The sequence below is a fragment of the Bos indicus x Bos taurus genome, chromosome 9 (genome assembly GCF_003369695.1).
Source record: "Bos indicus x Bos taurus breed Angus x Brahman F1 hybrid chromosome 9, Bos_hybrid_MaternalHap_v2.0, whole genome shotgun sequence".
NCBI lineage: Eukaryota > Metazoa > Chordata > Mammalia > Artiodactyla > Bovidae > Bos > Bos indicus x Bos taurus.
In genome coordinates this window covers 79,213,395-79,285,483 of record NC_040084.1, presented here as the reverse complement: position 1 = coordinate 79,285,483, position 72,089 = coordinate 79,213,395, and positions in this window count along the sequence as shown.

Here is a 72,089-nt window from a genome sequence, read left to right as displayed (position 1 = left end):
TGGAAGGAAAGTTATGACCATCCTAGATAGCATATTCAAGGCAGAGACATTACTTTGCCAACAAAGGTCCATCTAGTCAAGGTTATGGTTTTTCCAGTAGTCGTGTATGGATGTGAGAGTTGGACTGTGAAGAAGGCTGAGCGCCGAAGAATTGATGCTTTTGAACTGTGGTGTTGGAGAAGAGTCTTGAGAGTCCCTTGGACTGCAAGGAGAACCAACCAGTCCATTTTAAAGGAGATCAGCCCTGGGTGTTCTTTGGAAGGAATGGTGGTAAAGCTGAAACTCCAGTACTTTGGCCACCTCACGGGAAGAGTTGACTCATTGGAAAAGACTCTGATGCTGGGAGGGATTGGGGGCAAGAGGAGAAGGGGACGACAGAGGATGAGATGGCTGGATGGCATCACTTACTCGATGGACGTGAGTCTGAGTGAACTCTGGGAGTTTGTGATGGACAGGGAGGCCTGGCGTGCTGCAATTCATGGGGTCGCAAAGAGTCGGACACGACCGAGCGACTGAACTGAAATGAACTGAAGGTGGAGATATGTAAAGGTAAACAAGGCCCTCATGGAGCTTAGGACATGAGAATGCAATGGTGATGAAGTTTATTCCATGATAATGCAGGAAAAATGTGAAATAGAATATAATAGAAAAATGAAGTATCAAAGTATATTGCATTTCAGTTCAGTTCAGTTCAGTCGTTCAGTCGTGTCTGACTCTTTGCAACCCCATGAATCGCAGCACGCCAGGCCTCCCTGTCCATCACCAACTCTCAGAGTTCACTCAGACTCAGGTCGATCGAGTCAGTGATGCCATTCAGCCATCTCATCCTCTGTCGTCCCCTTCTCCTCCTGCCCCCAATCCCTCCCAGCATCAGAATCTTTTCCAATGAGTCAACTTTTCGCATGAGGTGGCCAAAGTACCGGAGTTTCAGCTTTAGCATCATTCCTTCCAAAGAAATCCCAGGGCTGATCTCCTTCAGAATGGACTGGTTGGATTGCCTTGCAGTCCAAGGGACTCTCAAGACTCTTCTCCAACACCGCAGTTCAAAAGCATCAATTGTTCGGTGCTCAGCTTTCTTCACAGTCCAACTCTCACATCCATACATGACCACAGGAAAAATCATAGCCTTGACTAGACGGACCTTTGTTGGCAAAGTAATATCTCTGCTTTTCAATATGTCTCTGTCATCTAGGTTGGTCATAACTTTCCTTCCAAGGTAAGCGTCTTTTAATTTCATGGCAGTTGTTTTCTGGAATTTTATTCCAGTTTGTATGTATATGTTCTCTGTTACAGTAATAAAACATAATAGTCATACTCTGGGTCATGTTGAAAGCATTTGCATGTCTCAAGTTACCTGGATGAAGATTGTTGCTCCGGAATAGAGAAAGCACAGTGTAAAGTTACTTAAACTCTAATGCTAGGAGTCAAGACTAGAATGGCTCACAGACATGCCATAGCAGAGAATAATTCTTATTACTCTTCAATATTATTAAAAGGCTATGGTTTCCCTTTGAATTTTAAATATGTTATTATATGGTAGGTCATGTCTTTCCTGTTGGTGGCACTATGCATATAGGAGTTAAGTAAAATTTATGAGGGAAACCAATTTTTTATAGCTATAAATTCCCCACTTGAATGATGCTTGTCTTGTGGAAAATTTCAGGGCAGCACTTTATGCCTCTCAGACCATAATATTCTTATCTTTTCTAAAATACATTCCTATGGTATCTTTTACTTAATACTGAAAATTTAGGGATTCCTCTGAATTCAACTGAACTTATTTTAAAAAGTACTAATTTCCAATTGCTTAATTTCTTATCAATTTTTGGTGAAAAGTAATCATTGTCTGGTATTTAAAGCTTCTACTCATGACAAGGTCTATCATAACAATAGCTAACAACAATGACAAGAGACAATCGTTAAATCAATGAAGAAACATTAACTTTGTGATTCATCTGGGTGCTTTATTGATTCCCTTATATTGTATTCAGTTCATGATGTATTTTTGTATAATAACAAGGAGTCTATATACTGAAAACAGGATTGGAATGAGGGAAGAAAACAGTGTCAGAAGATGCTTTCCAGAATCTCAAAGTCTTTGAATGAAGGTAACCTTCAATTAGATCAAACAGGGTAAAAGAAATTTACCTGGTGAAGCTAATTCAAATGATGATGGAACATTGAAATTCGGCAAAAAGAAGCAAACATTTATATAATATGAGAAGACATTTCAAATGGACATTGTCCTAAAATGAAGGATTTATGCGGTTAACATTACTTATGACAAATGATGTTTGATTGTGAATGTCTGCTATTGGACCTTAAAACAATACAGATGTACACATATATTATCAATTGTGTTAGGTTTACTGTCAAATAAAAAAAAGCATATTATTCATAAATTGAGGATCATTATCATTAACAGACTAGAGGAAGAACAGTTCAGTTCAGTTCAGTCGCTTAGTCATGTCCAACTCTTTGCGACCCCATGAATTGCAGCACACCAGGCCTCCCTGTCCATCACCAAATTCCAGAGTTCAGTCAAACTCATGTCCATCGAGTCAGGGATGCCATCCAGCCATCTCATCCTCTGTAGTCCCCTTCTCCTCTTGCCCCCAATCCCTCCCAGCATCAGAGTCTTTTCCAATGAGTCAACTCTTCGCATGAGGTGGCCAAAGTACTGGAGTTTCAGCTTTGGCATCATTCCTTCCAAAGAACACCCAGGACTGATTCCCTTTAGAATGTACAGGTTGGATCTCCTTGCAGTCCAAGGGACTCTCAAGAGTCTTCTCCCACACCACAGTTCAAAAGCATCAATTGTTCGGTGCTCAGCCTTCTTCACAGTCCAACTCTCACTCCATACATGACCACAGGAAAAACCATAGCCTTGACTAGATGGACCTTTGTTGGCAAAGTAATGTCGCTGCTTTGAATATGCTATCTAGGTTGGTCATAACTTTCCTTCCAAGGAGTAAGCGTCTTTTAATTCATGGCTGCAATCACCATCTGCAGAGATTTTGGAGCCCCCCAGAAATAACGTCTGACACTGTTTCCACTGTTTCCCTATCTATTTCCCATGAAGTGATGGGACCAGATGCCATGATCTTCGTTTTCTGAGTGTTGAGCTTTAAGCGAACTTATTCACTCTCCTCTTTCACTTTCATCAAGAGGCTTTTTAGTTCCTCTTCACTTTCTGCCATAAGGGTGGTGTCATCTGCATATCTGAGGTTATTGAGATTTCTCCTGGCAATCTTGATTCCAGCTTGTGCTTCTTCCAGTCCAGCGTTTCTCATGATGTACTCTGCATATAAGTTAAATAAGCAGGGTGACAATATACAGCCTTGACATACTCCTTTTCCTATTTGGAAGTAGTCTGTTGTTCCATGTCCAGTTCTAACTGTTGTTTCCTGACCTGCATATAGGTTTCTCAAGAGGCAGGTCAAGTGGTCTGGTATTCCCATCTCTTTCAGAATTTTCCACAATTTATTGTGATCCACACAGTCAAAGGCTTTGGCATAGTCAATAAAGCAGAAATAGATGTTTTTCTGGAACGCTCTTGCTTTTTCCATGATCCGGCGGATGTTGGAAATTTGATCTCTGGTTCCTCTGCCTTTCCTAAAACCAGCTTGAACATCTGGAAGTTCACAGTTCACTTACTGCTGAAGCATGGCTTGGAGAATTTTGAGCATTACTTTGTTAGGCGTGTGAGATGAGTGCAATTGTGCAGTAGTTTGAGCATTCTTTGGCATTGCCTTTCTTTGAGATTGGAATGAAAATTGACCTTTTCCAGTCCTGTGGCCACTGCTGAGTTTTCCAAATTTGCTGGCATATTGAGTGTCGCACTTTCACAGCATCATCTTTCAGGATTTGAAATAGCTCAACTGGAATTCCATCACCTCCACTAGCTTTGTTCATAGTGATGCTTTCTAAGGCCCACTTGACTTCACATTCCAGGATGTCCGGCTCTAGGGGAGTGATCACACCATCGTGATTATCTTGGATGTGAAGATCTTTTTTGTGCAGTTCTTCTGTGTATTCTTGCCACCTTTTCTTAATATCTTCTGCTTCTGTTAGGTCCATACCATTTCTGTCCTTTATCGAGCCCGTCTTTGCATGAAGTGTTCCCTTGGTATCTCTGATTTTCTTGAAGCGATGTCTAGTCTTTCCTATTTTGTTGTTTTCGTCTGTTTCTTTTCATTGATCTCTGAGGAAGGCTTTCTTATCTCTTCTTGCTATTCTTTGGAACTCTTCATTCAGATGCTTATATCTTTCCTTTTCTCCTTTGCTTTTCGCTTCTCTTCTTTTCACAGCTATTTGTAAGGCCTCCCCAGACAGCCATTTTGCTTTTTTGTATTTCTTTTCCATGGGGGTGGTCTTGTCCCTGCCTCCTGAACATGTCATGAACTTCTATCCATAGTTCATCAGGCACTCTATCTATCAGATCTAGTCCCTTAAATCTATTTCTCACTTCTACTGTATAATCATAAGGGATATGATTTAGGTCATACCTGAATGGTCTAGTGGTTTTCCCTACTTTCTTCAATTTAAGTCTGAATTTGGCAATAAGGAGCTCATGATCTGAGCCACAGTCAGCTCCCAGTCTTTTTTTTTGCTGACTGTATAGAACTTCTCCATCTTTGGCTGCAAAGAACATAATCAATCTGATTTTGGTGTTGACCATGCAAGTTTCTTCAATCTTTTGTTACTGTAATCATTTCAGTCTGTAACAAACCATTTATAAATTTTTTTGGCTTTTAATAAAGTTAATTGGCTCATGTAAACAGAATATTTTTCAAGAACCAAGTTGCTTTAAATTCAAAGGAAAGAAATTCTCACTAAAACCTGCTTATATCAGCAAGGCAAGTGAGCATCACCGATAAGAAACTAAACCATTCGCCCTCCCCCCACAAAAATTTCAGGTATTGCTCTGTGCTACCAAAACTGTTCCTTGTAATCCTTCAGCATAATTGTATACCCTCTACATGTTAATATCGAGGTCACCATGTTACAAATCATGAAAAACCTAGGGGCATACCTATATTTAATTATACATTTTTCTATTTTCTTGAATATGATATTGAAATATAATTTGGCTATAATTATATCAACTCATTGTTATATCCTGGAAAATGATCCTAATTCCTAAGTTCTAAATAGTTAATTTGACCAAGAAATTAATGGTAAGATACATGCTCATGTTTGATAACAGGGAAATGGTACTAGCATGATTTTGAATAGGCCACCAGAAAAGTCCCTCAGCAAAATACAGGTTAGATAATGTTCTATTTTGATCCTCTTCCCAGTGTATGTTTAGATGTCAATTTATTATCTCCTTTGTTCAATATAATTATATTTAATGAAAATGTACTGAATTCTACTATCTTTAATCGCCATCCTGAAGATAAATTCATTACTTAATTTGATATTCTTTTTACTGCCCCCATTTTTCATTAGTATTTTTTAAAAGAGAAGTTTTAGATTCACAGGAAAATTAAGAGGAAAGTACACAAACTCACAACCTAGCCGACTATCAACATATCATACCAGAATGTTTACTTCTGCAATTAATGAAGCTACACTGATATATCATTATCATCCAGGGCTCATAGTTTATATTCTATGGGATTGATAAAAGTATAATGACATGTATCCACCATTATAACACCATGCAGAGTGTTTTCACTGTCCTAAAAGCCTGTGTTCCCCCTCTTTTCCCTACCTGCGAACTTCTAACAAACACTAACAAACACATTTTTTTCTGTGTCTATAGTATTTGCCTTTTCCGAAATGTCAAATTATTGGAATCATACAGTAGGTAGGCTTCTTGCATTGACTTCTTTAACTAGTTATGTGCATGTAAGTTTCCTCTATGTCTTTCCTGACTTGATTGTTCTTTTTAGTGCTGAACAATATCCCATTGTCTTGGTGGATCACACTGTCTGTTCACTTACTAAAGAACATCTTGATTGCTTTCAAGTTTTGGCAATTATAAGTAAAGTTGCTATAAACATTGGTGTGCAGGTTTTTGTGCACACTCCTTCTGATGTATTACCAAGGAGCATGATCATATGGTAAGAGTATATTCAGTGTTATAAGGAAGTAACCAAACTGTCTTCGAAAGTGGCTCTACCATTTTGCATTCCCACCAGTGACAAGTGAGAATTCCTATTGTTCCACATCCTTGCCAGCATTTAGTGTTGTCTGTGTTCTGGAATTTGGTTGTTCTATTGAGTGTGTAGTGGTTTTTTATTGTCTTAATCTGCATCTCCCTAATGATGTATGATCTTGAGCATATGTAATTTTATATTCTTAATGTACTTATTGGATATCTGTATATTATCTTGGGTAAGTTTTTCAAATATTTTGCTCATTTTGAAATATAGTTATTTTTACTGTTGAATTTTAAGAGATCTTTGTGCATTTTGGATAATGGCTCTTTATCAGATATACCTTTTGGAAATGTTTTCAGCCAGTCTGTGGCTTAACTTCTGGTTCTCTTGACTTCAGTTTTTTTAGGGAAACAAAACCCTGTTGGGTGACAAAACATTATCAGCATGGGGCGGTGAGGGAGGAGGTAGAGGTGATGATGATGGATATTATTGAGGACTGGCTTGCTCAGTTACAGTTCCATCCTGTTCCAATTAAAGATCCTGGAAAGTTACAAATGGCATTTTTTTAAGATTCTGTTTCAGCTAGGATTTGCTGTGCAAAATTGGTCCATTAAGAAAATGCACTCACATGAAATCCACAGGTGAAAGTGAATCAGAGGAAACTTCTGTAGTGGCTGAAGTTAGCAATGAGAGCTGATTGAATGTTTACACACACTGACAGCAGCTGAGTCCTGCATGTGAGTATCAGTTCACCTCTTGGTTGGACATGACATTTGTGGGGCAATAGAGTTGGAAGCAGCAGCACCTTCCTGATAGCCACATCTCAGCTGCTGGAGGGGGGCTCACCTCAACTTATTGATCTAGTGGTAAGCCCCGAGGTTCTTCTGATAATTTCATAAGTATGTAATCAGATCAGATCAGTCGCTCAGTCGTGTCCGACTCTTTGCGACCCCATGAATCGCAGCACGCCAGGCCTCCCTGTCCATCACCAACTCCCAGAGTTCACTCAGACTCATGTCCATCAAGTCAGTGATGCCATCCAGCCATCTCATCCTCTGTCATCCCCTTCTCCTCTTGCCCCCAATCCCTCCCAGCATCAGAGTCTTTTCCAATGAGTAAACTCTTCGCATGAGGTGGCCAAAGTACCGGAGTTTCAGCTTTAGCATCATTCCTTCCAAAGAAATCCCAGGGCTGATCTCCTTCAGAATGGACTGGTTGGATCTCCTTGCAGTCCAAGACACTCTCAAGAGTCTTCTCCAACACCACAGTTCAAAAGCATCAATTCTTCGGCGCTCAGCCTTCTTCACAGTCCAACTCTCACATCCATACATGACCACAGGAAAAACCATAGCCTTGACTAGAAGAACCTTTGTTGGCAAAGTAACGTCTCTGCTTTTGAATATGCTATCTAGGTTGGTCATAACTTTCCTTCCAAGGAGTAAGCATCTTTTAATTTCATGGCTGCAGTCACCATCTGCAGTGATTTTGGAGCCCCCCAAAATAAAATCCGACCTAATACCTGGTATTAATTCTCTTGATGCCCCTCCAATACTTTTGTGTCTTATACCTGGAAATGATTAGTTAATCACTTCATTTTGAAGTAACTTATTTTTTAGTACTGGGCACTCTTTAATTATTAAATTATGCATAATAGTTGTGAAGTCTTTCAGTCATGTCTGACTCTTTGCCACCCCATGGGCTACAGCCTACCAGGATCATCCATGGGATTTTCCAGGCAAGAGTACTGGAGTGGGTTGCCATTTCCTTCTCCAGAGGAGCTTCTCCACCCAAGGATCAAACCCTGGTCTCCCGCATTGTAAGCAGACGCTTTACCGTCTGAGCCACCAGGGAAGTCTAATAGTTAAGTATATAGTTAAATATAGTTAAATAATAGTTAAAATACAGACATGTCAATATGCTTGTGAATCTCCCATACTTTACAAACTTGGAGATTTTATTGTATGGGAGAAAAATCTTTGTTTTAAAGGAACTTAGAGTCTATTTGGAAAGTTAAGATGTGATTTAAAAAACATTAAGTTGCAAAACAAGATGAAATAAGGTATTAAAATTCCAGATTGGAAAATTTGTTAGAATTAATTACAAAATTAGGGAGGAAGAATGTGTTGCTAGGTGGCTAGAACATGCCTTTCTGTGAGGACTAGCTGCTCTATAATATTGTCTCATTATCTTGACCTTTAGAAAAATGCCAGAATGCCAAGAGAGTCATGGTGTATAGTTATTGGCATGAGCAAAAAACAATCCCAAATATCAATTTGTATACTTGAATTTTTCAGTCCCAGTTTTGGTTTCCTAATTTTTCTGTCCACATCTGGTTATGATATTATATTTGACATCCCCTACTGTAACTCCTGCTTCACATCTGGGTCTTCACTAAAATTCATATTTATGATATAGTAATTTTCTCCTTGGCCTAGTTTAAAAATACTTATCCTCTTTATCTATACTAAAGATAGTCTAAATTGGGCTGTTTACAGTTTTCATTTTTATTCTTGATGGATGGCAAGGTAGAGTTTGTAAGATGTCTGCTGACCAGCTTACTAACATGGCTATAAAAAATATTGAAGAGTTATTTGGATACAGAAAAATGTCAATTAGGAAATGTTTGCTTTTATTGGTATCACTCACTATAATAATACTTAAAGAAACTCATTTATCTATCCCATATACAGTTATTTAGATATGTTGATCAATCAATTGAAACAAGAAAAACTAGATATGGTATGTGTGCTTGTGGACTTTAAACTGTACAGAGAAATACAGACTATATCAGTAGTAATAGCTAAGGCACAGATGGAAAAATGGAAGAAACTGCTGGGAAATTTCAGTGGAGAATTAATCTTGTGTGATCGGTCAGAGGTAGTCTCACTGAAAAAGTGGTGCTGAGTTTGTGAAGACATGGAGCTAGGAGACGGTGTGTGTCCCTCTTGGCAGACTAAAAGATACTCATGTGTTTATAGCACTACAGTTTGGAGGGGAGGGTTTAACATGAAATTAGGCTGCATAGAAAGTCCGAGAACAGATCACTGAGGGCTTTAAAAGTGAAATGTAAGGATTTACTTGGCACTCTGTATAATTAAAAATCATAGGAAGATGTTATTCAAGGAAGTAAAGTGGTCAGATTTGAGTTAATTTTGACAACACTGCAGAGAAAGGAGAGAAAAATGGCAATTAAGAAACTAAGAGATTGGAATATTTGTGACGAAGGTGTTAGCAACTAAACTATTTAGAGATACAGAGCAGACTTGGGAATCATTTAGTGGTAACTGAAACATATTTGGTGACTGGCCAGGTGTGTCCTGAGAGAGAGAGTGAGAGAGAGGGACAAAAAAGGAGGATATCATGGTAAGAATGACTGATTACTTAAATAGAAAAAAAAATACATGATATCCAATTATGTTTGAATTTCAGTACAACAATGAATATTTTTTTTTGTATAAGTAGGCCTCATAGACGGTTTTTGGCATACTTATACAAAATTATTCATCTTCTTTTTTCTGTTATTCAACTTTAGCTGAGTGTTCTGTATTTTATCTGGTAATACTGTGTCTATGAACGAGAACCTTATAAAAGGGTGGATATTTGATTTAACGTAATGAATTTAATATAGGAAAAGGTATGAAGATGCCAATAAGATATTCAAGTGAGAATTTGGAGTAGGTATTTTGGACATTTAGATCTGGATGTCAGGAGAAAGAACTATTTTTGTGATACATCTCTTGCAGCAATAGCAATCAATAATCTTTTTAAAGTGTAGCATATAGAGTGAGAATTAAAAGAGAATCTGACAAAGCAGTGAGGAAAAAAAAATCCAACATTTATAGGATAAATAGAAGAAGCATCATCAACTGTGCAAAAACTTGGTGGCCAAAGAGGAAGCAGGACCAGTGGAATTGGTACCACAGAAGTCAAGCAATATGAGTTATTTAAGAAGCAGAGATTGTTAAAAGGCCTGAGACCTTCCTGTTTTTTCATTTAGCTATTATTATACCTGTGGGTCTGTGTTTATCAATAGGTATTAAATGTTTCTGGTTCCTCTGCCATTTCTTGAAAAATCCAGGCAAGAGGAGTTTGGTGGGTTGCAGTCCATGGGGTCACAAAGAGTAAGACACGACTGAGTGCATAAACTCAACTCATTCTAGTAGGAAGGTACTGATAGCTTATTATGGTTTTAATTTTATTTTAATGGTTTCTCATGATCTTGAATACCTTTTAATACTTTGAAGGACATTTGCTTAATATCTTCTGTGAATTCTTCATATGTGTACTTCATACATATACTGAATGTAAGTTGTAAATACCTATTGCTAATTGGGTTTTGATGAATAGAATTCATCAAATTTTATTTATTAAAAATTATCAATATTTTCTGTATGTGTGTGTTTGTGTGTGTATTTTCAATTTTTCTTATAAATCAGGGCACAGGTACATTTCTGAAAAGGGTTATGTGATAATTGCATCACTCATGATTTGTGTGTGTACCAAGCAGCAGTGATAAGCAATGACCTCACCACATATGGTCTCTTTGTAACTACTCAGTTCTCCCATTGTAGTGTGAAAGGAGCCATAGGTAACACATAACTAAACAAAAAGTGCGGCTGATTTTCAGGTAAATGTTAGATATTGAAAATTTAATGTTATATAATTTTTATGTACAATGAAATATGATTATCCTTTTTACATGACTGGTGTTATTTCTTTTCTTAAATGTTTGGTATAATTCTCCAATAAGTCATCCATGCCTGGGGGAATTTGTAATGGGAAGATTTTCAGTTATGAAGTCAGATTATTACTAGTAATGGGGCCATTCAGATTATTTATTTCTTCATTCTTTTTTTTGGAAATTATTTATTTTAGTAGGTTTATGTGTTTAATAAATTCATTTTTATAAAGTTAATAAAATTTTAATTTATTTTTTGTTCATTTCAACAAAGTTGTCTAACGTATTGTCATAAAAGTCTTCATAATATTCTTTTGTTAATATTTCATTGTCTGTAGGATCTGTAGGTATGACTCTTCTTTATTTTCTGGGGTTGTTGATTTATCTTCTTTGTGTGTAATCAGTTTTATGGATTTTTTTAAAATAAAAACTTTGTTTTAATTGATTTCTCAATTTCTGTTGTTTATTTTTCTTTTTGTTGATTTATGCTTTCTTTCTTGTATAATTTTTTTTCTGTCTTTTTGTTGTTGTTCAGTCACTAAGTCGCCTCTGACTCTTTGTGACTCATGGACTGCAGCATGCCAGGCTTCACTGTCCTTCTTCTCTTCTGGAGTTTGCTAAAATTCATGTCCATTGAATTGGTGATGCTATCTAACCATCTCATTCTTTCCCACTCTATTCTCCTTTTGCCTTCAGTCTTTCCCAGCATCAGGGTCTTTTTGCATCAGGTGGCCAAAGTATTGGAGCTTCAGCTTCAGCATCAGTCATTACAATGAATATTCAGAGTTGATTTCTTTTGGGATTGATTGGTTTGATCTCCTTGTATCCCAAGGGACTCTCAAAAGTCTTCTCCAGCACCACAGTGTGAAAGCATCAATACTGGCACTCAGCTTTCTTTGTGGTCCAACTCTCACATCTGTACATGACTACTGGAAAAACTTTAGCTTTGACTGTATGGATTTTTGTCAGCAAAGTGATATCTTTGCTTTTAATACACTGTTGAGATTTGTCATAGCTTTCCTTCTAAGGAGCCAGCGTCTTTTAGTTTTTTAGCTGCAGCCACTGTCTGTTTTTGGAGCCCAAGAAAATAAAATGTGTTATTGCTTCTGTCCTTTTACTTTGGTCTTAATTTTCTGTTTTGATTTTATTATTTGTGTTGAAGTTTAGAACATTAATTTTAGATCATCTCTAGTTCCAGTAGTTTGGCCACCTAATGCGAAGAGCTGACTCATTGGAAAAGCCCCTGATGCTGGGAAAGATTGAAGGCAGGAGGAGAAGGGGACAACAGAGGATGAGATGCTTGGATGGCATCACCGGCTAGATGGACATGAGTTTAAGCAAGCTCCGGGAGTTGGTGATGGACAGGGAAGCTTGGCATGCTGCAGTCCGTGGGATCATAAAGAGTTGGACACAACTAAGCAACTGCACTGCACTTAACTGAATGTAATTTTTATCACTCAAACCTGCAAGTTCCTTTTGAATAACAGTTTGACATCATCTCACCTCTCGTTTTTATTCAGTTCGAAATATTGTATAATTTGTTTACAGACTTATTACTTGACCCAAAGTTTAAAGATATGTTTATGGGTATTCAGGATATCCTTCTTTTTTTATTATAGTTTTATTATTTTCAGAATTAATAATATGTATTATTTCATCCTTTCCAATTTATTGTTTTAGACAGAACACAGGCTAAATTGGTTAGTGTTTCACAGGTAGTTGGTGCTTCCCAGGTAGCTCAGTTGTAAAGAATCCACCTGCCAATGCAGGAGATGCAAGAAACCTGGGTTCCCTTCCTGGATGAAGATCCCCTGGAGGAGAAAGTGGCAACCTGCTCCTGTATTCTTACCAGGAAAATCCCGTGGACAGAGAAACCTGGCAGGCTGCAGTCCATGAGGTCGCAAAGAGTTGACACAACTGAGCAACTGAGCATACCACGGGTACCTAAAGACAGTCTGGGTGTTGCTGGTGGTTGGAGTATTCTATAAATGCCGATTAGGTTTAATTGTTTTCCTAGTCTTCTTTAATCTTTCTATACACTTGGTCTATCAGTTGCTGCCATTAAAGTATTAAAATCTTTTACTGTAATTCAGATTTATGCATTCTTCCTTTCTGTTCTGTTAGATTATGCCTCATACATATAAAGTTCTGTTTAGTGCGTATTCATTTAGGATCATTAAGTTTTTTTGACAAATTGTCCCCTTTCATAGGAAATATTACTCTTTATCACCAGTGGTGTTACCTGTTCTGAAATTTTTTATGTCTGTTGTTAGTATAGACACTTCAGTTTCATAATCTTAGCGTTCTTATATCTTTTTTCAGTTACTTTATTTTTTTTTCAAATAAATAAATTTTATTTCAATATTTGATAGAATGAAACGAAAACTCATTTTAATTACATGTCATTATCATTATAATTATTTTGTCATGTATTTAAGAGACATAAAAACACAGAATGCTTATAGTAAAATTTACTTCAGAATGATAGAGACTCAGAAAGATCATCTTAGAATTGCTTTCTAATTTTTCCTAGTATTCTATTAGAAAAAATCATTTGAAGGTCACATAAATCCATCCCTGTAACCTTCCCCCACTTCTCACTCCCTTGGCTTACTGTGGAGACTAGACCTTTAAGAGTAGTCTTTTTTTTTAAAATTTTATTTTATTTTTAAACTTTACATAATTGTATTAGTTTTGCCAAATATCAAAATGAATCAGTTACTTTAATTTTATTATTGGTGTATTTGTATTTAAGATGAATTTCTTGTAACCAGTGTACAGTTGGGTGTTTTGAACAAGTTTGACAATCTGTATATTCTGATAGTCTCTATCTTTTAATTGGCTGAATTTGAATGCATCGTATTGCTTTATATATTCTAGATATCCACTGTGTTCTTTATTATTTCTTATTTGTTATGCTGCATTTTGTATTAAGTGAATATTTGTTAGTGTTCTATTTTATTTCTGCTGTCAGCTTGATTTACCATTGATTAATCTCAGGTTTATATTATGTATCATATCAAAGTTCATCCATAGTGCTATCTATTATGTAGCGCTTCTGCTATAAGGATGAGACCTCAATAGTAGTAAAGCTTCATTTCCTTCCTATTATCCTTCATGCTACTGCTGGCATGCGTTTATCTTCAGCATGCTTTTGAATATTAAAATATTATATGATATTTTTGCTTGAAAATAAATTATCTCCTATATAAATTATAAGCGAGAAAACAAAATTGTCTATTTTTACTCACATATTTACCATTTTGACCCTCTTTCCTCAGTGTTCAACATACAAGTTTCCATCTGTTATCTTTTCCTTCTGCTGAAGAACTTTTAATAGCTCTTTTAGTATAAAGATGTTACCAGTGAAATTGTCACAATTTTCATTTGTGGAAAAATAAATTTTTGCTTAATTTTCACTTTTGAATGGTATTTTCTTTAAAGAAAGCATTCCATTACATTTTTTGTTTGCAACATTTCTGATGGAAAGTGTGTGATAATTATTAGTTATCTCCTTTGTATGTAATATTCTTTTCTTCCTTTAGCTTTTATTCAGGTTTTTCTTATCACATATTTTCTTCTATTTAATTATGATATGCCTTTGTGTATGTGTGTGTGTGAGGGGGTGGGTCTTATTTCTGTATGGGTGTTTATCTTATTTGGAACTTATTCAGTTTCTTGAATCTTTTGATGTATATTTTCTTCAAATTTGAAAAAAAATTGCCCACTATTTAAAAAAAATATTCCTTCTGTCTTCTTTTTTTCTCTTTTATTTCTGGGACAATGATTTTTCATATGTTAGACCACTTTTTCAGGCTTTATTCTCTTTTATTTATATATATGTATATTATTATTATATGATGGTTTAATATTTTCAAATATTGTATTTTTGGTATGAGCTTTCATTTGAAAGTGAAAGTGAAGTTGCTCAGTTGTGTCCAACACTTTGCAACCCCATGGACTGTAGCCTACCAGGCTCCTCAGTCCATGGAATTTCCAGGCAAGAGTACTGGAGTGGGTTGCCATTTCCTTCTCCAGGGGATCTTCCCAATCCAGGGATTGAACCTGGGTCTCCCACACTGTAGGCAGACACTTTACTGTCTGAGCCACCAGGGAAGCCCCATTTAATTTTTTTCTATTTTTCTACCTTCTTCATAATGTTTAAGGGCTTCCCTGGTAGCTCAGTGGTAAAGAATCTGCCTGCAGCGCAGGAGACCCAGGTTCAATCCCTGAGTTGTGATGCTCCTCTAGAGAAGGGAATGGCAACCCACTCCAGTATTCTTGCCTGGAGAATCCCCATGGACAGAGGAGCCTGGCAGGCTACAGTCCATGGGGTTGCAAAGAGTCGGACACAACTGAGTGACTAAGTGCACATTATTTTTAAGTTTCCTTTTAGATATGTATATGTATTTATAATAGCCATTTTCACATTCTTGTCTAGTAGTTCCATTATTTCTATTATTCAGTAGCTTTTTCTGTTGAATATGTTTTCTCTTTGATTATGGGTTGAATTTACTGCTGGCTTGTATGACTAGTAGTTTTTATTTGATGCTGGAGATAGTAGAAATTGCAATAAAAGTGTCTAGATTTTTATGTCTTTTAGTAACAATTTGTTGTGAAACATATATGGGTCAATACAATGGCTTTGAGTCATGGCTTATGCTACACAAGGGCAGATTTTTGACTACTTTCTGTTTCTACTAAGGCCAGATTCCTGTGGGATCTATATTGAATGATCATATTATTACGTGTTCCTAGTTTATTTTACATTTATTTTCATAAATGATATTTTTATACATCTTATACTAGGATGATATTTTGGTTTTCCTGTATACAGACATATCTATGAATGTATTTCTATAGTTTGAAAATATTTGTTGTTATTTTCTCTTCTTTACATGAAAGGGAAAGTCTCTCAGTCATGTCCAACTCTTTGGGACCCCATGGAATATACAGTGCAAAGAATTCTCTAGGCCAGAATACTGGAGTGGGTAGTCTTTCCCTTTTCCAGGAGATCTTCCCAACCCAGGGATCAAACCCGGGTCTCCCACATTGCAAGCAGATTCTTTAACAGCTGAGCTACTAGGAAAGCCCAAGAATACTGGAGTGGGTAGCCGATCCCTTCTCCAGTGTATCTTCCTGACCCAGGAATCAAACCAGGGTCTCCTTCATTGCAGGTGGATTTTTTACCAACTGAGCTGTCTTTGTACTTGTCAACAATTGCCTGTGAAACCTACAGGGCTGAAATTTGAATAGATATTCTTTCAGCTTCTATTTCAATTTGTTTAATGGTTTCATTATTATTCCCATTTTATTCTATTTTTATTAATAGAGATATAGACAAATCCATAATTATATGTGGAGACACCACATATATGTGTGTTTCTATTCAGTAGACTCTCTTATTTCATTATACACCTTGTCAATGTCATAGTCTTTTTGTTACTGTAGGTTTAATCCATGACTTGAAATCATATACCATGGGTTTTCTAAAAATATTTTTTTTGATATTATTTTGAAAATTCTAGCTGTTTGATTTTTAATTTTTGTTGTATATGCAAAATAAGATACTATTATTGGACAGTAAATTGATTAACGAAAACTTTAAACTATAAATCTTAGGAGAGTCACTAAAGCCTTTATTTAAAATAGATATGAATAACAGTCTAGTTATAGAAAAATATGAAATCATGAAAAAATACACAATGAGTACAAATATAGGAATAAGGCAAGAAAAAAGGAAGAAAATTATGGAAAGAATTAGAAAACAACTAGCAATATAGTAGATTTTAATCCAGAAATATAAGATTATTTTACATCTAGATGGTGGAAGGGCACCAATTAAAAGACAAAACATGCTAAATGTAATATGAAATTCATATTTAGGTATATACAGTCAACAGAAAACCATCTAAAAATATAAATATGCAGAATGGTTAAAAGTGAAAGGATAGAATAAGAAATGTATGCAAACACTCACCAGTTAAAACAAGTGTGGCTATATTCATGTCATAGAGTTTTGAATAAGGACTAGAACCAGGGATAAAGAGATATTACCTAATGATGCTAGGGTTGATTTTTGATAAGAGACAGGAATCCTAAATGTCTATATACTGAACAAAATATATGAATAAAAACCTGATGAATGACTATTAGAGTTGGAGACTTCAAAACTCTCCATCAGCAATTTGCCAATCTCAGGGTTGTGGACCCAAAATTATTGCACTGGGCCATTCTCCTGTCTTTGCCTCTGTTGAAATAAAGAACCTGATCTTCAGTGTTATAGGGAAAAAAAAGAAAACAGATGAAGACTTATGACACTACTATGGCACAGTCAAAAAGTTATTTCAAACCTGACTTAAGTTTGGAGTCTTCAAGCGCCGTAGAATAACCATCACCATGGGGGAGCTCCTTTAGCCCTAGGATACATATTAGAGGCTGTCTGGAGCAACACATTTATAAATATGAAAATGATACAACCCTTACTCTCCCAAGTATATTCAGTGAGCAAAAAGAGAAAGGAAAATAGAATGAAAGAAAACTGTATTCAAGAAGAGAAAACAAATAATTAAACTGAAAATAAAAAAAGCCTCCACAGTTTAACCCAACTGGAAAATTTCCTAAAACAATTTTTATAAGAATAATATAAAAGACTGATTGGCTTTTGTTCCTTTACAGTATCAGATCAGATCAGTCACTCAGTCGTGTCTGACTCTTTGCGACCCCATGAATCGCAGCACGCCAGGCCTCCCTGTCCATCACCAACTCCCGGAGTTCACTCAGACTCAAGTCCATCAAGTCAGTGATGCCATCCAGCCATCTCATCCTCTGTCGTCGCCTTCTCCTCTTGCCCCCAATCCCTCCCAGCATCAGAGTCTTTTCCAGTGATCACCTCTTCGCATGAGGTGGCCAAAGGACTGGAGTTTCAGCTTTAGCATCATTCCTTCCAAAGAAATCCCAGGGCTGATCTTCTTCAGAATGGACTGGTTGGATCTCCTTGCAGTCCAAGACACTCTCAACAGTCTTCTCCAACACCAGAGTTCAAAAGCATCAATTCTTTGGCGCTCAGCCTTCTTCACAGTCCAACTCTCACATCCATACATGACCACAGGAAAAACCACAGCCTTGACTAGTTGAACCTTTGTTGGCAAAGTAATGTCTCTGCTTTTGAATATGCTATCTAGCTTGGTCATAACTTTCCTTCCAAGAAGTAAGCGTCTTTTAATTTCATGGCTGCAGTCACCATCTGCAGTGATTTTGGAGCCCAGAAAAATAAAGTCTGACACTGTTTCCACTGTTTCCCCATCTATTTCCCATGAAGTGATGGGACTGGATGCCATGATCTAATCAATACTAGAACTCAAATTGCAGTTATATCTAGGGGTTTCACTAAATTTAAACAGTGTACCCACAAAAATCTTAACAGGCAGGGAATGCTGAATATAACATAGAAGACAAATATATATGCCTTACCTTAACCATTTTAGGACACTCTCAAAGTGTGTGTGGATGCTATGACTCACTGAGTAACAAAGTAAAATTAAGTCTTTTGCTGCCTACCAATTGTCATGACACATGGGACTCTTTGAAGTGACTACCCACCCTGATTTCTTGTGCTCCACTGAAATAGTTAATGCAGTTCAGTATAAATTAAAATAGGGCCTTTGAGGATTGAAGGATTTTATATTAATATAAAACTTAAAAATGAAAGGGTTAATATCCCCACTACTTCACTACGTTTCTTTTTAACCGTTCAATATGTCCAACTCTTAAGCCTGGAAGGAATGATTGATTATTTGCCATAGACTACTGCAGTCTTTATGCTGTGGTCCCACCCATTATGACCTTCATACCCCAGGTATTTTCCTATTATAGATTTTCCTAAAATTCTGTTTAGTGCCTGTTTCACCAGCCTCCTCAGCCTAATTTTGCCTTTACTTTAGTGGCACAACACACCTTTACCTGGCTACTGGTTGGAGTAACTCAGTACTTCTTCTGTCACACATAATCATTGCAAGCAACATCCTAACTGCATTCAGCTCTCTCCAGGAACAAAAATAAGACATTGTATTGATATCTTCATCCAAAGAGATTTATTTGATGTACTTATTAAGGACATACAGATGTTTACAAAAGATCTTACAAAAAAGTGGATGGGCTCTTGCCTCACAGATAGGAAAAGATCTTACCACCTTGGATAAATTCCTGGATATTATTTGATGAACAAAGTGTCCTTCCATCCTTAACATTGTCCAAGAAACAGCTATTAACTTGCCCTCAAATTCTTTTAGGCTGTTTTAGGTTTTGAAGTGATATATTCCTTGTTTACAAATTTTACTGAAGCCATGAATACTCTTACTTTCAAACCAGCCCATCTTGAATGGAACAGCCTCCACCTAAGACTAAGAATCTTCCTAAATGTGTTAGTGTTAGTTGCTCAATTGGGTCTGACTCTTTGCAACCCCATGGACTGTAGCCTGCCAGGCTCCTCTGTCCATGGAATTCTCTAGGAAAGAATACTGGAGTGGTAGCCATTCCCTTCTCCAGGGAATCTTCCCAACTCAGAGATTGAACCCGGGTCTCCTGCATTGCAGGCAGATTCTTTACCATCTGAGCCACAAGGGAAGCCCAGAATTTTCCTAAATTGCCATACAAAAGGCACCCCCAGTAGTTCTCCTGAGATACCTGCATTGAAGAGTCTTTACTAGTCTCCTCTTTCATGCTTTCTGAAATCTCTAGACCATCCATGATGGCCATACAATGTTCTTAGGTTTCTGATGCAAAAAACTGCCCTCTTTATCCCTATTAGAGCTGTGATTGTTAAGTATGTATTGGGATCTCCTGGAAATCAAAGCTTTCACAGGGATTTAGATCTGTGACTTTCTGCATTCATCTGCCAATTGTGCTTTAGGTCGTGGAAGCAGCATCCCACAAGCTTAGCACAGCTCCTGAGGCTTCCTTGCTATAAAGTGAAAGTGAAGGTCGCTCAGTTGTGTCCAACTCTTTGCGACCCCATGGACTTTACAGTCTATGGAATTCTCCAGGCCAGAAAACCAGAGTGGGTAGCCTTTCCCTTCTCCAGAGGATCTTCCTGACCCAGGGATTGAACCCAGGTCTTCCACATTGCAGATGGATTCTATACCAGCTGAGCCACAAGGGAAGCCCATCCTTGCTATAGGATAGCATCAAACCTAGATTCTCTAGCATATCTCAACTGCAAGAGGAGATGGCCTCCCCTATGCTTAGTCCCTTGCCAGATATTGAGGTACTGGAGAACTTCAGCTCTATCTGAAGTTCTGTGGCTACTTGGAGAGCCTCTTGAGATGAATTGAGTGAATAGCAAAAGGAGTTTAGTTTGTGGATCTTACTGATGGCATTGACACCATTATACCTGTTGGAGCTTAGTAGAATGTTGCTTCTTTTCACCCCTTAACTAGGTCTCGTGATAAAGGACAAGATCCAGAGTCAGCATAATTGCTCAAACTTCAGGAAGCAGTCTTAGCAGTGGACTGATTTGCCAATAAATGGCAAAAAAGCTACACTTTTTAAGCTACACATTTTAACCAACTCTTTGTCATTGCCTAAGATTTGCACATTCTGGCAGAAGAACTCTGTGAATCTTTTCCCTCAAAAATACCCAAAATATAAGTGAAGGTAACAGATATATAAACCAAGGACACAGTATTGGGCCTCACCATGGCACTCCTTCTACCCTTTGGAGGATTTCCAGACATTACTATTAGTACCAAGGTAATCATTTCACTTCTCAGAAAACAAGATGTTGGACTCTTGCAGAAAGAATTCACTGAAAAGTTTGTGTCTCCAGCCTCAAGCAACTGGGTTAATTGAGAAGCAATGAAATGTGCTCCTCAAAGAACTCTTATTTAAGTTACAAAATAGCAATTTGACGCCCCTGCTGATATCACTATTGCCACAGGCACTTATTGATATAGTTAATGCCCTTTGGTAACTTGCATTCCATACCCCAGTATCATACAGTTCCCTCAATCTCTTTTACTGCCCAGAAAGAGTCATATCTCTAAAGTTCGTGTTTTGATGAATGACCACTTCACCGAGTTGCCTCCTTCTTCCCAGTTAAGCATCTATTTCACTTCTTAGGAAGATCTTCCAGTTGAATAACTCCTTATCCTGGGAACTGGGTATAGTGCCTGCTTATCTATGAGTGGCAGGCTTCAGTTCCTTTTAAATCCACGGAATTACTCAAGACAACATGTCTTCCTGTGGGGACCAGAGGTTACTTCATCTTGTTACTATAGAGCCTGCTTCCATAATCTCTTTGTTCACTGTGTTCCCAAGTGCAGTCCTGGCCCTGAGATGTGTGGTGTGCTCCACTCCTCAGTTGTGAGTCTCTGTGAGTCAAAAACTGTTATTGACCTTCTCATCTGTCCAGTGTTGGATGCCACGTGTTTGGCCATCCCCATAATTGTAGGGTGGGAAAACTTCTCTCACTGATGGGGTTGTTGTTGTTGCTTAGATGCTAAGTCGTGTCTGACTCTTTGCAACCCTATGAACTGCTGCACACCAGGCTTCCCTGTCCTTTACTATATCCTGGAGTTTGCTCAAACTCATGTCCATTGAGTTGGTGGTGCCATCCAATCATCTCATCCTCTGTCTCCCCCTTTTCCTCCTGTCTTCAATCTTTCCCTGCCTTAGGGTCTTTTCCAATGAGTCGGCTCTTTATATCAGATGGCCAAGGTATTTGACTTCAGTTTCAGCATCAATTCCTTCCAATGAATGCTCAGGGTTGGTTTCCTTTAGGATTGACTGATTTGATCGCCTTGCTGTCCAAGAGGCTCTCAAGAGTCTTTTCCAGCACCATAATTCGAAAGTGTCAATTCTTCAGCACTCAGCCTTCTTTATGGTCCAACTCTCACATCCATACATGACTACTGGAAAAACCATAGCTTTGACTTGACAGACCTTTGTCAGCGAAGTAATGTCTTTAGTAATGTCTTTGCTTTTTAATATGCTGTCTAGGTTTGTTATTGCTTTTCTTCCAAGAAGCAAGCATCTTTTAATTTTGTGGCTGCAGTCACCATCTGCAGTGATTTTGGAGCCCAGGAAAATAAAATCTGCCACTGCTTCCATTTTTTCCACCATCCACTTGCCATGAGGTGTTGGGGCTGAATACCATGATCTTAGTTTTTTGAATGTTGAGTTTTAAGCTAGCTTTCCCACTCTCCTCTTTCACCCTCATCAAGAGGCTCTTTATGGGCTTCTCTGGTATCTCAGCAGTGAAGAATTTGCCTGGGAGACACAGATTTGATCCCTGTGTCAGGAAGATTCCCTGGAGAAGGAAATGGCAACCCACTCCAGTATTTTTGCTTAGGAAATCCCATAGACAGAGGAGCCTAGCAGGCTACAGTTCATGGAGTCTCAAAAGAGCTGAACATGACTTAATGACTAAACAACAACAGCTAGAGGCTCTTTAGTTCCTCTTTGCTTTCTGCCATTAGAGGGGTATCATTTACATACCTGAGACTGTTGATATTTTTTCTGGAAATCTTGATTCAGCTTGTGATTCATCCAGCCTGGCATTTTGCATGATAAACTCTTCATAGAAGGTAAATAAGCAGGGTGACAATCTACAGTTTGTTGTGCTCCTTTCCCAACTTTGAACCAGTCCATTGTTCCATGCCCTGTTGTAACTGTAGCTTCTTGACCCACATACAGGTTTCTTGGAAGGCAGGTAAGATGGTCTGGTCTTTCCATCTCTTTAAGAATTTTCCACAGTTTGTTGTTCTTGACACAGTTAAAGGCTTTAGCATAGTAGATATTTTTCTGGAATGCTCTTGCTTTTACTGTGATCCAAAGGAGGTTGACAATTTGGTCTCTGGTTCTTCTGACTTTTCTAAATCAAGCTTGTCCATTGGCAGTTCTTGGTTCACAAACTGTTGAATCGTAGCTTGAAGGATTTTGAGCATTACTTTGCTAGCATATGAGATAAGCACAATTGTTTGTTAGTTTGAAGATTCTTTTTCATTGTCTTTCTTTGGGACTGGAATGAAAATTGACCTTTTCCAGTCCAGTGCCCATTGCTGAGTTTTCCACATTTGCTGGCATATTAAGAGTAGCACTTGGGGTAAAGAGTAGGAAATCAAAACACAGTCTGTGAATGTTATCTCCTCATCTTCCTATATTTATGTGTGAAGAAATGTGTTTCTGGGCAACCCAGAGTGTTCTGTGTTGAATTGTGTTCACTTCCCCAAAATATACTTTGAAATTCCACTGCAACAAAATGTGATCTTATCTAGAAATAATGGTCATTGCACACATAATTGCTCAAGTTAAGAAGAGGTTATACAGGTATAGGGTGGCCTACTAACCCAGTATGTCTGGTATCCTTATAAGAGGATGAACATATGAAGACTCAGAGACATGTAGGAATGCCATGTGGCAATGAAGGAAGAGACTGGGGTTGTGTAGTTGTAAGGCAAGTTTTCAAAGATAGTAGGTAGACCACCAGAAACTAGAAAGAGGCAAGGAAGAATTCATCTCTCCTAGTTTTATAGGGCATGTGATCCTGCCAATACCTTGATTTTGGATTTCTAACCTCCAGAACAATAAGACAATAAATTTCTCTTGTTTTAAGCCACCTTGTATGTGCCGCTTTGTTATGTCAGCCCTAAAAATTTAATATATTGAGTTTTGTAATTAATTTGGTGCCCTCTGGGCATTTTCTAATAGATATTCATAAGTATTTCTTGAATTAATGTGGTTAACTGGTTAAAACGTTTATTCATTTTATATATATTCTTTTATATTTATTTTTGAGTTTGATAGATGTTTTAGGATAGTCAAAATTTGAAGCCTTTTACTTGTTGCCTGAAAGTATTATTTTATTAAACTCCATATCGTCTGCAACTTACAACTTTCTCAATTCTGACTTTTTAAAATCAGAGTTAGTTTTGTTTGTTATTTCTTTCATCTCGTTTCAAGGATTCTGACTCCTGCATATCATGTATTTTGTTGCCTTGTCATAAATAGAAAAATAGCATAAATTCTTGAATTTCTGCAACTCTCTCTCAGAGATATGTACCTTTCCTTCTTTTTTCTTTGTATTTATTATATTAATAAATAAATCTAAGGTTAACAGATTTGTGTGTAACCTTGTCTCTTCCCTAAATTGATGCTTATACATATGCAAGTTTAGGAATTTATTGAATGCAGGTAATTATTGTTTATATTATTATTATGTATGAATTTGTTTTATTCTTCAGAAATACCAAAAATCCTAATTGGAATTTATATTACCTTTCCTACATTTAAATAAGTTTCTTCTATTTTATCTTGTTTTTGACCTTGTGTTTGTAATCTGAAGGTCTTCCTGAATTTGGTCTTTCACAAAATAATGGTATTTTTTAAAGTGATGATTATATATATTTGAATCTAATATGGCTTGAAGTATGTCATTGTTTTTCTTTCTTTATTTTCATTGCTTGAGTCTTGAAACACCTTTATTTTTGCCTGCTGCTTCTCATGAGCTCTCTTTTTATCTCTGTTTGAGTGGCTTTATTATTGTACTCTTGTCTTTTACCATTGGTTTTATAGATTTCATGCTTTCTTGAATCTTATTGTGGATTAGGAAAATACTTCCAAAATATGTCTGTAGTACTTTTTTTCTGAAACCACATTGTTTCTGTCATTACCAAGGCCATTTTCTCATTATTTCAAAAAATATTTACTTATCCTTGAATAATGTATTTGCTCAGTCCTGAAATGTATTTTCATCTCTTCAATATTACATATTGTTCTTAATGTTTTAGAATGCTCAAAGGAAATTTTATTCAAGTGGAAAGAAATATTCAACACATTTTTATTGCTAATTTGTTTAACACTCTACTTATTAGATAAGTTTTTTTTTTTTTTTGGCCATGCCTTATGGCTTGTGAGGTCTTAGTTCCTCGGCCAGGGACTGAACCTGGGCCCTTGGCAGTGAAAGTGCAGAGTTCTAACCACTGGATAGCCAGGGAATTCCTTAGATAATCTTCTATTGAAACTTTGTTTCTAAATGTAATACTAACCACATCGCTGGAACTATAACAGTTTCAACTTTTTATAATTGAATTATCTCAAATATTGAAACATTGATCACAAATTAATTTAATATAATTCTTTAAAAATCTGATAAAACTATAAGTTTAAATGCCAAGCCATGACTTTTAATATTCAAGTATTTCAAATATAAATATTGTAAAACATGCAAATAAATGCATTGATAACAAAATGTTATTTGATTTATACATATTGGTTTTTAAATACAAATATTATATGATTAATTCGTTTTTTAAAATTAGCTTAGTTCTGTATCTAATACTCCTCCTGGGGTGAAAGAAAAAAACCAAACATTGTTTTAGACTTTTAGAGATTGCGGAGTTTGTCTTAGGACATAACACTTGATAATACTGTCTAGGTGATTCAAACCAGGGACAACGGTTGGCATCTTTTCATGTATTATGCTAGTATTAAACACTTTACCTTGATTTAATTTCTAATGTCTTGAACCTGGTGTTTAAAGTCTGCTTTGGCTAGAGTAAAACTGATCTCATTGTTATATTCTTATCCCATATTGGCCTGTCCTGTTAGCATTTTGAAACCCCCATGTATGAGGAGATACACCGATTGACACTAAAATAGTTTTGCTTTACAGTCAGGAGACGGCATGCGTAACTAGGATTCTAGTCTGTTCAGACTATCACAGGTCTTCTGCCATCGCTCCTTTTTACCAGTGATATGATATCCACATATACAGAGCCCACGTCCATCCATTTCAACCCCTACCTTTATCACATTGCTAAAAATTATCTCCAAATATACAATTTATACCTATGCTCTTACTCTAAACAATTAGTAAGTGCCATTCACTGTGTTTATGTCTTTATGGTATAAAGAAACTGCACAAACCAGAATATTAGACCCATAACCTCACACTGTGCCAAAGTATAGGGATTATTTTATTATTTTTGCATTATGGTGGCTTATTTTGAAATCATATTTAAGAACAAGTGCTGATTAAGGCTCTGAGACCCTTAATGCATAATAAATATGTGTGCTATGCTAATTGAAGTGAATAATTTCCATAAGATATTGTGTTACTATAATATAAAAGCATTTTCCTTATCCTTTTTGTGGATATACATGAAAAAACAATGATAAAATAAACTAAATGCTGTTAATTAACTACATGTTATTCACATATGGGGGTAATACATACTGATAGTGATCAAAAATCCAATATTTTATTTCTGAATATTTTCCTGACTAGATGAGCCAGAGACTTCTTCTAGCATTGCCATATCAAAAATCACTTTTCTTGATGAATGCCAAAATACTAAGATACTCCCCCTTCTCATTAGTGGACCACTTTTCTATCAAAAGAAAGTCTCAAGGGGCACCATTTGCTTTCTTTATACATGTTCTCCATTCCAACGCAAAGTTATGTTTATATTTATTTTCATTTATTTTGTAACATGTATGGTCAGCAGGAATCATTTGTCAATTCTACTGACTTTCCATCGTCCTTTCCAAGTAATTTAGATATTCTTATATTTGCTAAAGAACATAGCTCAGTAAATTTTAGCTAAGCAGTATTAGCACTTGTCAAAAAATTTTTAACATTTTAAAATTAAAGTAAGATTAGATTAAAATTTGTATTTCCTATTGGTTGCCTACTTATATTCCTTAATTACATGAAATAATAAACAGGGTTGTTTTTGTCAGTAGTCTCATAATAAAAATGGATTAAGTTTATGATTGACCAGGGGGAGTAAATAGTGGATTCTCCAGTCTGAATCCTCCTAGTGACCATAGAGAGAGAAGAGATTTTATATATATATATATTTGTTTTTTTTTTCTACACGCCTAAGCTACTTGTCAGAACTGATGGATGCCATGTTAACAGACATTTACACACCCATACACATACATGCACAAACACCACACCTTTATTACATTTGCCTTCAAAATAGCATACAATTCAGTAATATTTCTTTTTAATATAAACTAGCACATAGACATTCCTTGGTTTTTTTAAAAGAAAAAAATTCCACTTTGTGCAAATGAATTTCACTTGCGCAGGTATGTCAGTATATATGGAAGAATAAACAAACAAATTAGGCAAAAAAAACCCCACAACTATCAAAACCAACTGTTCAGGCAACCTATTCTGGCAAATCTGAAGAATATTTATAATTTATTTATTAATAGATCCAGGTCAGAAGTAACCTAGGTATCTGAGGGATGTCATTGGTTGTGACTGTGCTTTAACTTCTTAGTACTTTATAGACATTCTGCTGGGGAAATATTTACATATTCAGAAACTTCCTAGGGAAATTTTTACATATTTACTTTTCCTTTTGTCAGCAGATTCTCATCTGTCTATATAGTCAGACTTCAATGTATAAATGATAACATTATTTCATGCCTAATAGAATTCACAAAACATTTGGGGATTCTTTATAAACCTTACTTTCTTCCAAAACAAGTGTTTCAGTTGAGTAAGTCTTTGCAAAACTGCCCTACCAATGTATTTGTTAGTTATGTTGTCTTCCGTTAGTCTATAATTATTAAAAAGTCAACTGCAAAGATTGTTGAATAATAATAATCTATTTGGATAAGGTTGACTTGTTTTAACTGATTTTTTTCCATATGAAAAGAAAAAGCATTTTCAGCAAAACGGCCAGACACAAGATGTTCCTCCAGTGCTGGCTAATCATTCAGTCGATTAGGATTTGCATGGACTCTCAGAGTTTCTTTTTATATCTGAGAAAGTGAAATATATAGAATAAACTGAGATGAATTTCAAGTTGAACAAACACCAAGGGCACATCACCTATTAGAGAATTTCAAAGCCGAATTGGCTGAGAAAATCGCTGCTGCTTATTTGTAGTCCAATTTATTTTTCATCTGGAAACATCTTCACGTGGAAGTAAGGTAAGGGAAGACTCAGGGACTTCTTTTAACTATGATGTCAGATTTTCTTCAATTCCAGATTTTATTTTTAATGAATTTTATCACAGTATAGTTGATGTTACAGTGTTACAATGTTTCTGCTATACAGCAAAACAAATCAGTTATACATATATATATATATATCCACTCTTTTTTAGATTCTTTTCCCATGTGGTTCATTACAAAGCATAAAGTTCTCTGCACTATACAGTGAGTTCTTATTTGTTATCTATTTTATATATAGGAGTGTTTATATATCAATCCCAGTCTTCCAATATATCCCTTTTCCCTGCCTTGGTACACGTTTGTTATCTACATCTGTGATTCTATTTCTATTTTGTAAATAAGGTCATTTGCACCAAAATTTTTTAGATTCCACATATGAGTGGTATCATATTATTTGTCTTTCTCTTTCTGACTGACTTCACTCAGTATAGCAAATTTTGTTTAAAAACAAAACAAACAAAATTTGTTATATTAGTAACAACAAGCATAAGTGATTTGGTTTGTTTTTAAAAAGTTATTTTCTGAATATTTTATACAATGCTGTTTACTAAACTACAAGCTTTATTCAAATTTCTCCATTTTCCCACTGATGTCTCTTCTGTGTCAGGATCCAGGAATGCACATTACACTTTGCTATCATGTCTCTTTCAACTCCTCTGATCTCTGACATTTTCTCAGTTTATCCCTTGATTCATTAATGTATACATTTTTGGCAATACCATAAAAGTGGTGTGCCATTCCTGGTACATCATATCAGGAAACTAAGATTATTTAGTCCCAAATGGGCCTGTGCCTGTGCATTCCAGCACATTCTCACTCCTGGCTGCCTCATGTCCCTCTGTCGCAATAGCTTGCCCTGGGGCTTCAAGCTCGAGAGTGAGACTCAAGGACATGCCTTTCCAAAGATAGCTTAAATTAAGCAACCTCTACAGTCATCAATATGCCAGCAAATTTGGAAAACTCAGCAGTGGCCACAGGACTGGAAAAAGTCAGTTTTCATTCCAATCCCAAAGAAAGGCAATGCCAAAGGAGATCAGTCCTGGGTATTCACTGGAAGGACTGATGCTAAAGCTGAAACTCCAATACTTTGGCCACCTCATGTGAAGAGTTGACTCATTGGAAAAGACCTTGATGATAGGAGGGATTGGGGGCAGGAGGGGAAGGGGACGACAGAGGATGAGATAGCTGGATGGCATCACCGACTCAATGGACATGAGTTTGAGTGAACTCTGGGAGTTGGTGATGGACAGGGAGGCCTGGAGTGCTGCGATTCATGGGGTCTTAAGAGTCGGACACAACTGAGTGACTGAACTGAACAGTCATTTAAGTTCAAACACCTGTGACAAATCCCATACTCTCTGTGGCCAGGTGTTTCCACTTGAACCCTAACTGAATCAGAGGAGAGACATCGGTTCAGAGTAGATGGGCCTTTAGAGCTCAGAGCCTCCAAAGGTCGTGAGCATCAGGGCCCTCCCAACAGGCCTGCTCAGAATCCAGCTTTCATAACTATCCTGCAGCTATCAGGAGGACAGACTTTTCCCAGGCTGGCACTGACAACAAAAAGTCCAGTAACTTGCTGACTCCTGGGTCAAACAAAAATAAAAGGAAACTGTGTCCTACATAAAAATCAGATGCTCTGTGTCATAGTGGGCATTTGGTAAACCTGAAACTGGAGCACCCTGGGTACAAAGCTGGTATGGGGATCATCTGCTCCCCAGGAGGAGGGTTTAGACCTCAGCATTGAGGGTGAGACCCTGCTTCAGAACGCAGTTGGGTTAAAGAGCCACATATGAGCCTGAACATCCATGATGGCCAGACTCTGCAGCTTGGGCCCTGGACGGCCACTAGGAGGCGCTGAGGACATGCCCAAGAAAGCAGTGGTGTCCCTAGGAGTGTCAGGGGTGGCTGGGAGGTAGGAAAAATGCAGGATTGAGGACTGGAGGGTCTCCAAGGTTGAAAAGGGCAAATGCCTTGTGTGAGGTAGCCAGCTGTACCTACAGGAACTCTGCATGCTTTGGCTCCATCTGCTCCACTTTAGGCATCTGGAGTACATAGCTGGGTTGGTGCCACCTGGGACCACCAATGGGGCTACATTCATGGGAAGGCCTGACTCAGCTGCTTGCGGATTTCTGTTACTCTTTCTATGCTTACTGATCATGTGACCCACCAACCCCTGTTCAGGCCTCAGTTTCCTTATCTGTCAGAACCCCAGACACGTTTGGACGTGTCATGAAAGAACCCCATGTATAATGACAGGGTGTGTTGCATCAGGGTCTGTGTGTGTTGCAACAGACCAGATTAGCCATGATATGCCCTGATGTGCCATGGTGGACATCGGGCATGTCACAACAAAAAGAACCGCCCATCACCCTGATGAAAAAAGCCAGGCATGTCACGACAGATCCACCAACCTCCCCTCCCCAACTGGGCCAGGACAGGCCACGATGGATCCATGTCGAGACAACATGACAACATGGACATGTTGCAAGAGCCCACATTGTGACAGAACCAGGCATGTTGAGACAGGAAAACCCTGTATAGTGATCAGGACAAGCATGCCATGACAATGGGCCCCCAGTCGCAGTGCCTCCAAAAACATGCTTTGATGAGAAAAACAATTTTTATCTTGCCTCAATAAAAGTTATTTGTTTCTAATTATATTTTAATACCACCTCCAAACACAGAAGTATTTGTGAAAGTACTTTTTATGAAAAAAGTATGAGATATGAAGCTGAAAACATTTTAGATGTTAAGCCCATGTTATTAACTGTGGATACATGTTGAAGAGAACAATAAAGAATCGAGTTGTAAGATCTCTATTTGGTGCCACTGTCTGAATGCTGGAGTCATTTTTGTAAAAGATCATTGTTGGTATCTCATATTCTGTTCAAATCTTTTAATACCTTTAGGGAGGAGTGGAATTAGATGGTTGGTAGGCACACTGGACCATCACTCAGTGGTTTGAGGAAGAACTGGGTGTGGTCAGGGTTCTACAGACTCTCTTTTCCAAACTAGGGGACACACAGCACATATTCACAGCAGTTGTGCTCTCAGACCTCATAACCTCTCACTGTGAAAATTTCTCACTCCAACTCCTGAAATCTTATAGTCCAACTTAACTGAACATCTCTCCTCATTGTGTGAGAGCAGAATCTGATATATATTTCTTAGAAGACAATAATTACCATAAAGATCTGCCTTTTTTTGTTGTTGTTAAAAATTGACATCAGGAAGCAAACTAATCATTCTTTCCTCCTAAAAGCATAGCATTTTTGTTATACTGAATAGAATTAGACTGTCATTAGGAGGAAAACAATATCATAGCACTTGATACTTTGTTTATTATAAGCACAGCTACTAAAGAAAAATCAGCTACTTTCAGGGAAGAGAATACTATGCTTGCAAATAAATTTGTATACAGATTCTGTTAAATATTATGTTTCAGTGAGATTAGCAAGCAGCAAATAGCAACAATGAAGGAAAAGCCACTGAAATTCTTAAAAGCAAATAATCTGCCATTCTCTGCTTCTGTATCTGAATTTTATCTGCTCAAGCTATCAGGAAAAGGCTGTCAATCAGCTCTATTGCTGGAGTGAAGGAGTAGATGGTACAGTTTAATTTTATTATGGAAATTGATTTGCATCTTTTATATTTCTTGATTGAAATCTTTCCAGGTAATGGCATTGAAGAAGACTCATAAAAATGCCATGACTGGGGTAATAACTATTATTATGATCAAATTTAATAAAAAAAACTTCCCTACAATATAGGAACTATGAATAATTCATATAAACTGTTGCCTAAAATGTGATAGAGAGGAAAAGACTTGTAGAAAAAAATCTTAATGTATCCAGACAGGGATGATAATTGGTTTTTGCAAATAATGAATACTTCATGTTCAAACCAAGACTAACAAGGCCAGAATAGAGGATTCCACACAGAGGAAATAATTCCATGTATCTGATTTTTGCAAGATAAGAAGGATGGATGGATTTTTAAAAAAGAACTGTCATAAAAATACACGTTCTAAAAATTATATTTTAGAATATCACAACGGTTCTTTTAAATAAGCAATGACTTCAGGAATCTTTAAGATAAGTTTGTATTTATATGTTTGTGAATGATCTATACAAAAATGAGCATTGATCCCAGTGCTCCGGGTTAGTATTTTCCTCTCTATATTGTTTACCAGTTTGGGCCTAGAAATCCAAGTTAACCCTAAAGAATTTGCATAAAATCAGTATTGAAACAATTCTTATTTCAAAAAGAAGTTTAAAATTGATTGTATTTATTTGATATATAGAATTTTGGTGTGCATAATTGTATTTCCAGCATTAATCAATCTTTAATTTGTTTTGTTTCAATTTAATTTTATTTCTTTTAACTGTTAATCTCTCTGTTTCTTGCTTTTATTGGCTACCATCTGGTGGAAAAAAATCGTAATAGCAGAGCAAGGTTAAAAGATATGTAATAAGACAAAGGTTTGCATTGTAAGTATGATTGCCACATCATATTGTTGATATGGGTAGCAAGCTTGATAATAGAGCCTTGTTCTTATCACACTTAGTTCCATTATAACTATTCATCTCTTAAATAATTTAGAAATTTATATTTTATTATGTAGAAAAAAGCTATGATACTATAATGAGTTCTAAGAAGGTAGGGGCCAATTTGTTGTGGTTATTTCAATGTAGCCAGGATGTCCTTGTTGCCCTTGACAGACTTGATTTTACACACCTAGTTTCAGCATAATTATTGCTGGTGCTTACTTTTACTCTCAAACTATACTTCTTTAGAAGATTAAAAATATAATTATTCTGTTTATAATCAGCAGTTATCAGGGTGTCTGTGGATACCTGTACATTAAATATTTTTAACTTTTCAGTATTTAAGTTTTTTCCACTTATGTTAGATAAGTTTGAGCTTAAATTCTCTTTTTTGGGGATTCTTCATGAAGAAAACATTAACAAATTAAAACATTTAATTTTTAATCAAAATTTTGATAATTGACCAGTCACATGAAGTCTTATTATTTTTGAATTATATTGTATAGACTATAATTTATAAAACCTACAAGTTTTTCACAAGCAGTTAATAAAGGTAATGTGGAATAAAATCATGTTCTTTACTGGTTAGCTAATGGCGTTTCAATGGTCATCTCCTTGGACTTGTTGTTAATAGTAAGTTGGCTGAGAGAGTGATTTGACAACTACAATGCATTGCTAAATGTATCTTACAATAAATTGAAAGAAAAAATTGATATAGTTACATCACATGTGTGCAGATATACTGTGTATTTTACATGGGCAGAATAATTATATTGTTTTTTTTTTAATACATTCTTACTATTCTGCACAAAGAATTCCTAAAGATTAATCCTTAAAGACAGGGTTTATAAATCTCAAATTTTATTTTTATGTATACTATTTAGGTTAAAAATTTAATATTTAAAATAATTCCAAATATGTTATTGAAAGTGAAGTCGCTCAGTTGTGTCCGACTCTTTGTGACCGCATGGACTGTAGCCCACCAGGTTCCACCATCCATGGGATTTTCCAGGCAAGGGTACTGGAGTGGGTTGCCATTTCCTTCTCCAGGAGATCTTCCCGAACCAGGGATTGAACCCGGGTCTCCCACGTGGTAGGTATTGTTATTTCTATGTAGTTTCTTTGTTAACATATTTTAATAATCCCAGAAATCACATAGCCAACCTTGTTGATTAAATGCGGCAAAGGTTATATTCTAATCGGATATATGCTTATTCCTTTATAAGTTACAGTAATTATTTTCAAAATGCTTTAATGTGACAACAGAAACACAGTAGTAAAATTTGTTAAAACTAGTTGAATTTAGCTATACTTAAATCATAAATTTGTTGTTCAAAGTGGGTTAATCTTTTTCCATTTCTCTTTAAGTAATTTGTTACCGTGGATATTAAGAAAGAAATCAATGTTTGAATAGTCACAAGGGTTTTTAAATAATTTTGAATTTTAAGTTTTTAAATTAAGAGTCTTACAAGAGGAAAAATGTAAGCTTAAACACCTTGGCTTTTCAAACTACAAGGATATACTTAGTGATGTTAATTAAATAATAAAGATAAAATGTGTTCCTTTATGGTCATGTAATATGTAAACATTTCTTCCATGTAAAAAATTCTAAAGATTATATATGTGTGTGTGTATATATAATCTATTTTCACTCTATCTATATATAAGAGATATCATATATATTTTTCTTTGAAATATGCATTCAGGCAGGCTTCTCACACCACACTGTCTGCCCCTTTCAGGTCTCATACTTTGCAGCATAGAAATTTAAAATATTTATCAGTAAGTTATATTGGAAAATATTACTTGATGCAATAAAGTTGAAATCATATTAACAATTATTTGTAACACCCATAAAAATAAACTGAAAAGCATTATTTATTCATAATTGAAGGAATGGCCTACTTATTCATAATTAAAGTTCCTCCCAACAAAGCCTCTGTATGTGTGCTTGGTAAGGTGCTTCAGTTGCGTCCAACTCTTTGTGACCCTATGGACTGTGTAGCCCACCAGGCTTCTCTGTCCATGGGGTTCTCCAGGCAAGAATACCGGAGTGGGTTGCAATATCCTGCTCCAGGGGATTTTCCTGACCCAGGACTCAAACCTGTGGCTCCTACACTGCAGACAGGTTCTCTACTGATAAGCCACTGGGGAAACACCCACAAAGCCTATTTATAAGTAAATATTTCGAGTTCTCAAATGTCTCCCTGAATAATTAAGCTATTATTATGTAAGTTAAACATAGAAGGGGAATTATGGCTACAGTTTAAATGTTAAATATTGGTGTAGACTATGTAAAACACAATCTGATGGATCTTCTTGGAAGATGCTAGGAAAATAACGTTTTATTTTGAAAACTGTTAAATAAAGGAATCAAACCTTTTTATTCCTGATCTACTATTTAAACTCTGTATTTTGTAGTAATCAAAGAGTTCACAAGGTAGTTTATTTTATAGAAGGATCTCATCCAATAAATGAATAACTGTATTATCATTATTGCCATTTTGCAACCCTGAATTCATTAAAGTACATAGACAGTTATAATTAGTGACTTCTGATAGAGGAAAACAGAGATGACAGGTCATTATGGCCTCCTGACGGAGAAGGCAATGGCAACCCACTCCAGGACTCTTGCCTGGAAAATCCCATGGACGGAGGAGCCTGGTAGGCTGCAGTTCATGGGGTCGCTAGGAGTGGGACACGACTGAATGACTTCACTTTCACTTTTCACTTTCATGCATTGGAGAAGGAAATGGCAACCCACTCCAGTGTTCTTGCCTGGAGAATCCCAGGAACGGAGGAGCCTGGTGGACTGCCGTCTATGGGGTCTCACAGAGTCAGACACGACTGAAGGGACTTAGCAGCAGCAGTAGCAGCAGCAGCCACAGCAGCATGGCCTCCTGATGCAAGCACACAACATTTGTTATGTAGAATTCTTTCTAAATTCCAAATGAAGTCTCTAGATTTAACTACTGATTCAAGACAGACAAATATTTTGAAAGACAACAAAGAAGCAGTCAGGGAATTTTTGACTGTGTGAAAGTATCCAGAGGGAACAAAAAATATTAAAATGAGGAAAAGGTAAATACATATAGAAAATCTAAGAGACACATTGGTTAATTCCATTGCATAGAGGTTATTTGGATCTTGATTTCAAAAAATCCTCTGGAAAATTTTTATGAGACATCTGGGAAAATCAGAAAACTCATTGTATAGTTGGTGATAATAAATAATTTTTTATGATAGTTGATTATATTATGATCATATTTTTGAGCAATTACTTATTTTTAGAGGTGCATATAAACTCTCCCATGGCTCAGTGGGTAAAGAATCTGTCTGCAGTGCAGGATATACAGGAGATGTGGGTTCAATCCCTGGGTCGGGAAGATCCCCTGGAGAAGGAAATGGTACACCACTCCAGTATTGTTGCCTGAAAAATCCCATGGGCAGAGGATACTGGAAGGCTACAGTCTAAAGGGACACAGAGTCAGACACTACTGAGTGATTAAATAAGCATAAAATATACAAGGAAGAATGAAATGATGTTTTGGTTTAACTCCTTAATATGATGTAGGGTTAACCAGTGGGGATAAGGATAAAATTGGTCATAAGTTTTTATTCACTGAATGATGGATACAGGGTTATACTACTATTTTCATGAATTATATACTACATACTCTCTACATATATATATATATACACACACACACACACACACAGCTATATATAATTGCATGTCTTTCATGGATATTCCTAGTGTACTCATACTTATTTTTAACTTTTCTCCTGAGTGATAAATGATTTTCTTTCATGTAAATTATCTTAGCTTGACAATAGACTTAGTCATATTCTGTATTGAGATAAGGATGCTTCTTTTTTGGGTTATAATATTTCTGTTTCAGTGCTATTTATTCAAACCCATGAAAAGAAGGAATTTATAAAATTCATTTTGTATAAAGTAATGACTCATATCCTTGACTGTATCAAGGATATTTTCACGGAAAATTTTGCTTAGTTGTTTTAGGTTATTAGCTCTAAATACATCCTATAGCTATTGATTCCAATATTGTATATGTTTTTTGGTTCAAGATTAAATAGAAATGATGCATTAGGTAAAACACAGAGTGGTAATGAAAGTTGTGGTAAACATGGTTTTGATTAGGCTCATTTTTAAACTTTAGCAGTTTAATCATTTATGCATAGAGTGTATGTTGCATTAAACATACTTCCTATAATCAGTTTCTATGACAACCAAGAAGCTGGCCGATTATATTGATTCATACAGGATGTTTTTCAAGGTTGTGATCAATTTATTAGAGTTAATTATTGTATTAGAATGACTGTCAATGATAACTATAAAATGAGTGACAGCATTTCCCTATTTAAATTATTCTTATACTTCATAGGATATTTATATGCTGAAAATGCTTATGGTACTAATTGGAGAAGGTGAAATTGAAGAACAACTCTAAAGTACATATTAAGCTAATGAAACTAGAAAAATATGACGATTATGGTTTAACTTTAAAGAAACAGATTGGTTTTTATTTGATATTCAGTTCAGTTCAGTTCAGTTCAGTCGTTCAGTCGTGTCCGACTCTTTGCGACCCCATAAATCACAGCACGCCAGGCCTCCCTGTCCATCACCAACTCCCGGAGTTCACCCAGAATCATGTCCATCGAGTCAGTGATGCCATCCAGCCATCTCATCCTCTGTCGTCCCCTTCTCCTCCTGCTCCTAATCCCTTCCAGCATCAGAGTCTTTTCCAATGAGTCAACTCTTTGCATGAGGTGGCCAAAGTACTGGAGTTTCAGCTTTAGCATCATTTCTTCCAAAGAAATCCCAGGGCTGATCTCCTTCAGAATGGACTGGTTGGATCTCCTTGCGGAGGGTAAATAAATATTTATAGTTATTATAAATATTTATAATTATTATAAAATAATTATAATTACTTCAAATCTATATTGAAAAATCATTTCAGAACCTTTCAGACAACATTAAATCCTAAAATAAATAACCCATGTGTCTTATCAGGCCACTGTAACAAAGTCCCACAAAAATTTCTCATAATCTTACTGGCTAGAGGCTTGAAGTTAGGGCACCAGCATAGTTGAGTGAAGACCTTCTTCCAGATCTGAAGGAGTGAGCTAACTCTGTGAAATCTAAGAGCACTAAGCCCATTCCTTCAGGCTTTACCTCTTTGACCTCAGTGATTCACAAAGGCCCTACTTCCTACTATCACTGCACTGTGTACTAAAGTTCAGCATAAGATTTTCAGGGGGACACAGACATTCAGCCCGCAGCAACATGTTACCATAATCTTTATCATTTCCTCAAAACAAGTATCCTTTCTGTCCTAAACTGCTTTTCAGTAAAAAAAAATAATAATAAAAAATTGGAAGTTACAAGGAAATGATGGAATAATGGTTCTTTACCCATTGTATGCAAAGGCTTTAAAATATCTAAGTAGTTTCCTTTTTTGAAGGTTACTGATTGGTTTGAGGAACTTTGCATTGCTAAATAAATTATGAAATAAAATAGTGGTGTACCTTTGGCTCTCAGAGCAGCACCATGGTCATTGGCAAAAACAAGCATCTTAAAAAAGGCAGCAAAAAAGGAGCCCAGAAGAAACTATCAATAGTTGATCCATTTTATAAGACATGTGGGTGTGTTGTAAAAAGCACTAATTAACTATGTACAATGTGAGCAGTGTTGGAAAAACAGTAGTCTCAAGGACTCAAACCAAAATTGCATCTGATGATCCCATGGGTAGTGTTTTTGAAGTTAACCTTGATGAGATTTAGAATAATGAACCTACACCTAGAAAAGTCAAGTTAATTACTGATAATATTCTGGGCAAAAACTGCCTTACAACTTCTATGACATGAATCTTACCAGTGACAAAATGTGCTCTATCATCTAAAAATTGCAGACCATGACAAAAGTTTATATTGAGATCAAGACTACTGGTGGTTATTTGATTCATCTGGTCTGTGTTGGTTTTATAGAATACATACATGTGTGTGTGTGTGTGTGTGTAATTATATACATACATATATATATTATATATATAATAGATTCAAAAGACCTTTTAAACTTAGGACCAAGGGTCCCCACAAATTTTGAGGAAGATGAGGGAAATCATGACTCAAAATTTAGACAAATTACTTGAAAGAAGTATTCAATAATTTGAGTGCAGACAACATTAGAAAAGATCTAGAAAAGGTTTTTCAATCTATCTTTTCCATCATGTCTTTGTTATCAAAACAAAATTGCTGTAGAAGCCCACATCTGAGTTGGGGAAACTAATGGAGTATTATGGTGAAGGTAATAGTTCTGAAAAGATACTAAGATGACACAGGTGGTAAAATTGAACAAGCTGATGGATATGAAACACCAGTCCAAGAAGCTGTTTAAAAATCAGACTTTTAATGTTGACAAATACAAAGCCTTATTATATATATAGAAGTTGTAAATCTAGTTTGGAGAGAAGAGCTTACTGAAGAGCATACAGTCTTTTAAAATAATTCTTGGAAATTCAGAATTGTCATTTCCAAATGAGTGCCAAATCCAGATTTATACAGATGCCAAGTTACAACCTACCTTTTCAATATCTCTAGTGAAATGTGATAAAAAGATATTTTAATGTGCTTGTTTATCATACTTTCCTTTTAGTTCATTTCCCTGTATTGGTTAAGAAATTCCTCACAACCTAGTGAGACTTTCTCCTATATTGACCCAGGAAAAATTCTATAGCTTTGACTTTTACATTTTTAAACTATCTCTAATTTTGTATATATGATGGGAAAATGGATATCACATAGCAACTATGTGCAAATCATGTAGCAAACTGTCTCTGTATCGTTTGTCAAGTGGGAAAATGGATATCATGTAGCAACTACCTGCATATCATGTAGCAAAATAAATGTCTGCATCTTTTGTCAAGGATTGATGGTAGACATATGCAGAATGGAAAACTAAGGTCCTGCAAATAGATTAAAAGTTAAGTAAGAGAAGCTAGTTCTTTAGAGAAACTAGATAATTTCACAGGTTCTTTAGAGACCTGCTCTTTGAGAGATGAGAGTGGTACTCAAAACTTGAGGGAAAGAGTTTCATTACCATTTACCCATCTACCAATGTGAAAAAACAAATTTCTAGGCTCACCTCTCCAAAGTATCTTGGTGTGATCAGAACAATTCTGTTCCTACCCTCTGATAGTCAGCAAGATAAGAATAGCTAGAATTGCAGAAAGGTACACAAATCCATGTTAACTGTGATATTGCTGTCAAGGCATGAATTAACACCAAGGGCTGTAGGCCATGCTCAATATAATACAAGTTTTGATGTGTTAAATTAGACTTCTATAATAGACCAATAAAAATTATGTTATTACAAGCTACCAGTTATTAAGTCTACCAAGCACTGTGCTAATTATCTGTTATTACTTTAACTCTTTATGGCAAATGTTGCATTCTGATTTCTCAAGAAGGACATTGAGGCTTAGAGGTATTACTTATTTTAATAGTAATGCAATTGCTTAGTGGCAGGTTTGGGATTCATAGCTACATCTATCTGACATCCAAGCCATTATGATAAAATGAACTCTATATAGAAGTAGACAATAAAATATACTCTTTCAAAATCAGATGATTAGAGCTAAATTGTTTTTTGTTTTTTCCCAGAGAAACATGTCATGGTTTTTACTCTCTTGATGACATATTAAAAAAAAAAAAAGAAAAAGAAAATAGGAACATGTATCCTGAAGAAAGTCTTTGGGGAGAATAACTTGTCTTTAATAATTTAATGGTCTATAATATTGACAGGGAAATACTCTATTTTGTATAGGCTCAAGATTAGAAGTAGGGAAACAAGGCTAATGTACTTTGGCTACAATGAAGTTATTTTTATTATTATTTTTTACTGAGCTGCCTGCTAATAAAACTGGTAACTTCATAAAGTGTGGACTTATAATGACAAGAAAAGTATGCAAGCAGGGTTATTTGGAGTTTCTCTTGGTCATAATAATGAATGGGTTAGTTGAGATGCTTTTGAGTGTCCCTATTGTGGGTTGATATGTGTTCCCCCAAAAGATACTTGGAAGTCCTAACTGCCCTAATCCATGAATGTGGCCTTATTTGTAAACAGGGTCTTTACAGCTATAATCAATTTAAGATGAAGTCATACTTGATTCAGTTCAGTTCAGTCACTCAGTTGTGTCCAACTCTTTGTGACCCCAGGAACCGCAGCACACCAGGCCTCCCTGTCCATCACCAACTCCCGGAGTCTACCCAAACCCATGTCCATCGAGTTGGTGATGCTATCCAACCATCTCATCCTCTGTCATCCCCTTCTCCTCCTGCCCTCAATCTTTCCCAGCATCACGGTCTTTTCAAATGAGTCAGTTCTTCATGTCAGGTGGCCAAAGTATTGGAGTTTCAGCTTCAACATCAGTCCTTCCAATGAACAACGAGTACTGATCTTTAAGATGGACTGGTTGGATCTCCTTGCAGTCCAAGGGACTCTCAAGAGTCTTCTCCAACACCACAGCTCAAAACCATCAGTTCTTTGGCACTCAGCTTTCTTTATAGTCCAACTCTCACAACCATACATGACCACTGGAAAAACCATAGCCTTGACTAAATGGACCTTGCTGGCAAAGTAATGTCTCTGCTTTTTAATATGCTGTCTAGGCTGGTCATAACTTTCCTTCCAAGAAGTAAGAGTGGATGTTTTAATAATGTGGCATTAAATCCAAGATTTTGTGTTCTGGTGAGGAGAAGAAGATTTGGGGACATGCAGATATACAAATAGTTATGGGGCAATGGAGGCAGAAATTGGAGTGAGGCATCTATAAGCTAAGGAATGCCAAAGATTGCCACCAATTACAAGAAGGTAGGAAGAGGGTTTCCCTGGTGACTCAGGTGGTAAAGCATCTGCCTTCAAATGTGGGAAACCTGGGTTCAATCCCTGGGTCAAGAAGATCCCCTGGAGGAGGAAATGGCAACCGACTCCAGTACTCTTGCCTGGAAAATCCAATGGACAGAGGAGCCTGGTGGGCTACAGTCCATGGGGTTGCAAAGAGTTGAACACAACTGAGCGACTTTGCTTTCACTTTCAGGAAGAGTCGAGGATGATTCCTCCCTAGAACCTTTGGAGGCCACAAAGCGTTTCTAACTCCTTGATTTTGGACTTCTTTCCAGAACTGCAAAAGAATAAATTTCTCTTGCTTTTCAACCTAGTGTGTGTAACTTTTTGATGGCAGCACTAGGAGACAAATATAGGTAGGCCCGGTCGAACCTGAAAACCTCTAGTCTGCTCAAAGAGATTACTAGCATCACAGACAAGAGTCCTGGAAAGATTCCCTGGAGACAGTGATTAGAGATTGGTTTGTGAGTAATGAGGGGAAATAGTGAAGGCAATTAACGAGAGGGAAACCATGTGAGCCCATACTCAGAGGCTAAATTAGGTATGTGTTTACATACAGGAATTAAGAATTAGCTGACCAGACTAAGAACTGAGCTAACAAGTTTAGGATAATGTGAAATAAGTCTGGGATGATAAAGTGTGGAAGACCACAGATGGTATGCAGCCCACTACATGGGACTCAATCTTTGATGGGATAATGAGACAGAATGAAAGATTAAAGCCAAGAGTATGTACAGAGAGAAGGTCTTCCCAGTTGGCTCAGAGGTAAAGAGTCCTCCTACCAATGGAGGAGATAAGTGTTTGATCCCTAGATGGAAAGATTGCCTGGAGAAGGAAATGACAACTCACTCCAGTGCTCTTGCCTGGGAAATCTCATGGACAGAGGAGTCTGGTGAGCTACAGTCCATGGGTTGCAAAAGAGTTGGTTAGGACTTAGCGACTAAGCAGCAACAACATGTACAGAGAGAAGGGTATAGGAATAGTCTGGAATCACCTGGAAGTTTGGCTAAACAACAGTAATGTAAGGTTTACTCTATAAAACATGAACTTCTGGAATTGATGGTTAGTATTTAAGGAATGATGAATGTGGGCAATAGTCAAGAGGGTGAAAATGACAGAAATAATTGATAAAAAGAGAGAGAGAGACACAGAAAATGACAAGGAGACAAAGACAGATCGCTTAGAGTGCCCAAGTGTAGGGGCAGGGAGGAGGGAAAGGGAAAGCCAAAAATGGTAAGAAAGTAAATAGTATAGGTTTTTTCAGGCCATAGTTTCTTTCACAGTGATTTCATTCTGCTGTTGCATATAATAGCAAAGATATATAATTTTCCAGCTTTTTTTGCCCTTCAAGACCAACTGATAATTTGTCATTTGTTAACACAAGTGGATTTTACAGTTCTGCATTTGATATCTATGTGAGCTTCCCACGTGGCTCAGTGGTAAAGAATCCATCCGACAGTGCAGGAGACTCAGGAGACATGGGTTCCATCCCTGGGTTGGGAAGATCCCCTGGAGGAGGAAAGGGCCACCCACTCCAGTATTTTTGCCTGGAGAATCCCATGGACCAAGGAGCATACTACAGTCCATAGGGTTGCAAATAGTCGGACAAAACTGTGCATGTGCACATGCACACATGCACACACGTGTGTGCATGCGCGCACACACACACACACACATCTAATATGATGTGAAGTAGACAGTATTGATTGTTAGAAACTAAAATCTTTGTTTACCATGATTTCATTTTTTCAAATATTCTTTATCCTGAAATTAAACAATTTCATTTCACTGTGTTTTATATTCTTTAGGCAGGTGATATAATAATATCTTGAGGAATATCCAGGTATTAATGCAGTTAGAGGAAGAGTGTTTCTTCAAATGGAAACCTAATAATTTTCATGATAGAAAATATGAATCTGTACATGTCAGAGAGGCACATCTATTTTCTCCTTTCAGTAATAGGTTTACATTTTTCACATGTGTTTCACGAACCAATGTCATCTTTTTGCAGGTGATTGCTTATAAGCAAGTAGTTTTGATTTTATCTCGATCATTTCTGATGCAGGGCATTTTGAAGACCTCAATTAGGATTGGAAATGTGCTGTTCTATTTTCTCATTTCCTACAAAGATTTAAACCTAAATTCATAACTGCCTTCCAGGTCCTTAATGTAAGAGCATCTTTGTTTATGTAATGTTTTTGTCAAGAATAAGGTGTCACACCTATCATGGCATGTAATTGCTGTAATATGTGTATGGCATTCAGTTCTTCATACTCCTTTTATTTGTATAGGGCTGTTAGAAAATTATTTCCCCTTTTTAATAAATGCCTTTATTCCTCAATACTATTTAAACAAATAAATATTTCATTGACCTTTTGCATTTCTTTTTGTAGCACTACAAAAGGGTCATATTCCTTGATAAAATAAATGAAAATCAAGTGAGTATTAACAATCTAGTAATTGGAAAGTAATTTCATAGAACACAGACCATAAATTATTCACCATTTGAAGTACAGTGTGTTTATATTTCATTTTATAAAACATTCTTCCAGGTTAGTGACAAGACATTCAGTGGTGCTTGAGAAAAGGGACCATCTAGATCTCTTATCATTTGATATATGTTTGACAAAACATTTGGAAACTTCATTAATTTATGTCAGATTTGTAGAGAGGCTTTAACTGGATTATTGTACACTTGAACTTGAACTTGAATTCAAGTGCATCAGGTTGAGTCTTTCTCTTGGCAAGAAATTGCAGTGCTAATAAAGCTGGGAGGGGAGTGGTCCCTCTTCATTCTCTGCTGTGCAATGTGAACATTAAAAACATGAAAAAGGTTTTGAGATTTGAATGATGAATATTAATTATTTGGGATACTGCAGCATTAGGAAGTAATTAGGTAAAACCATCATTATAGGGTTAGAAATTATTTTCCTCAAGTTGAAAAATGGTATATTTCAAATACTGTGCACATTTAATTGAGAATAGTAGAAATTTTGACTTAGTATCCTTCTCTGAGGATCTCACAGTTCTTTATAAGTACTATCATTTTCATACTCAGTTTACTTCTATGAAGAGGAACTTTAATTTCCAAAATCAGTAGTTACTCCAAAAGGCATGATTATTTATAGAAAGTGATGAAATCAAAATGATATTTTAACCTATAGATTCCCATGAGAGATATATAGGCCAGTGATCCAGGGCCTTTATGTTTCCCTAATTCAACTATGCATTAATCAAATATGTATGGAATATTTATTATGTACTGTAAAGTGTTCTGTAGATTAAAAAAAATGAATAAAAACATACCCATGATTCCAAGGAGTATGTGGTCTAGTTGGGATGATATATGCAGAATTGGGTTATTACAAAATAATATAGAACATACAGTAAAAGAAAGGTTCAGGGGACATCAGCTCTTGTAAAAATGGTTCAGACGACAGAACTTGTCCTAGGGAATATTTCCATGTCACCATTTTATTCATTAATTTTTTATGAGACAAACAGGCTACCCTGTTTCCTATAGTACAATGCTCCAAATGTCGTATTTCCCATCATTGCTCCCAAGTTTTGCTCTCAGCTCTGAGGCCCGGTCATCTGACATTTACTAGTAGAGATTAAAACAACAATAACAACAAAAAATGTGAACATAAGGAGTCTTTATCTGGAGGGCTGCTGTCTTAGCCTGGGCAGCTATAACAAAATGCTATACACTTGGCAGCTTAAAAAGAGACTTTTATTTCTCACAGTTATGGAGGCTAGGAAGTCCATGATCAGTGTGATGATGGCTTCAGTGTTGTGAGCACGCTCTTCCTGTTTTCTCATTAAGTCCTCATATGGCCTTTCCTTGGTGCTTGTATGTATGTGTGTGCAAACACACACACATAGTGCATAACTTTAAAATCCATTCTATTAATATGTTTCCTCACAGACACTCCCATGGTTCCTCTCTAGTAAGTCCATCATTAAAACACCACTAATTAAGGAAGTAAGCGATAAGCAATAAAATCACATTCATAATTTTAAACACCTTGGAAAGCCACCCATAATCAATTATATTTTAGTAGAAAAAGAAAGAGCAATCATCTCTAAATAATGTTGTTGTATTAAATTTATCTAATAGTGGCACTCTACCTTAATCAATTTTAAATTGGATCATTAGTTAATGAAAATAGGCAGTAATTAAATACTCCTGATTTTCACTTGAGTCATGATATCAAATTTCCTGATGAAATTCAGTATGAGGATTGGACATAGTTAAACTCCTGTTTTCAAATTTCACTGCAGTGGAGAGAGCTCATTGTAAAAGGAAAGGTTTTACAAGCTGTTGCCACTACAGTTCAGTAGCTGCAATTCTGTTTTATGATTACAGATCAGACAACCAGGAAAATCAGAATAAATCTAAATGGTACCACTTCATTTTATGATCTGTGATGGATGTAAATTGAGACTTGTATTACTTATTCAGGAAACACATAATTCTAGAACATTAGATCTACAGATATCTTTAGAATCTCTAAATGGAATGCCCACATTTTACAAGTGAGTATTAGGATCCTAAATACTGTAGCTAAAAGACTTAGCTGTTGAACCGAGGCAAAAATCATATTTCCTGACTCTTAACTTGTGCTTTTAGCGGTGCATCACATTCATCATCTTTTTACATTAATGCATTTATCTGGCTTAGAAGTTACCCATTCTGTTTTCAACATAGCCAAGCATGCGCCTCCTTTGATGTGGGCTTTAACACTGGCTGATATAGGGCCATAATTGCTTTTCTGTCTATAGAGTTCTGTTAGATGGTAATGTCTACAAAACCTAGATGTGGTCTTCATTCTATCTTGACCCACTCATCTTTTTTCCTGCTAACATCTGTAAGGGTTTGGAACTCCCTGAAACAAGATACTTTCCACAGATGTCTTGGTAAATCATCAGGCTTCTCAGTTTTCAAACTCTAAAATTTGAGGGAGAGATCATTCGATATGGAGAGAAAATAAATACCAAGAGAAGGGAAAGCAGAAGTTGCCACTGGAAGAAAAAAGATAATTGACAACTGGTTGAAATGTCTTGGGTAGTAATAGTAGTAGTAGTGTTAGTCACTGCCTTGTGTCTGACTCTTTGCGACCCCCATGGACTGTAGCCCACCAGGCTCCTCTGTCTATGAGATTCTCCAGGCAAGAATATTTGCCCTTCCTCCAGGGCATCTTCCCAACCCAGGGATTGAACCTGGGTCTCCTTCACTGCAGACAGATTTTTTACTGAGTGAGCTACAGGGAATAGACTTTATAATATTTTCAAAAATCATTATGATTGCATGTTAAATATCACCTGGTCTTGCCTGTGTTCAATTGTATAGTTTTTACAATTTCTTTACAGTTTTCCTTTATATGAAATATAGTAATCTTTGAATATGACAGGAAATACACTTAATTTATGTTCTCAGCACTGCAAAATATACTAAGTTTAGACAGATCTGATTAATTTCAATGGAGTTATAAAGAAGACATCTGTGAGGGACAGTCATTCTGACAAAGAGTGAAAGGGTTAAATGACCCCTTAATTTCTCTATTTTGGCAAACTCCCAAGGCTTTCACTAAGAGACTGTTTATGTTTTCTGCCAGGTGGATGCAAATTCACTCTACAAAAAGGAATTATTTACTAAGGTATGATGCATCTTCTCTCTTTTCTATTCTGGTAATTGAATATTCATCACAAAACAAGTGCTGCTAATTAGCAGATTATTCCATTTACTGGCAAATAATGAACTTGTTATTTATATTAAAAAAAGCAACAGTTGAAAAAAATTCAAAGTTTTATTTAGTTACAACTGCTCAAATAACTTTAAAAATCTTCCAAACATACAATGCATTTCACTGTAATGAATCACTATTTGGTAACTACACACAGGATTTAAGTTTTAATCACTTCAAGAAATGGAGGCTTTAGGTTAACATTTAGTTGTAACAACATTTCCAGTCTTAGCAAGGCTGTGTTTTTGCCTAAAGTTAGTAGTTTGGTGAAATTAATGATAATTGTGGGCACTTCCTCAGTTTTTAAACTTACTTAAGGTGGATGACTCATTTGGGGAGCTGCTTTAACAGAAGTTTGTTCTAGGAATTTTAATTATGTACTTTGATAGTTAACAAGGTGGCTACCTAACTATTCTTCCTAAAGAATAATCGGTAAGGTAACTTAATCATTAACTATATTTCTGATTTGCTGTAATTCTTTTATTACAGTAAGTCCTTTTATCAGTTTTGTATCCTATGTTAGGTATTATTTCTGTTAAAAATAGTGAAATGATTGACATTGGAGAGGCCATGTCTGATTATCTTTTGTATAAAGGCAAACTTGCACCATACAGACCATCACCTTCACCACCCCCCATCATATTGTAATATTATTTTTTGAAATTCTGGCTACTGAATGGTGAGTGCATCAGCTTTGTTACTCAGTCAGGTCCAGGCTCTGCCTCTAAGGCAAGAATTTAGAGAGTATGAAGGATTCTGTGGGGAAACTGCCTAAACAGAAATAACCTAAAACGAGATATTAAGACTAAATTAAAATAACAGAGAACAGCAGAGCACAGAGGAGACCGAAACAATGCCAAAACAGGGATATAATGGATCACAGTAAGGCAAGTGGAACACGCACATGCTTTGGGCTGTAGGTGAGGAACGTGTAGGAGAGAATCTGGTTCTGAGAATGTTAAAATCTAATTTTCTACTGTCGGATATAAAATAGAAAATGTTTAAATTTTAAAAATCAAGATGAAACTTTTTAAGTATATTCTTCAGAAATATGGATACAAATATAAGATTCCTCCCTCCCCCATTAAAAAACCATCAATTAGAATAACTGAGAGTAGTTGCCTCCAGAGGATGAGCCAGGAACTATAGGTTTTCAGCATTATCTATTTTATGCAGGTAATAGTGATGGTAGAAAGAAGTGCTTATAATGTAATTAAGTGGTTTATAAAATATGTAATGGAGAAGGATAAGAATGAGGTGGATGAAACTAGAGCCGATTATACAGAGTGAAGTAAGCCAGAAAGAAAAACACCAATACAGTATACTAATGCATATATATGGAGTTTAGAAAGATGGTAATGATAACCCTGTATGCGAGACAGCAAAAGAGACACAGATGTATAGAACAGTCTTTTGGACTCTGTGGGAGAGGAAGAGGGGGATGATTTGGGAGAATGGCATTGAAACATGTATAATATTATATAAGAAATGAATCGCCAGTCCAGGTTTGATGCAGGATACAGGATGCTTGGGGCTGGTGCACTAGGATGACCCAGAGGGATGGTAAGGGGATGGAGGTGGGAGGGGGGTTCAGGATGGGGAACACGTGTACACCTGTGGCAGATTCATGTTGATGTATGGCAAAACCAATACAATAGTGTAAAGTAGTTAGCCTCTAATTAAAATAAATAAATTTAAATTAAAAAAGAATAAATTAGTCAATCAGAGTTTTAGAAATAAACATTAATTAATATAGATATTTTCTGATGGCTTCAAGGTTGTACGTGGGGAAATGAGTGTGTAGGAAATTATAATTCCTTTCCCCTCTAAGGAAGGCAGGAAAGGAGCGAGAAAGACTTTACAACTAACTTGCTGTGTATCCCAAGAGATTACTGAGTGGCACTGAGAACAGTAACTCTTGGGATTGGAGAGCTAAAATAGAGAGAATCAAATGTTAGGGAGGATAACCTTTTTATGTGGAAGAAGACATGTGTCCTTCAAGATTTGCTTTTTGAGATATTTATAGAGGTGATTCAGTGAGAGTCATATGACTGCTAACATTCAGTTCAAGGATTCTGGTCCTGTGAACCTACCAAAGAAAGTTGAAGTAGTCTGCATCTAAGCTAAAACAAACTGCTCATCTGTGAAGTCCAGAGACTAGTAGCACTCACAAATCTAAATCTATCACCAGCAAGGGGAATGGTATCACTGGCACAGGCTTATGGGAATCAAAATCCATTTCTTAAGTCGAGTAAAACTGGCTCGTCAAAGGACACTGTTATCTTGTGCAAAGAAGGGATGGGTGGCCCCTCAGTAGGAGCAGTTATCATATGTGTAAGAAACTGTTTGCTTTTTACTTACAAGTACTTATAGTTCTCATTTAGTTGTTTTTTTTTTTAATCACAGGAAACTGGTCTAAAAAGTTTAGAATAGAGATACAAAATAGTAGAGATACCATGACACTCCTGCTTTTTACTTCAAAGCATGAGATGTTTGTTTGAAGTAGATATAGTCTTTCCATTTAAAAGAATTTTTTTCTGTGTTTTTCTTAATAAAAGGTCTTATTTTTAAAAACCAGTTATAAATTTTGAATTTGATTACTTTTTATACTTATCATATAATTTTGCATGTTTTCTACTTTGTGTATAATTTGTTTCTGTCCTGTCAGTTTGAAAAGACTATTAATAGATTTATTTCAATGAGACTAATATTTTTGGAGTAATTATGTACTAATCATGGTGTATTATTCTATAAATGCACCTTAATATTAATTTTGCTATTTTATGTTTAAGATTTATGGTTTATATTAATATTAAAAATGTATTTGCAGTTATTTTCTCTTAGAATACACTAGTTTGTGGGTTTTTTAATCAAGGCTGTCTTATTATCCTGGTTTTACAAAAAGAAAATGGTCCTCTATGCTCTGTAAAAGTTTAGTTCACATAAGATTACAAACGCCTTCAAAGTTGAAACAGCCTGTGACAGTGTGATCCTGAGACCTTTTGGACATATTTTCTTTGAAAGTGTCAGCAGTTTTTTCCACAATGTTGTTCAGTTTATAGTAACTAAATTTTATGTAAATATGCTGTTATATCAGAGAAGGCAATAGCACCCCACTCCAGCACTCTTGCCTGGAAAATCCCATGGACGGAGGAGCCTGGTAGGCTGCAGTCCGTGGGGTCCCTAGGAGTCGGACACGACTGAAGTGACTTAGCAGTAGCAGCATGCTGATATATACACTCTTAAAAATCAGCTATTTTATCTAGATTTTGATGTATTGGTATAAGATTAATGTATTCAAAAATTTATTCTGTACTTTGTGTTGTCATTCTAAGTTTATTTATTTGTACTCTAATTTTAGTTGATTAGAATAGCTAGAAAATGTAGTTTTGTTGATTGTTATACTTCAGCTGGCATATTTGAATTTTAGGGCCTTATTTATTCTAGAAAGAAAAGACGTTTATAACAATATGAAGGAAGTGTGACAAAATGTCTTTGTTTTTTTTTTTTCTTTTTCTGTACACATTGGAGGGAATGATAAAGGAATAGTGAATAGATGTGTGCTACATCATATTTTAAAATGTGGCTTCTGGATATATACTGTCTGGCTTCAAAACCAGCCCTTTTACTTAAAACTCTGGAACTTTGTAGAAATTACTTCATCTCCTTCTGCCTTCCTTTTCTCAACTTGAAAATGGATTTTATCATAGCATTTAACTTTTAGGGTTAGCTTGGAAGTAAATTAATAAATACATATGAAGAGCTTAAAATGCTATTGCAACAATGTGCAAGTTCAAAGAATATTAAGAGAAAAATCAAGACAGTTTTAGCTTTAATACAGATTGTAGGCTTTCTCAATGACAGTGATTATCTTTGCCCTATGTACTGATTTATTTTTTAACCTTAGGTTGCATTTTCCAATATATATCTCTTTCTTTGTGTTTTTTGTTGACACTTTGTAATAATTCCTTACTCGGCTTTGAGGATTGGCCCAAGGCAGCAAGAACCTGGCCCAGGCCAAGTCCCTGAGGGCTGCTGTTAGAATTCCAGCAGGATCTCATTAAGAGTAGAACTAAAGAAATTAGGTTGTATGATTATGTAAGTTATTGTTTACACTTAATTTGAATGGAATATGTGAGAGTAGCCACAGGGCAGCAGAAGCTAGATGGTCCTTGGAGAGCACAGGCTCATAGTATTCAGTACTTTTCTTCTCTGTCTTGACCCAATTCCTCCCCATTCACCAGTCCCATTGGTAGACCCACAACTCATTCATTAGATAGTGTATCATTAAGGGGTCTTCAGAGAACAAAAACAATCTGAGATTTTTTTTAATATACAGCTGACTTTTAAATAATTTGAGAGTTAGAGGCCCTGATCTTACATGCAGTCAAAAAATTGTATATACTTTATAGTTGTATATACTTTATAGTTGTATATACTTTGTATATACTTTATTTTCTGCATATCTGCAGATTCAAATAACTAGGCATTATGTAGTACTGTGGTATTTATGATTGAAAAATAGCCACCTGTAATTGGATCTATGCAGTTCAAACCAGTGTTGTTCAAGGGACATACATATATATAGAGAGAGAGAGAGACACACACACACACACACACACAAGAGAGATTTATTTTAAGGAATTGGCCTACATAACTGTGGGACCTCTCAAATCCAAAATCTTCAGGGCAGTTCAGCTGGTTGAGAATTCCAGCAAGAGTTGGTGCTGCAGTTTTGAGTCTGAAGACTGTCCAGAAGCAGAATTTTCTTCTTGGGGAATACCACTGTTTGTTCATATGGCCTTCAGTTGATTGGATTAGTCTCACCCACTGATTCTAAATGTTAATCACATCTTAAAAAATACCTTCAGAGCAACATGTAGACTAGTGTTTGACCAAAGAACTGGGCATCATAGCCTAGCCAACTAAACACACAACCATCACAGATGGGATATTTGTTATTAAAATGCCATTGCTCTCAAGTATGGAGTTTATTGCTGGACTGTTTAGACTGGACCTTGTCCAGTGGGACAGCAATAGGACCTTTAACCCCAACCTAATCAGATTCCTATGAAGCTTAATTGTCTTCACTCTTGTGATTATATGAATGTAGCACCTTCCACCATTTTGCCTGTTTTCTCCATGATGACTGCCACCTCTTTTTGAGATCTGAGTAACAGGCTATAGTTTTCACCCCCAAGATACTTATGAAATAGTATGTAAAAATGAAAATAATGTATTAAAGAAATTCAGGAATGTTTGAAACTTATAAGTACAGATATAAGCTACTCTAAAAAGAGCAATTATATGGGAATATGGGAATTATCAAAATAAAGTTTTGTAATTTTTGACTACTTCATAAATTTGGTAGATAAAATGATATATTACACTCTTTATTTAATTAATATACAAAATGTAATGTACAAAGTGTAATGTATCATAGGTGGGGTCCTGGGGTAGAAAAAGAACATTAGGAAAAATTAATGAAATCTTAACAAAGTATGGCCTTTAATTAATGAGAATGAAGTAAGAACAGTTTATTAGTCATGACAGATGTACTATAAAAATGATAACAGTAGGGAGTATATATATAAATTCTCTGTAATATTCTTGTTACTCTTCTACAAATCTAAAATTATTCTAAGAGATATTTTTTAAAAGTTTTTTAAAAGAGACAAACTGTTAAATTTTGCTTCCAGCTCTGATAGAATAATAAAACTATACATGACCTTAATCATGACAGTGAAAAAAATTAGGAAAAATATATGAAAAGTTATTTCAGACATGAAAAAATAGGCAGTATAGGACTATAATCCCCAAGAGAAGGAAACAAGATAAGGTAAATCTATGATTCTCCTACTTCTCTGCTGGAGGCAATTTTTGGACCTTAGGTACATGAAGGAGGAACCCAAACAGAATCCTATGGCCTCATTGAAATGAGGAGTTGCTGACTGAAGTCTGGGACTATTGAGGCAGCAGCATTTCTAGGGCAGAATGAAGAAAGTTATACAGAAAAGTGAGCTCTAGGAAACACAGTAGGCATTTCCTTCAGTCTTTCTTGAATAAGAGTTTTACATATATAAAAGTCAAAGTGTACAAAGCCAGAGACGCGCACCAGAGAGTTTTAAGTTCAGTATTCTCAGACCTCACAATGTTGACGAGCCAGAGTAGAAAATTGTCATTGATGACCTGGAATTTAGAAGAGTCTCCAAGTAGATCAGACCTTATCAGAGTAAAATACCTTTGTAGTGGAAGCTACTCTAAACCCTTCCTAGAAATGCTTTAAAAATTCAACCTGAATGTGTTTGAACTCAAAAGGTTAGCAACTTAAAATAATCACACACACACACACATATTTGTTTATATATACACACATATATATGTTTATAAACATAAATATAAACAAATATATATGTTTATAAACATAAAAATAAACATAAATATATATATGTTTATAAACACACACACACATATATATACACATATATATATACACATATATGTTTATATATATACACACACATATATATGTGTATATATATGTGTGTGTGTGTTTATAAACATATATATATTTATGTTTATATTTATGTTTATAAACATATTTGTTTATAAACATAAAAATATATATGTGTATATATATAAACATTCACATATTATATATGTTTATATATACGTGTATATATATAAACATATATACACACCATACATATATGGCTATATGTATGGTGTGTATGCTATGTAATACTTTGTATGATGAAGAGTATAATTTTAGACATACCTTTAGACCATTCAGGTAAATCAAATCCCTTATGAATATACAGTGGATGTGACAAACAGATTCAAGGGATTAGATCTGATAGAGTGCCTGAAGAACTATAGATGGAGGTTTGTGACATCGTATAGGAGACAGGGATCAAGCCCATCCCCAAAAAAAAGAAATGAAAAAAAAAAGCCAAATGGGTGTCTGAAGAGGCCTTATAAATAGCTGAGAAGAGAAGAGAAGCGAAAGGCAAAGGAGAAAAGGAAAGATATGCCCATGTGAATGCAGAGTTCCAAAGAATAGCAAGAAGAGGTAAGAAAGCCTTCCTCAGCAATCAGTGTAAAGAAATAGAGTAAAACAATAGAATGGAAAAGACTAGAGATCTCTTCAAGAAATTAGAGATATGAATGGAACATTTCATGCAAAGATGGGCACAATAAAGGACAGAAATGGTATGGACTAAAGAGAAGCAGAAGATATTAAGAAGAGGTGGCAAGAATACACAGAAAAACTATACAAAAAGCATCTTCCTGACCCAGATAACCATGATGGTGTGATCACTCACCTAGAGCCAGACATCCTGGAATGCATAGTCAGTTGGGCCTTAGGAAGCCAGTGTAGGAAGCCTCACTACAAACAAAGCTAGTGGAGGTGATGGAATTCCAGTTGAGCTCTTTCAAATCCTAAAAGATGATTCTGTGAAAGTGCTGCACTCATATGCCAGCAAATTTGGAAAACTTAGGAGTGACCATAGGACTGGAAAAGATCAGTTTTCATTTTAATCCCAAAGAAAGGCAATGCCAAAGAATGTTCAAACTAATGCACAATTGTACTCTTCTCACACACTAGCAGAGTAATGCTCAAAATTCTCCAAGCCAAGCTTCAACAGTTCTGAACTGAGAACTCCCAGATGTTCAAGCTGGGTTTAGAAAAGACAGAGGAACCAGAGATCAAATTGCCAACATCCGTTGGATCATAGAGAAAGCAAGGGAGTTTCAGAAAAACATCTACTTCTGCTTTATTGACTTTGCCAAAGCTTTTGACTGTGTGGATCACAACAAACTGTGGAAAATTCTTAAAGAGATGGGAAGACCAGACCACCTTACCTGCCTCCAGAGAAATCTGTATGCATGTCAAGAAGCAGCAGTTAGAACTGGACATGGATAAACAGACTGGTTCCAAATAGGGAAAGGAGTATGTCAAGGCTGTATATTGCCACCCTGTTTATTTAACTTATATGCAGAGTACATCATGTGAAGTGCTGGGCTGGATGAAGTACAAGCTGGAATCAAGATTACTGGGAGAAATATCCATAACCTCAGATATGCAGATGACACCACCTTTATGGCAGAAAGAGAGAACTAAAGAGCCACTTGATGAAAATGAAAGAGGAGAGTGAAAAAGCTGGTTTAAAACTCAATATTCAGAAAACTAAGATCATGGGATCTGGTCCCATCACTTCACGGCATATAGATGGGGGAACAATGGAAACAGTGACAGATTTTATTTTTGGGGGCTCCAAAATCACTGCAGATGGTGACTGCACCCATGAAATTAAAAGATGCTTGCTCCTTGGAAGAAAAGTTATGACCAACTTAGACAGCATTTTAAAAAGCAAAGAAATTACTTTGCCAACAAAGGTCTGTCTAGTCAAGGCTTTGGTTTTTCCAGTACTCATGTATGGATATGAGAGTTGGACTATACAGAAATCTGAGCATCGAATAATTAGTGCTTTTGAACTGTGATATTGGAGAAGACTCTTGAGAGTCCCTTGGACTGCAAGGAGGTCCAACCAGTCCATCCGAAAGTAATCAGTCCTGAATATTCATTGGAAGGACTGATGCTGAAGCTGAAACTCCAATATTCTGGCCACCTGATGCGAAGAGCCAACTCATTGGAAAAGACCCTGATGTTGGGAAAGATTGAAGGCGGGAGGCAAAGGGGACGACAGAGGATGAGATGGTTGGATGGCATCACTGATTCAATGGACATGGATTTGAGTAAGCTCTGGGAGTTGGTGATGGACAGGGAAGCCTGGTGTGCTGCAGTCCACGGGGTCCCAAAGAGTCAGACACGACTGAGTGAATTGAAGTGAATGGGCAATCATTTTGAAATGCATAAAAGTATTGAATTACTATGTTGTGTAGCTGACTATAATATAAATAATAAAACACTAATAACACTGAATAAAACACTAATATAGTGTTGTAGGTCAATTATACTTCAAAAATAAACTCACTCATAGCAAAAGAAATTAGATTTGTGGTTACGAGAGGCAGATGATGAGGGAGGGGAAATTGGATGAAGGCAGTCAAAAGGTACAAACTTCCAGTTGTAAGATAAATAAGTACTAAGGATAAACTTTACAAGATGATAAATATCATGAACAAATGACAAACAATTCAGTTCAGTTGCTCAGTCATGTCCAACTCTTTGCAACCCCATGGACTGCAGCATGCCTGGATTCCCTGTCCATCTCCAACTCCAAAAGCTTGCTCAAATTCATGTCTGTTGAGTTGGTGATGCCATCCAACCATCTCATCCTCTGTCATCCCCTTCTCCTCCTGCCTTCAACCTTTTCTAGCATCATGGTCTTTTCCAATGAGTCAGTTCTTCGCACCCCAACTCCATGAACAGTATAAAAAGGCAAAAAGACAAACCTAGATTGTGTTTTAAAAAGTAGAGACATTACTTTGCCTACAAGGGTTTGTTTAATCAACGCTATGGTTTTTCTAGTAGTCATGAATGGATGTAGATCAGATCAGATCAGATCGCTCAGTCGTGTCCGACTCTTTGCGACCCCATGAATCGCAGCACGCCAGGCCTCCCTGTCCATAACCAACTCCCAGAGTTCACTCAGACTCACGTCCATCGAGTCAGTGATGCCATCAAGCCATCTCATTCTCTGTTGTCCCCTTCTCCTCTTGCCCCCAATCCCTCCCAGCATCAGAGTCTTTTCCAAGGAGTCAACTCTTTGCATGAGGTGGCCAAAGTACTGGACTTTCAGCTTTAGCATCATTCCTTCCAAAGAAATCCCAGGGCTGATCTCCTTCAGAATGGACTGGTTGGATCTCCTTGCAGTCCAAGACACTCTCAAGAGTCTTCTCCAACACCACAGTTCAAAAGCATCAATTCTTTGGCGCTCAGCCTTCTTCACAGTCCAACTCTCACATCCATACATGACCACAGAAAAAACCATATAGCCTTGACTAGATGAACCTTTGTTGGCAAAGTGATATCTCTGCTTTTGAATATGCTATCTAGGTTGGTCATAACTTTCCTTCTAAGGAGTAAGAGTCTTTTAATTTCATGGCTGCAGTCACCATCTGCAGTGATTTTTGAGCCCAGAAAAATAAAGTCTGACACTGTTTCCACTGTTTTCCCATCTATTTCCCATGAAGTGGTGGGACCAGATGCCATGATCTTCATTTTCTGAATGTTGAGCTTTAAGCCAACTTTTTCACTCTCCACTTTCACTTTCATCAAGAGGCTTTTGAGTTCCTCTTCACTTTCTGCCATAAGAGTGGTGTCATCTGCATATCTGAGGTTATTGATATTTCTCCCAGCAATCTTCATTCCAGCTTGTGTTTCTTCCAGTCCAGCATTTCTCATGATGTACTCTGCGTATAAGTTAATTAAACAGGGTGATAATATACAGCCTTGACGAACTCCTTTTCCTATTTGGAACCAATCTGTTGTTCCATGTCCAGTTCTAACTGTCGCTTCCTGACCTGCATACAAATTTCTCAAGAGGCAGATCAGGTGGTCTGGTATTCCCATCTCTTGAATTTTCCACAGTTTAGTGTGATCCACACAGTCAAAGGCTTTGGCATAGTTAATAAAGCAGAAATAGATGTTTTTCTGGAACTCTCTTGCTTTTTTCATGATCCAGCGGATGTTTGCAATTTCATCTCTGGTTCCTCTGCCTTTTCTAAAACCAGCTTGAACATCAGGAAGTTCACGGTTCACATATTGCTGAAGCCTGGCTTTGAGAATTTTGAGCATTACTTTACTAGCATGTGAGATGAGTGCAATTGTGTGGTAGTTTGAAAATTCTTTGGCATTGCCTTTCTTTAGGATTGGAATGAAAACTGACCTTTTCCAGTCCTGTGACCACTGCTGAGTTTTCCAAATTTGCTGGCATATTGAGTGCAGCACTTTCACAGCAGCATCATTCAGGATTTGGAATAGCTCAACTGGAATTCCATCACCTCCACTAGCTTTGTTCGTAGTGATGCTTTCTAAGGCCCACTTGACTTCACATTCCAGGATGTCTGGCTCTAGGTCAGTGGTCACACCATCGTGATGATCTGGGTCGTGAAGATCTTTTTTGTACAGTTCTTCTGTGTATTCTTGCCATCTCTTCTTAATATCTTCTGCTTCTGTTAGGTCCATACCATTTCTGTCCTTTATCGAGCTCATCTTTGCATGAAATGTTCCTTTGGTATCTCTGATTTTCTTGAAGAGATCTCTAGTCTTTCCCATTCTGTTGTTTTCCTCTATTTCTTTGCATTGATCGCTGAAGAAAGCTTTCTTATCTCTTCTTCCTATTCTTTGGAACTCTGCATTCAGATGTTTATATCTTTCCTTTTCTCCTTTGCTTTTCGCTTCTCTTCTTTTCACAACTATTTGTAAGGCCTCCCCAGACAGCCATTTTGCTTTTTTGCATTTCTTTTCCATGGGGATGGTCTTAATCCCTGTCTCTTGTACAATGTCACAACCTCATTCCATAGTTCATCAGGCACTCTATCTATCAGATCTAGGCCCTTAAATCTATTTCTCACTTCCACTGTATAATCATAAGGGTTTTGATTTAGGTCATACCTGAATGGTCTAGTGGTTTTCCCTACTTTCTTCAATTTCAGTCTGAATTTGGCAATAAGGAGTTCATGGTCTGAGCCACAGTCAGCTCCTGGTCTTGTTTTTGCTGACTGTATAGAGCTTCTCCATCTTTGGCTGCAAAGAATATAATCAATCTGATTTCGGTGTTGACCATCTGGTGATGTCCATGTGTAGAGTCTTCTCTTGTGTTTTTGGAAGAGGGTGTTTGCTATGACCAGTGTATTTTCCTGGCAAAACTCTATTAGCCTTTGCCCTGGTTCATTCCATATTCCAAGGCCAAATTTGCCTGTTACTCCAGGTGTTTCTTGGCTTCCTACTTTTGCATTCCAGTCCCCTATAATGAAAAGGACATCTTTTTTGGGGTGTTAGTTCTAAAAGGTCTTGTAGGTCTTCATAGAACCGTTCAACTTCAGCTTCTTCAGCATTACTGTTGGGGCATAGACTTAGATTACTGTAATATTGAATGGTTTGCCTTGGAAACGAACAGAGATCATTCTGTCATTTTTGAGATTGCATCTAAGTACTGCATTTCAGACTCTTTGTTGACCATGATGGCCACTCCATTTCTTCTGAGGGATTCCTGCCCGCAGTAGTAGATATAATGATCATCTGAGTTAAAGTCACCCATTCCAGTCCATTTCAGTTCGCTGATTCCTAGAATGTTGACATTCACTCTTGCCAATCTCTTGTTTGACCACTTCCAATTTGCCTTGATTCATGGACCTGACATTCCAGGTTCCTATGCAATATTGCTCTTTACAGCATCGGACCTTGCTTCTATCACCAGTCACATCCACAGCTGGGTATTGTTTTTGCTTTGGCTCCATCCCTTCATTCTTTCTGGAGTTATTTCTCCACTGATCTCCAATAGCATATTGGGCGCCTACTGACCTGGGGAGTTCCTCTTTCAGTATCCTATCATTTTGCCTTTTCATACTGTTCATGGGGTTCTCAAGGCAAGAATACTGAAGTGGTTTGCCATTCCCTTCTCCAGTGGACCACATTCTGCCAAATGTATGGATGTAAGAGCTGGACAATAAAAAAGCCTGAGGTGCAAGAATTGTTGCCTTGAACTGTGGTGTTGGAGAAGACACTTGAGAGTCCCTTGGGCTGCAAAGAGATTAAACCAGTCAATCCTAAAGGAAATTAGTCCTGAATATTCATTTGAAGGACTGATGCTGAAGCTGCAGCTGCATTACTTTGGCCACCTGACTTGAAGAGCCAATTCATTGGAAAAGACCCTGATGCTGGGAGGGATTGGGGGCGGAGGAGAAGGTGACAGCAGAGGATGAGATGTTTGAATGGCATCACTGACTCAATGGAAATGTGTTTGACCAAACTCGGAGATGGTGCAGGATGGGGAAGCCTGGTATGCTGCAGTCCATGGGGTTGCAAAAGCTGGACATGACTGAGCAACAACAGCAACATTATATTTGGAGTCTTTCCGGGTGGCACTGGTGATAAAGTACCTGCCTACCAATGCAGGAGAAAAGGGTTTGTTCCCTGGGTTGGAAAAATCCCCTGAAGGAGGTTATAACAACCCATTCCAGTATTCTGGCCTGGAGAATCCTGTGAGCAGAGGAAGCTGGCAGGCTATCGTCCATAGGGTTGCAAAGAGTTGGACATGACTGAAGCGACTTAGCCTCCATGCACACACACTATATATGAAAATTGTTAAGAGAGTAAATCCTAAGAGTATTCATCATAAGAAAGAACATTTTCCCTGTTATTTAATTTTTTATCATATGAGATGGTAGATGTTTCATCTAATTTATTGTGATAATCATTTCTTGATGTGTCTAAATCCAACATTATACTTATAATACAGTGAAAGTAGAAGTGAAGTCACTCAGTCGTGTCCAACTCTTTGTGACCCCATGGACTACAGCCTAGCAGGCTTCTCCATCCATGGGATTTTCTAGGCAAGAGTACTGGAGTGGGGTGCCATCGCCTTCTCCAGGAGATCTTCCCAACCCAAGGATTGACCCTGGGTTTCCTGCATTGTAGGCATATGCTTTACAGTCTGAGCCACCAGGGAAGTCTCTAATACAGTGCTACGTGTCAATTCTGGCTTCCCAGGTTGCACTAGCGGTAAAGAACCTATCTCCCAATGCAGGTGATGTAAGAGATGTGGGTTTGATCCCTGAGGCAGGAAGATCCCCTGGAGGAGGATATGGCCACTCCACTATTCTTGCCTGGAGAATCCCATGGACAGACCAGCTTGGTGGGCCATGGTCCATAGGGTCACAAAGAATTGGACATGATGGAAATTACTTAGCACACACATGTCAATTCTGTATCAGTATACTGGAAGAGAAAAAAGAAAAATAAGTATATTCCTGACAAGAATCAAACTAAACTGCTGGTAACTGCCTGCCAAAACAGCACTTACCCTCCTTTATAGAAAGGCATTTCAAAAAACACACTCAATAATGCAATTCTCACAAAGTTCACCATCCAATTCAAAAACCTAAACACACCAAGGAGCAGGAAACTGTGACTCAATAACCAGACATTTTAAAAAAATCAATAGAAACTGACCCCAAAATGTCAAAGATCAAGGAAGTAGTATGAATTTTAGAAGAGCTATTTGGATTTTGCACATATATTTAAATGAAAATGAAATACCTAAGACAGAACTAGCTGAATTCTTCCTCACTATTATTCAGTTCAGTTCAGTTCGGTTCCTCAGAGATGTCCGACTCTTTGCGACCCCATGGACTGCAGTACACCAGGCCTCCCTGTCCATCACCAGCTCCTGGCGTTTACTCAAACTCACGTCCATCGAGTCAGTGATGCCATCCAACTACCTCATCCTCTGTCGTCCCCTTCTCCTGCCTTCAATCTTTCCCAGCATCACGGACTTTTCCAATGAGTCAGTTCTTCACATCACGGGGCCAAAGTATTGGAGTTTCTGCTTCAGCATAGGTCCTTTGAATGAATATTCAGGACTGATTTCCTTTAGGATGGACTGATTGGATCTCCTGGCAGGCCAAGGGACTCTCAAGAGTCTTCTCCAACACCACAGTTCAAAAGCATCAATTCTTCGGCGCTTAGCTTTCTTCATAGTCCAACTCTCACATCCATACATGACTACTGGAAAAACCATAGCCTTGATTAGATGGAACTTTGTTGGCAAAGTAATGTCTCTGCTTTTTAATATGCTGTTTAGGTTGGTCATAACTTTTCTTCCAAGGAGTAAGTGTCTTTTAATTTCATGGGTGCAGCCATCATCTGCAGTGATTTTGTAGCCCCCAAAATAAAGTCTGACACTGTTTCCACTGTTTCCCTATCTATTTCCCATGAAGTGATGGGACCAGATACCATGATCTTAATTTTCTGAATGTTGAGTGTTAAGCCAACTTTTTCACTCTCCTCTTTACTTTCATCAAGAGGCTCTTTAGTTCTTCCTGCTTTCTGCCATAAGGGTGGTGTCATCTGCATATCTGAGGTTATTGATATTTCTCCCAGCAATCTTGATCCCAGCTTGTGCTTCATCCAGCTCAGCATTTCTCATGATGTACTCTGCATACAAGTTAAATAAGCACGGTGACAATATACAGGCTTGATGTACTATTTTCCCTATTTGGAACCAGTCTGTTTATCCATGTCCAGTTCTAACTGTTGCTTCCTGGCCTGCATACAGATTTCTCAAGAGACAGGTCAGGTGGTTTGGTATTCCCATCTGTTTAAGAATTTTCCAGAGTTTATCTGGACCATGCAGTCAAAGGCTTTGGCATAGTCGATAAAGCAGAAATAGATATTTTTCTAGAACTCTCTTGCTTTTTCAATGATCCAACGGATGATGGCAATTTAATCTCTGATTCCTCTGCCTTTTCTAAATCCAGCTTGAGCATCTGGAAGTTCATGGTTCATGTCGTGTTGAAGTCTGTCTTGGAGAATTTTGAGCATTGCTTTGCTAGTGTGTGAGATGAGTTTGAACATTCTTTGCCATCGCCTTTCTTTGGCATTGGCATGAAAACTGACCTTTTCCAGTCCTGTGGCCACTGCTGAGTTTTCCAAACTAGCTTGCATATTGAGTGCAGCACTTTCACAGCATCATCTTTTAGAATTTGAAATAGCGCAGCTGGAATTCCATCACCTCCACTAGCTTTGTTCGTAGTGATGCTTTCTAAGTCCTACTTGACTTCTCATTCCAGGATGTCTGGCTCTAGGTTGGTGATCACACCATCGTGATTATCTGGATCATGAAGATCTTTTTTGCATATTCACTATTATTTTGTACATTCACTATTATTAGGAAACGATAAAGATTTTTCACTCTTACTATTTCCGTTTAATATTGAACTGGATATTTTGCTAATTATTAAATTAAGAAAAAGAAATCTGGGCATACAACTTGTAAAGAGAATTAAACTGCCTTTATTTGCTGAAGTCATCATTGTATATTTAGAAATTCTAAGGAATCTAATAAAAGCTGCTAGAACTACTAACTGAATTTATAAAACCATGAAACAGTTGATGAACAAAGTCACTTGCTTGTATAAATGAGCGTAATTTTTAAAGATGAACAAGAAGATTATCAAAAGCCTCATAAATGAATAATTTTGTATACATTAAATATAATATTTAATAATTTTACAACAGAAACTATAAAACACTATTGAGAGTAGTTAAAGAAGGCCTATATAAGTGGATATTTTTACAGTGCTTCTGTGTTGGATGACAATATTTTTAAAAGGGAAATTTGACCCAAATTGATCTATCAATCAACACAATGCAAATCAATATCTCAACGAATTTTTTCTTTGTAGAAATTGATAATCTGAGTCTAAAATAAATGTAGCAACAAAACATTCTTAAAATCCATTTTTACCATATATTATTTTTTAAAAAGGCAAGAGTTATATGACATAAATTAGTGGGTTTCAAAATTTCCTATACTGTTGATAATTGAGGCACATGTGTGCTAATTTTTAACAAGGATGGCAAGGCAATTGTGTAAGAGAAAAGATAGTGTATTCAACAACCGGTACAGAAGCAACTGGGTCTCTCTATATATAATTTAAAAAGTGAATCTTGACTCTTATTTCATAATTTAACTCAACAGAGATCACAGACCTGATTATAAAAGCAACAGTTATAAAATTTGTGAAACAGAGAGCCACATAAAGTATGTAGTAGGAAATGATCGCTATTGACTATGATTTTCAGGTGGGACAAAGAAATCATAATGCAAAAAAGAAAAAACTGATGAACTGTACTTCATCCAAATCAAGAACTTTTCTTCATTGAAGTCACTGTAAGAAAATGAAAATTCAGGCCATAAATTAGGAGAAAATATTGTAATAAATAAATTTGAAAATACCTTATATCCTGAAAATATTTTTATAACTCAAGTATTTATATTTCTTAAGAATTACCCATAAAAGAAAAATAGTGTAAGTAAAACAACACTATAAATGGGTAAAAAATTGAAGCGATACTTTATAAGAATACATATGAGTGTTCACTGTGCACATGAAAAAACGCTCTGGAGCCCTAGTCATGAGGGACGTGCAAATTAAAACCATAATGAAATTAGATTACACACCTATTAAAATGGCAAAAAAAAAAAAAAAGTAAAAACATACCACAGTCAAGTACTAGCAAAGATCTGAAACAATTGGAATATTCATAAATTGCTGATAAAGTACAAAGCCCCTTTGGAATGCAACCTTTACGTTCTTTACCAAAAGGTAGCTGATCATGAGTGAGTCGGAAATGCTAGATCTCCCTTGGTTTAATGGGGGAAGGAGAAGGTGGGACAAATTGAGAGAATAACATTGCCATATACATACCACCGTGTGTAAAATAGATAGCTAGTCAGAAGCTGTTGTAAAACATAGGAAACTCAGCTTGGTGCTCTGTGGCAACTGACAACTTAGAGTCCTGGGATGGAGTTGTTGGGAGCGGAGGTTCTAGAGTGAGGAAGTGCAGGCGGCTGTGACGGGCGCGCTAAAGCGCGGTGGCTGCGACGGGTGTGCTAAAGCACTGCCGAGAGGAGCTACCCCAGGTCCGAGGTCAGGGGCAGAAGCCGGGAGGACCCCATGCCTGAAGGGCAGCGGCCAAGAGGAGTTACCCCACGTCCGAGGTCAGGGGCAGCGGCCGAGAGTGCCAGACTGCGACGGCGCAGGAACGGTGGAGAGGAACTACCCAACGTCTGAGGTCAGGGACGGTGGCCGAGAGGAGATACCCAGCATCCGAGGTCAGGGGCGGCGACGAGAGGAGTTACCCAACGTCTGAGGTCAGGGACGGTGGCTGGGAGGAGATATCCCAAGCCCTTAAGCCCAAGGCCAGGGGCGGTGGGGGGGAGGAGCAACCCCACGCCCGAGGCAGGGGCGGTGGCTGGGAGGACCAACCCCACGCCCTGGCTGCAGGGGCACAGAAGGGCCTAGAGGAGCTATCCCACGTTGAAGGTCAGGAAAGGCGGTGGTGAGGAGATAGCCCTCATCCAAGGTAAGGAGCATTGGCTGGCTTTGCTGGAGCAGCTGTGAAGAGATACCCCATGCCGAAGGTAAGAGAAACCTAAGTAAGATGGTAGGTGTTGCAAGAGGGCCTCAGAGGGCAGACACGCTGAAACCATACTCACAGAAAACTCGTCAATCTAATCACACTAGGACCACAGCCCTGTCTAACTCAATGAAACTAAGCCATGCCCGTGGGGCGACCCAAGATGGGCAGGTCAAAGTGGAGAGATCTGACAGAATGTGGTCCACTGGAGAAGGGAATGGCAAACCACTTCAGTATTCTTGCCTTGAGAACCCCATGAACAGTATGAAAAGGCAAAATGATAGGATACTGAAAGAGGAACTCCCCAGGTCAGTAGGTGCCCAATATGCTATTGGAGATCAGTGGAGAAATAACTCCAGAAAGAATGAAGGGATGGAGCCAAAGCAAAAACAATACCCAGCTGTGGATGTGACTGGTGATAGAAGCAAGGTCTGATGCTGTAAAGAGCAATATTGCATAGGAACCTGGAATGTCAGGTCCATGAATCAAGGCAAATTGGAAGTGGTCAAACAAGAGATTGGCAAGAGTGAATGTCGACATTCTAGAAATCAGCGAACTGAAATGGACTGGAATGGGTGAATTTAACTCAGATGACCATTATATCTACTACTGCGGGCAGGAATCCCTCAGAAGAAATGGAGTAGCCATTATGGTCAACAAAAGAGTCCAAAATGCAGTACTTGGATGCAATCTCAAAAACGACAGAATGATCTCTGTTTGTTTCCAAGGCAAACCGTTCAATATCACAGTAATCCAAGTCTATGCCCCAACAGTAATGCTGAAGAAGCTGAAGTTGAACGGTTCTATGAAGACCTACAAGACCTTTTAGAACTAACACCCCCAAAAAGATGTCCTTTTCATTATAGGGGACTGGAATGCAAAAGTAGGAAGTCAAGAAACACCTGGAGTAACAGGCAAATTTGGCCTTGGAATACGGAATGAAGCAGGGCAAAGACTAATAGAGTTTTGCCAAGAAAATGCACTGGTCATAACAAACACCCTCTTCCAACAACACAAGAGAAGACTCTATACATGGACATCACCAGATGGTCAACACTGAAATCAGATTGATTATGTTCTTTGCAGCCAAAGATGGAGAAGCTCTATACAGTCAGCAAAAACAAGACCAGGAGCTGACTGTGGCTCAGATCATGAACTCCTTATTGCCAAATTCAGATTGAAATTCAGGAAAGTAGGGAAAACCACTAGACCATTCAGGTATGACCTAAATCAAATCCCTTATGATTATACAGTGGAAATGAGAAATAGATTTAAGGGCCTAGATCTGATAGATAGAGTGCCTGATGAGCTATGGAATGAGATTCGTGACATTGTACAGGAGACAGGGATCAAGACCATCCCCATGGAAAAGAAATGCAAAAAAGCAAAATGGCTGTCTGGGGAGGCCTTACAAATAGCTCTGAAAAGAAGAGAAACAAAAAGCAAAGGAGAAAAGGAAAGATATAAACATCTGAATGCAGAGTTCCAAAGAATAGGAAGAAGAGATAAGAAAGCCTTCTTCAGCGATCAATGCAAAGAAATAGAGGAAAACAACAGAATGGGAAAGACTAGAGATCTCTTCAAGAAAATCAGAGATACCAAAGGAACATTTCATGCAGATGGGCTCAATAAAGGACAGAAATGGTATGGACCTAACAGAAGCAGAAGATATTAAGAAGAGATGGCAAGAATACACAGAAGAACTGTACAAAAAAGATCTTCACGACCCAGATCATCACGATGGTGTGACCACTGACCTAGAGCCAGACATCCTGGAATGTGAAGTCAAGTGGGCCTTAGAAAGCATCACTACGAACAAAGCTAGTGGAGGTGATGGAATTCCAGTTGAGCTATTTCAAATCCTGAAAGATGATGCTGTGAAAGTGCTGCACTCAATATGCCAGCAAATTTGGACAACTCAGCAGTGGCCACAGGACTGGAAAAGGTCAGTTTTCATTCCAGTCCCAAATAAAGGCAATGCCAAAGAATGCTCAAACTACCACACAATTGCATTCATCTCACACGATACTAAGGTAATGCTCAAAATTCTCAAAGCCAGGCTTCAGCAATATGTGAACCGTGAACTTCCTGATGTTCAAGCTGGTTTTAGAAAAGGCAGAGGAACCAGAAATCAAATTGGGAACATCTGCTGGATCATGGAAAAAGCAAGAGAGTTCCAGAAAAACATCTATTTCTGCTTTATTGACTATGCCAAAGCCCTTGACTGTGTGGATCACAATAAACTGTGGAAAATTCTGAAAGAGATGGGAATACCAGACCACCTGATCTGCCTCTTGAGAAATCTGTATGCAGGTCAGGAAGCAACAGTTAGAACTGGACATGGAACAACAGATTGGTTCCAAATAGGAAAAGGAGTTCGTCAAGGCTGTATATTGTCACCCTCTTTATTTAACTTATGTGCACAGTACATCATGAGAAACGCTGGACTGGAAGAAACACAAGCTGGAATCAAGATTGCCAGGAGAAATATCAATAACCTCATATATGCAGATGACACCACCCTTATGGAAGAAAGTGAAGAGGAACTAAAAAGCCTCTTGATGAAGGTGAAAGAGGAGAGTGAAAAAGTTGGCTTAAAGCTCAACATTCAGAAAACGAAGATCATGGCATCCAGTCCCATCACTTCATGGGAAATAGATGGGAAAACAGTGGAAACAGTGTCAGACTTTATTTTTCTGGGCTCCAAAATTACTGCAGATGGTGACTGCAGCCATGAAATTAAAAGACGCTTACTCCTTGGAAGGAAAGTTATGACCAACCTAGATAGCATATTCAAAAGCAGAGACATCACTTTGCCAACAAAGGTCCGTCTAGTCAAGGCTATGGTTTTTCCTGTGGTCATGTATGGATGTGAGAGTTGGATTGTGAAGAAGGCTGAGCGCCGAAGAATTGATGCTTTTGAACTGTGGTGTTGGAGAAGACTGTTGAGAGTGTCTTGGACTGCAAGGAGATCCAACCAGTCCGTCCTAAAGGAGATCAGCCCTGGGATTTCTTTGGAAGGAATGATGCTAAAGCTGAAACTCCAGTACTTTGGCCACCTCATGCGAAGAGGACTCATTGGAAAAGACTGTGATGCTGGGAGCGATTGGGGGCAGGAGGAGAAGGGGATGACAGAGGATGAGATGGCTGGATGGCATCACTGACTCGATGGACATGAGTCTGGGTGAACTCTGGGAGTTGGGATCGACAAGGAGGCCTGGCGTGCTGCAATTCATGGGGTCGCAAAGAGTTGGACACGACTGAGCGACTGATCTGATCTGATCTGATAGCTGACTCACTTTGTTGTACAGCAGAAACTAACACAACATTGTAAAGCAATTATACCCCAGTTAAAAAAAAAAAAAAAAAAGAACTACAGAGGTTCAGAGGCTTGGGAGCATTGAAATATTCGAGTGGATCTGTCATTTAAGACCTACTCACCCATACTGGGGGGATCCGGAAGGCATACCTTTCACCAATACTTGAGAAATAGATTTGTGAGGAAGCCCCACCATCTTCAAAGAGCTTCATAATTACTCTTTTCTGAAGGCCAGACTTTACACTGGGAACCATTGCCACTCAGTTGGAAAACTTAAATCATTTCTCTTTAAATTTGCTAAAGTGTATCTCAGTTGAAATATGTCTCAGAATGTGATGTCTTGGTAGATGCTCCATACAAGTTTTTTTTTTTTTTAAGGTTTATTTATTTATTTTTAATTTATTTTATTTTATTTTTTAACTTTGCAGTATTGTATTGGTTTTGCTGTATATCAACATGAATCCATGCAAGTTTGAGAAAAATATTTATTCTGCTATTGTTGCATAAGGTTGTGTTCAGTTCAGTTCAGTCACTCAGTCATGTTGGACTCTCAGTCATGTCCTGGAGTTTACTCATACTCATGTCCATCAAGTTGGTGATGCCATCCAACCATATCATCCTCAGTCATCCCCTTCTCCTGCCACCTTCAATCTTTCCCAGCATCAGGGTCTTTTCCAATGAGTCAGTTCTTCCCATCAGGTGGCCAAAGTATTGGAGTTTCAGCTTCAACATCAGTCCTTCCAGTGAATATTCAGGACTGGTTTCCTTTAAGATGGACTGGTTTGATATCCTTGCAGTCCAAAGGACTCTCAAGTGTCTTCTCCAGCACCACAGTTCAGAAGCATCAATTCTTTGGCACTCAGCTTTCTTTATAGTCCAATTCTCACATCCATGCTTGAGTACTGGAAAAACCATAGTTTTAGGTAGATATATTCCTAAGTATTTTATTCTTTCTGTTGCAATGGTGAATGGAATTGTTTCCTTAATTTCTCTCTCTGTTTTCTCATTATTAGTGTATAGGAATGCAAGGGATTTCTGTGTGTTGATTTTATATCCTGCAACTTTACTGTAGTCATTGATTATTTCTAGTAATTTTCTGGTGGACTCTTTAGGGTTTTCTATGTAGAGGATCATGTCATCTGCAAATAGTGAGAGTTTTACTTCTTCTTTTCCAATTTGGATTCCTTTTATTTCTTTTTCTGCTCTGATTGCTGTGGCCAAAACTTCCAAAACTATGTTGAATAGTAATGGTGAAAGTGGGCACCCTTGTCTTGTTCCTGACTTTAGAGGAAATGCTTTCAATTTTTCACCATTGAGGATAATGTTTGCAGTGGGTTTGTCATATATAGCTTTTATTATGTTGAGGTATGTTCCTTCTATTCCTGCTTTCTGGAGAGTTTTTATCATAAATGGATGTTGAATTTTGTCAAAGGCTTTCTCTGCATCTATTGAGATAATCATATGGTTTTTATTTTTCAATTTGTTAATGTGGTGTATTACATTGATTGATTTACGGATATTGAAGAATCCTTGCATCCCTGGAATAAAGCCCACTTGATCATGGTGTATGATCTTTTTAATGTGTTGTTGGAAGAATCAATATAGTGAAAATGAGTATACTACCCAAAGCAATTTATAGATTCAATGCAACCCCTATCAAGCTACCAACAGTATTCTTCACAGAGCTAGAAAAAATAATTTCACAATTTGTATGGAAATACAAAAAACCTCGAATAGCCAAAGCGATCTTGAGAAAGAAGAATGGAACTGGAGGAATCAACCTACCTGACTTCAGGCTCTACTACAAAGCCACAGTTATCAAGACAGTATGGTACTGGCACAAAGACAGAAATATTGATCAATGGAATAAAATAGAAAGCCCAGAGATAAATCCACGCACATATGGACACCTTATCTTCGACAAAGGAGGCAAGAATATACAATGGATTAAAGACAATCTCTTTAACAAGTGGTGCTGGGAAATCTGGTCAACCACTTGTAAAAGAATGAAACTGGACCACTTTCTAACACCATACACAAAAATAAACTCAAAATGGATTAAAGATCTAAACGTAAGACCAGAAACTATAAAACTCCTAGAGGAGAACATAGGCAAAACACTCTCCGACATACATCACAGCAGGATCCTCTATGACCCACCTCCCAGAATATTGGAAATAAAAGCAAAAATAAACAAATGGGACCTAATTAACCTTAAAAGCTTCTGCACATCAAAGGAAACTATTAGCAAGGTGAAAAGACAGCCTTCAGAATGGGAGAAAATAATAGCAAATGAAGCAACCGACAAACAACTAATCTCAAAAATATACAAGCAACTCCTACAGCTCAACTCCAGAAAAATAAACGACCCAATCAAAAAATGGGCCAAAGAACTAAATAGACATTTCTCCAAAAAAGACATACAGATGGCTAACAAACACATGAAAAGATGCTCAACATCACTCATTATCAGAGAAATGCAAATCAAAACCACTATGAGGTACCATTTCACACCAGTCAGAATGGCTGCGATCCAAAAGTCTACAAATAATAAATGCTGGAGAGGGTGTGGAGAAAAGGGAACCCTCTTACACTGTTGGTGGGAATGCAAACTAGTCCAGCCACTATGGAGAACAGTGTGGAGATTCCTTAAAAAACTGGAAATAGAACTGCCTTATGATCCAGCAACCCCACTGCTGGGCATACACACTGAGGAAACCAGAAGGGAAAGAGACACGTGTACCCCAATGTTCATCGCAGCACTGTTTATAATAGCCAAGACATGGAAGCAACCTAGATGTCCATCAGCAGATGAATGGATAAGAAAGCTGTGGTACATATACACAATGGAGTATTACTCAGCCATTAAAAAGAATACATTTGAATCAGTTCTAATGAGGTGGATGAAACTGGAGCCTATTATACAGAGTGAAGTAAGCCAGAAGGAAAAACATAAATACAGTATTCTAACGCATATATATGGAATTTAGAAAGATGGTAACAATAACCCTGTGTATGAGACAGCAAAAGAGACACGGATGTATAGAACAGTCTTATGGACTCTGTGGGAGAGGGAGAGGGTGGGAAGATTTGGGAGAAAGACATTGTAACATGTAAAATATCATGTAAGAAACGAGTTGCCAGTCCAGGTTCGATGCACGATACTGGATGCTTGGGGCTGGTGCACTGGGACAACCCAGAGGGATGGTATGGGGAGGGAGGAGGGAGGAGGGTTCAGGATGGGGAACACATGTATACCTGTGGTGGATTCATTTTGATGTTTGGCAAAACTAATACAATTATGTAAAGTTTAAAAATAAAATAAAATTAAAACCAAAAAAAAAAAAAATAAAATGTAAAGGTCAAAGTAAACTCACATATTTAAAAATAAACAGTTTATACTTAAAAAAAAAAATAAATAAATAAAAATATTCTGTTTCAGTCAAAAAAAAAAAAAAAAAAAAAAAAAACCATAGTTTTGACTAGATGGAACTTTTTGCAAAAGTAATAATGTCTCTGCTTTTTGATTTGCTGTCTAGGTTGGTCATAGCTTTTCTGCCCACTAGTTCTGTCCATTTCTGACAAAGTGGTAACAAGATTCACCCCTTTCTCCTTGGGATGAATTCTATCAGTTTCTGCCTCACATAATTTGACACTCTGTTCTTAATTG